The 72,089-nt window shown below is 44.8% G+C and overlaps 1 protein-coding gene across 1 annotated transcript; it reads left to right on the top strand.

The window, feature by feature from the left end:
- The first annotated feature begins 36,656 nt into the window (after window positions 1–36,656).
- FADS2 (fatty acid desaturase 2) lies at window positions 36,657–67,690 on the top strand. Its single transcript, XM_040410718.1, has 13 exons — window positions 36,657–36,776; window positions 37,743–38,017; window positions 45,752–45,862; window positions 50,350–50,547; window positions 50,674–50,775; window positions 51,916–52,041; window positions 52,873–52,933; window positions 53,827–53,903; window positions 55,819–55,916; window positions 59,429–59,525; window positions 61,786–61,865; window positions 63,058–63,183; window positions 64,435–67,690. The coding sequence occupies exons 2-13, from the start codon at window positions 37,808–37,810 to the stop codon at window positions 64,484–64,486; spliced, it is 1,338 nt and encodes a 445-aa protein (XP_040266652.1). The 5' UTR covers window positions 36,657–36,776; window positions 37,743–37,807; the 3' UTR covers window positions 64,487–67,690.
- The last annotated feature ends 4,399 nt before the right edge of the window (window positions 67,691–72,089 follow it).

Below are 72,089 nucleotides of genomic sequence, written 5' to 3'. Positions count from 1 at the left end.
ATAGCGTGAATGAACCTAAGGAAAAATTTACATGAATCTGCTGCGTGGCAGGACCGCGACAGCACCTGATGCGTGTCAGGAAGTGCAAATGAGACGTGAGAACCTGTCCCTGATGCGTGTCAGGGTGGTGGATGAACCTGATGCGTGTCAGGAAAACTAACGTGGACTGCTACGTGGCAGACCACAACTGAAGCCTGAATACGTGTCAGGGAAAGAGAACGAGACGGAAAAGGCATCTGCTGCGTGGCAGATGATTACGTGAAAGAAACATTCAAATTAACATAAATCTGCTGCGTGGCAGACAATAGCGTGGATGAACCTAAGGAAAAGACAAATTTTGACATGAATCTGCTGCGTGGCAGACAATAGCGTGGATGAACCTAAGGAAAAATTGACATGAATCTGCTGCGTGGCAGACAATAGCGTGGATGAACCTAAGGAAAAGACAAAATTGACATGAATCTGCTGCGTGGCAGAAAATAGCGTGAATGAAACAGACCAAATTGACATGAAGCTGCTGCGTGGCAGACGATGGCGTGGATGAACCTAGGGAAAAATTGACATAGATCTGCTGCGTGGCAGACAATAGCGTGAATGAATCTAAGGAAAAGACAAAATTGACATGAATCTGCTGCGTGGCAGAAAATAGCGTGAATGAAACAGACAAAATTGACATGAAGCTGCTGCGTGGCAGACAATAGCGTGGCGGACAATTTGACATGAATCTGCCGTGTGGCAGACACTGACGTGAAGGTGAAATTTAAGCGTCTGTGCACCTGCTCTGTACCTGGAGAGAGGGTTTTTATTTATTTATTTATTTATTTATTTTTATTATTATTTTTGTACTGCTTTACTGAGGCCGAATAGCAGTGTTTGATTCTTGTTTTCCAGGGCATTGTGTTGATGCAGATTATGACTTGAAACCGCAGTTTTTATTAATTTAGGCTAAAAATATGCCGGATACTAAGCCATGGCTGTCGGGTTCCCAGTGCCAGGGGTATAGGCGTAATGGGGACCCGAGCGTCGGCGTTGCCTGGAGACCAGTGCGGGAGGTGGGGCCAGCAGGCAGACATGTGGAAGCGTCGGCGTTGCCTGGAGACCTAGTGCGGGAGGTGGGGCCAGCAGGCAGACATGTGGAATCATTTGAAGAGCGCGGCGCCGAGGCTCCCAGGACAGGGAGCAGCTCAAGGCGCCGCTTCGCTTACCAGGGGAGCGCGGTTCGGGAGGGTAGAGAACTTCCGACCGGAGGCAGGAACGAGCAGGAACGAGCACGAGCAGCAGCAGCGAGGGTAAGCGGCAGCGTCGGCACTGAAACCGGAAGTGCAGAGATGTCACGGTAGAGCGCGGCGTCCATGATGGGAGAGCGAGGCGGCGCTATATAGGTCTCCTTCGCCCCTCCCACAAACACAGGCTGATCTTCAGCCTTACTACTTGTGCAGACTTTCCAAGGACACTTGTAGAAACAAACACTGCATTCTCCACATTTACTGAGCTGCTTGCAAGGATCAGCTTAGGCTACTTTCACACTTGCGGCAAAGTGATCCGGCAAGCAGTTCCGTCGCCGGAACTGCCTGCCGGATCAGGCAATCTGCATGCAAACGGACAGCATTTTTAGACGGATCTGTATGCATCCATTTCAAAAAAAAAATTCACATTTTTACCCGTCTGCGCATGCGCAGACCGGAAGGACGGATCCGGCATTGCGGTATTGATCCAGCACTAATACATTTCAATGTAAATTAATGCCGGATCCAGCATTCCGGGAACTAATCCGGAATTTTGGACGGAGATGCTGCGGTATTTCCTCCGTCCAAAACGCCATTCAGTGACTGAACTGATGACATCCTGATGCATCCTGAACAGGTTTCACTCTGCTTTTGCAGCATGTGCAGTAAGTAAGCAAGGGAGAAGCACCGCTGCACCTTCCAGGCCTTGCGTTAAGGTTTAGTTTCCCTTTAATGGGGTTGGGCTACTTTCACATGTGCGTTTTTCCTTTCAGGTTTTGAGATCCGGCAGAGGATCTCAAAACCGGAGGAAACGCTTTAGTTCCATTTAATACAACCGGCTGCATCCGTTCTGTTCGGATGCAGTTTTATTAAATCAAAAATAAACAAACTGGATCCAGCACTAACACCATTGTAAGTCAATGGACGCCAGATCCGTTTTTTTCCTCTCCCAAAAAAATGGATCTGGCACCATCGACTTAGGCCTAGTTCACACGAACGTTTGTGACCCGTGCTGCGGGCCGCAATGCACGATCGCCGGCTGTAGGTCAGCCGCATCGGATCGCGGACCCATTCACTTTAATGGGTCCGCGATCCGCCCGTTCCGCAAAAAGATAGGACATGTTCTATCTTTTTGCGGAACGGAAGTACGGGACGCAACCCCAAGGAAGCACTCCGTAGGGCTTCCGAGGGGTCCCGTTCCGTGCGGCCGTTCCGCAATTCCGGATTTGCGGACCCATTGAAGTGAATGGGTCCGCATCCGTGATGCGGAATGCACAAGGAAATGTGGCCGTGTATTGCGGCCCGCAATTTGCAGGCCGCAATACGGCCACGGATCACACACGTTCGTGTGAACTCGGCCTTACATTGTTTTTAGTGCCATGTTCAGTTTCGCAAACCGGACACAAAACCGCAGTTTGCAGTAGTTTTGTGTCTGGTCACAGAACGCAACAAACCAGGAACAGAATGCATTCTGTTGCACTCTGTTCCAAATTGTTCAGTTTTCTCCCCATTGACAATGAATGTGGACAAAACTGAAGCGTTTTCCTCCGGTTTTGAGATCCTCTGATGGATCTAAAAACCTAAAAGGAAAACGCAGATGTGAAAGTAGCCTTAGGGCTCATGCACACGAACGTATTTTCTTTCCGTGTCCGTTCATTTTTTTTTTACGGACCGTATGCAGAACTATTCATTTCAAAGGGTCCGCAAAAAAAACGGAAGGTACTCCTTGTGCATTCCATTTCCGTATGTCCGTGTTTCCATTCCGCAAAAAAATTGAAGATGTCCTATTATTGTCCGCATTACGGACAGACAAGGATAGTACTGTTCTATTAAGAGCCAGCTGTTCCGTTCTGCAAAATACGGAATGCACACGGACAACATCCGTATTTTTTGCGGACCGCAAAATACATACGGTCGCGTTCATGAGGCCTTATCCAGCCATTTAAAGGAGTTCTCCAGCCATTTATATGGATTTTTTTTTAACCCTACCACCCCTGAAAGCATTTTTAATTAAATGGAAAACCCCTTTAATGTATTTATTTCCAACTTTCAGAAAATGTTAACTTACATAAAAAGTAAAATAAGCTAAGATACAGACCGCTGAGCCCATAACTTTGCAGGAGTCTCTGCGCTGATGCCAATGTATGATAAGAAGCAACGGGATCAACAAATAGAAGGGATTTTGCGCAATCGGTCAAACTAATTTAGAAAGTATTTTTATGCAATGGTCTAGAAAGCAGAGATTTCTATTATAATTCCAGGCATCATACTAGCCGCTATCTAAAGGGTTCGTCCGCAGCCTCCAAGTCTTGACTATATCAGACATCTCCAGGTCGATCTTGTGTTGGATGATGCCCTGTGCAGTTCATTATGCTGTTGTCCCCACTCCTCATATGGTTAATCGTCATACAGTGTATTAATAATCGTACCAAAAAGTGCTTGATATAAGCGTCATACAATATCGTGCCCAAATAATACTTCCATACAGTTGTGCCTGTATATTACATAAATATTGGAAATTGGAAAAGTTGCTGATTAAGTTTTTATAATAGCAATTTGCATATACTCCAGAATGTTATGAAGAGTGATCAGATGAATTGCATAGTCCTTCTTTGCCATGAAAATTAACTTAATCCCAAAAAAACCTTTCCACTGCATTTCATTGCTGTCATTAAAGGACCTGCTGAGATCATTTCAGTAATCGTCTTGTTAACTCAGGTGAGAATGTTGACGAGCACAAGGCTGGAGATCATTATGTCAAGCTGATTGGGTTAAAATGGCAGACTTGACATGTTAAAAGGAGGGTGATGCTTGAAATCATTGTTCTTCCATTGTTAACCATGGTGACCTGCAAAGAAACGCGTGCAGCCATCATTGCGTTGCATAAAAATGGCTTCACAGGCAAGGATATTGTGGCTACTAAGATTGCACCTCAATCAACAATTTATAGGATCATCAAGAACTTCAAGGAAAGAGGTTCAATTCTTGTTAAGAAGGCTTCAGGGCATCCAAGAAAGTCCAGCAAGCGCCAGGATCATCTGCTAAAGAGGATTCAGCTGCGGGATCGGAGTGCCACCAGTGCAGAGCTTGCTCAGGAATGGCAGCAGGCAGGTGTGAGCGCATCTGCACGCACAGTGAGGCGAAGACTTTTGGAAGATGGCCTGGTGTCAAGAAGGGCAGCAAAGAAGCCACTTCTCTCCAAAAAAAACATCAGGGACAGATTGATCTTCTGCAGAAAGTATGGTGAATGGACTGCTGAGGACTGGGGCAAAGTCATATTCTCCGATGAAGCCTCTTTCCGATTGTTTGGGGCATCTGGAAAAAGGCTTGTCCGGAGAAGAAAAGGTGAGCGCTACCATCAGTCCTGTGTCATGCCAACAGTAAAGCATCCTGAGACCATTCATGTGTGGGGTTGCTTCTCGTCCAAGGGAGTGGGCTCACTCACAATTTTGCCCAAAAACACAGCCATGAATAAAGAATGGTACCAAAACACCCTCCAACAGCAACTTCTTCCAACAATCCAACAACAGTTTGGTGAAGAACAATGCATTTTCCAGCACGATGGAGCACCGTGCCATAAGGCAAAAGTGATAACTAAGTGGCTCGGGGACCAAAACGTTGACATTTTGGGTCCATGGCCTGGAAACTCCCCGGATCTTAATCCCATTGAGAACTTGTGGTCAATCCTCAAGAGGAGGGTGGACAAACAAAAACCCACTAATTCTGACAAACTCCAAGAAGTGATTATGAAAGAATGGGTTGCTATCAGTCAGGAATTGGCCCAGAAGTTGATTGAGAGCATGCCCAGTCGAATTGCAGAGGTCCTGAAAAAGAAGGGCCAACACTGCAAATACTGACTCTTTGCATAAATGTCATGTAATTGTCGATAAAAGCCTTTGAAACGTATGAAGTGCGTGTAATTATATTTCACTACATCACAGAAACAACTGAAACAAAGATCTAAAAGCAGTTTAGCAGCAAACTTTGTGAAAACTAATATTTTTGTCATTCTAAAAAACTTTTGGCCACGACTGTATACTATACACAGCTCTATAAAAAAAGTAATAACGATGCTATACAATGTCTAAATAATACTGCTACAAATTAAAGTTGTTATAAATGACCCTAATCCACAGGATAGGAGATAACATTAGATCAATGGGTGTCCTACCACAGGGACCCCACTGATCACAGAAACGGGGACCACATATACCTTAGAGCCACCTGAAATGCCGCTCCATTCACCTCTACAGGAGTCCCGGGGACTGATGATGAGTACATAACCAGATTATTTCCAGAACTCCCACAGAGATGAATAGAGCGGCAGTTCACAGGCTTGACCTGCTGTTCCGTTTAATTTAGGGCGCTCTGAGGGGTACAAGGTCCATGTTTTAGTGATCACTGGGGTCCCAGCGGTAGGTCCCAAAATTTTTTATTAGGACAGCAGGGCTCGGCAGGAGCGCTGCAGTAGCATGCTAGCAGCATGGAATTGGAGAATTGGCTGGCTGCTGTAATAAGTTGACACAGGATTTCTTACATTGTCACATTGTAACAGATCCTTACCAGTGAGCAGTATTCCATCTACGAAGCAATGTCTCACCGGCAGCAAGCAGAGATCTTAAAATGGTAAAGAATTCAGTGCACAATGATTAACCCCTGAAATGCCCCCCCCATATGCCCGGGCCCCTCACACACAATGTACTTACTTCGCTCCCCGGCACCCGCGTCGCTCCTGGTCCCCGCTGCATCTTCTGGTGCGCGGATGAAAACATCCGGCGTCGGGGGGGATTGGTCAATACCAGCATCGCTGGTGATCTGACCCCCGCACACCCACCAATCAGCTGCTCGGCAATGGCTCGGACACGGGAAGCCGACAGTTCCTTCTACCTTGTAGTGGACTGAGCTCGTTACTGCTGCGCTGCTCTCATTCACTTCATCAAGTTATATTGTGAATTACCAGCATCTATTACCTTCAGTAAAGAAAGGGTTAATCGAACAGAGTGTCTAAAAATCGCCAGTCCACCTGTGCCTTACACATCAGCCATCCTTGCTGATTGAGGCTCCAAAGACAGACTAGCCCTTGTGGCTTGTATGAACCACAAATTATTAAGACACGGTATAGACTGTGAATCTTGATTATTATATTATTGCTTTATGTACAGAGCTGTTTTTATGCGCTGTATATCGGCATCATTTGACAGCTATATGGCAGCACTTATTTACCTTTTACAACTGTATGAAAGTTCTTTGGTCAATTTAATGCACTGATAATTGTACACCATACTGTACGATGCAGATAATTAGGGATAACTGGCCACCATCTTTCCAACAAGCAAGTTGGGCAATGACCAAAATAATAATTCTCCCACACCGATCAGTTGCAAACAGTTTTAGAGGTTGGCTCATCTCACACATTGGTGACGTATCGTTAGGATAGGCCACCAATGTCAGATAGGTGCGGGTCCTTACTCGGGGACCCACTGTCACGTTCAGGTGTGGGAGGGAAACACCACACCGAACATAGGAGGAAAAGGGGTGAAGGAATAAGGCCTGGAAACTAGGGAAAGGAGATGGACATCTCCTAGTAACACCCTAATCAAAGTCCTGACTAACTACCAGTATGAACAGACCCCGGAGGTAGGTGAGTTCATACAAAGGAATACCTACTGTCCTAACTCACCTTACAGGACCCTGGAACTAATGTCAGGACTGAGTCTACCTATTCCTCCAAAGGGAAGGCCTTAATACAAATGACCGGGAAATGCAACACACAAAACAGCCCAAACAAAATACAAAAGGGAAAGAAAACACTTAACTTCAAGTGGCTATGGCAGCACCAGGAACTCAGCCGAGATCCACACACCAGCTATCCACAACTCCAACAGAAGCTATAAACCGCATAGCATAGTGGGAGAAACAACAATAAATAGAGAAGGTTAAATGACCACAATAGCCACACCTGCGGAAAGAAGGTGTAGCAAGCACCAGAATCAACACAGACATAATTTGATCCAAACGGAAAACATGTCAAATCAAATCACGTGTGGCCAGTCTCACCAATCTCCTGCCACCTGTCCCAGGAACGTCCGTGACACCCACAATTATCTCTAGAATGAGGCTTCCAAAATGAACAAGGGAACACCACGCAAGAGCGGCCACCCTCCATTTACTTCTATAGGAGTTCTCAGCTATTTCTAGACCTCCCATAGAGGTGAACAGAGAGGTGGCCACTCTTGCGTGGTTCCATTTTTCTTTCACTTCTATCAGAGTTCTGGAAATTTTGGAACTCCCAAAGAAGTGAATGGAGAGTATGATGCACATGTGCAGTGAGCCCTCGTTCACTTTGGGGGTCCATTCTAGAGATACTGTAGATGTGGGTCCTAGAGGTGGGTACCTGCACCTATCTGACATTGGTATGTCTCCAATGTGTGAGACGGGTCCACCCCTCTACTGCTCTTTTTTCCAAGTGAAGGCAAACCAGCTTAGTCGGTTACAAGTCTCTCGGATGAAGGTTCACGGTGCAGAGGTAGGTCCTGAGTCGGTCACATGTAAAAAATGCCAATTAGCACTCGCTAAAATCCAAAAAGTTTTTATTAGGGAAAACATCGGGAAAAACGTGGGAGACGCTTACACGTTTTGGACAAAAAAAAAGGTTGCATTTTCCTTAAAGGGGTTGTGCAGTGTGATGATATTGATGGTCTATTGTCAGGATAGTTCATTAATATCAGATTGCTGGGGACCCTCACCAATCAGCTGTTTGAAGAGGTCCTGGCAAGTTTTCCTCAACTGCATGTCGTGCTTGTAGCAGCGGTGCTTGAGTAACTACAATTGTGCACCCGTGTTACTTGAATGGGGTCATCAGGATAGGTCATCAATATCCCCATACTACACAACCCCTTTAATAATATTATTGTAGTGTCCCACTACGTAAAGGTGGGCACTACTAAGGGTCATGTTGCCCCCACCTCCTGTGGGAGAATGGTATTTTGTATTGCATTGTAATGTGTAATGCCATGTTAATTCCTGTGTACCAGGCCTGCTAGGGGTGTAGTTTCTCCTCCCAAGCTGTAGAGGGAGCTAGGGAACCCCCTAGTATATATAGTTAGGCCCAGACAGGAAAGAGTTCGTTCAGTCTAGTCCAGGAGGCTAAGTAGCTCAGTCTAGGCTGCCTGAAGTCCTGAGGAAGTAAAGCTCAGAAGTTAGTCCAGGAGAAGAAGTTTCCTCCTGAAGTTATCCTGCATCTTGCAAAGTACAGAGCAGTGCTAACCTTATCCAGCCAAGTAGAAAGCTGAAGGGCAGAAGGTTATTTACAGCAAGTGGATTTATACCAGAGGAAGGTTTCCCTACCCAAGGATAAAGCCAGCTATTAGGCATCCGGGCCTTGGAGAAAGTCAGACAGGATTCTGCAGAAAGTACAGCCTGATCTGTGAGTTTATTCCCTCTGAGTTATCTTGCTAGGATTCTACCTGCCATTTATGTAAAGCCTGCCTGATACCAATATCCTTCATATGGAACTGTTTGAAGCCTGTATATAGTTGAACTGTTCAGTAAAAAGGAGTTCTGGTTCACTACAATCGTGTGTACCTCAATTATTCCTCCAACAAATCGGTGTACCACCGTTACCGGCACTGGCGTCACGAACTGTAGGGGATCTTGCCACCGGCACGCTAAACTTCCAACACCCAGGGCACCTCACCTATTATCCGGCCTGGTCCCTATCTACAGAGAGTGCCCCAGAGGATCTATGTGCCAGCCTCTCCATCACTGCTGTACGCCTGCCCAGGGTCTTCTACAAATTGTGAGTACCAAGAGCAACCCTCGGTCTGTTAACTGACCCCCGTGACCTCACATTCGCTCCCCCTGAAGGACTGGCGTATTGCATATTTTGGCGTCACGAACAGGATACGAATAATTCTACGCCATAGTGGAATCTGAACTGTGTGCCACAATTGCCTAATAAGTGATAAATGCCCTATCTGTTTATTTGAAAATTGTTGGGCCAAAGAACTGTGGACAATCGCGGTGTGAAAACTGTACATTGTGGACTGTTTGCTGCTTTCTGAGTCACCGCTTGCTGTCAGTGAATTGACAGCATTATGCTGCAAGATGGCCGCCTAAGCTGACTGGATTATCGTTGCGCCATCGTTGTGTCCGCCTGGCGCGAAAAAGAAGTGAAGGCACCGCCCTGCCTGCAAAGAAGATACCGCCTACCACGAATCTTGAAGCTCAGAGAGGCCGCGCCTATCTCCTGACACTGCGCGTGGGACCTCCGCACGACATAATCACGTACCTCGCGAGACTTTGACTGCGCATCACCGGTAGGGTGGCCAGACGTCCGGTTTTAGGCCGGACAGTCCGGTTTTCAGGCTCCCTGTCCTCCGTCCGGCGCAGTGCCTGGACGGACACAGGGATGTCCTCCTTTTCAGTGGCTCACGCTCAGACAGCAGCATTGTGCTGTTTGAGCGTGAGCTGCAGCAACTGACCGAGGCTTCTCTCACCCCCAGTCAGTCACTAGAGCCGCAGATTTGGCTCCCTGTGGCTGACTGAGGGGGAGAGAAGCACCCCGGCTGCTCCTGCTCACCTTCCATTTACAAAGTTCTTCCCTCTCCTCCCCCGTGTTTTTCCAGCTGATGGTAGGGGCATGGCTTCACTGATACGGGGGCGTGGCTTCATGTGGTTTGTAGGCGTTGTTTTGATCATTGTGGGAGTGGTTTGGGGCGTTGTGGGTGTGGTTTGGGTCAGTCCGGCTTTCTAGGGTGAAGCCAGTGGCCACCCTAATCACCGGAGTGAGTAAAACTTTTGTATTAACCGGCCCCTTTGCGTTCAAGTGCCGGGAAGATTCCGATCCTTGCTGGGAGACTGGGGGGAGGTCCCTAATTAGTAATAAAGGACTCGATTCGGGGGAAGCACATCCAATTTGGATTTTGGCCTGCTCCGCCGCTCCTTAAAGGGCCATACCCTCTCCGTGGTCACCCTTAGCAATGGCCAGAGAGAGCTAAGTCCAGCGTGAGTCTGCCTACAGAACTTGCCTCCATAGACCACGCCATGTCCGCATCTGAGGAAACGGGGCAGGTGGCCCCCAACGAGCCTTCTGTAATTCACGCAGCTGAGAACAGGGCGCCCGCTGCTGCGGCAGCCCTCAGTCTGATGCCGCTGACCATGCCGTATTATTTTGGGGCCCCCTGGTTCCCGCGATATTCCGGGGAAGCCCACAAACTGAAAGACTTTAAAGACCAGATCATGGTCTTATTCCGGCTCTATCCTATCTCCACTGAGCAACAGATGGAGATTCTCTTAGCGCAGTTAGAAGGGGCCGCCCGCAAGGAGGTCATGTCATGGCCCAGCTCCGAAAAAAAATAACATGGAACAGATCTTTGATTGCCTCGGCACCACGTTTGAAGCCAGGACGGTGTCGGAAGTTAAGATGCGATTTTTCAGCAGGAAGCAACAGCCCGGTGAGTCACTCCGTGATATTGCTTTGTCCCTGCAAGAGACCTTGAGGGCCGTGGTCCAGGTGGACCCCCGGGAGGCTGAGGACCAGGACCGGACTCTGAGAGAACAGTTCATTGCGGGTGTAAACGCTGAGCACTTAAAGGGCCAGCTGAGGATGCTGTCGGCCCAACACCCTAATTGTGCGTTTTTGGACTTTAAAGAGCTGGCCATCAGTATCCTGGGTCTAAACCCGCCCACAGGGTCGGCGGCCTCCCTTGAACCTCAGGCCTGCCAGCCAAAAATTATTGATGTGAAACCGTACGGAGCCAGTCAAGCCACCCAGGCTCCAGTAACAGATGTGGTGGCGGCGTTAATAGAGCAAGTTAACCATCTCACTAAGAGCCTGGAAAAGGTGTGCAGGAAAATAGAGGAATGGGAAAGACCATTGTTATTGGAAGACAAAAGCCCCCTACCTCAAAGGCTCCTCCCGCCTGCATATAAAGAGGTCTACCCCAAAGAACCCGATGGACGACCGAGTTACCGGTCTAAGAATCGCAAGCAGCCTGTCTGCACCTATTGTAAAAAATATGGCCATACTGAGACAACGTGTTGGCAGTTAAAGGGGCCACCCCCGAGGCCGAGGACTGCCCCTCGGGAGGTAGAACAGTAGGTCCAAAGGATCCAAGTTGGATGCCCAGATACGTAGGATCTCGTCCAAAAATTAACATATGCATTAACGGGATACCTTTTGAAGCCCTGCTGGATACTGGGTCTCAGGTCACCACCATCCAACTGTACACCAGAATTCTGGGATTCAAGTCTCCTCACCCAGCCACCAAAATCCTGGCTGGATATCATTGCTAGCAACGGCAAGCCGGTGAAAGTCCATGGGTGATGGGAACCTACCCTTCAGGTGGGAGAAGCCACCTTACCACAGCAAGGTGTGATTGTGGTGCAAGCCGGAGATAAAGGGGGACACCCCGTGATCTTAGGGACTAATGTCTTTAAAAATTGTTACTCCGAGGTACTTGAGGCCCTGAACCAATCCATACCTTCAGCTTCACCTGCTTCTAAAAGAGTCATTCAAAAGACTATCAGTGTGCTGTGTGCTCAGCAAAAATTTGCGGATGGGAAAGGAGAAATCTGTACTGCCCGGATCCGGGATAACCGGCCGGTAATCCTGCAACCGAATTCCCAGATCATTCTGTGGTGCCGTGCTGTACTAGGGATCCAGGGCCAAGACTATCAAGCCCTGGTGGAGCCTATCCAAATTGAAAATCATCCCTTCGTGCGAGCAGCCAAGAGCCTGGTGACTGTATCTCAAGGTAAAGTGCCTGTCCGTTTGATTAATTTCAGTGATCACCCTGTTGCTCTCTCTAAGCACTGCCCTGTTGCTCAGCTCTTTCAGGTATCCTTCCAGAATGTTATCCGTCTGCCTGCCACGGAGACGTCTCAAACCGCACAGAGCAGCAGTGCCCCTGCCAGCGTCTCTTCAGTATCCTGGTGGGAGGAACTTCATGTGGGGAACGAATCCACCCTGAAGGATCAAATGGTGGGAGTCCTGAATCTGGTGAAAGAGCACCACCAGGCCTTTAGCAAGCACTCCACGGACTATGGAGAGGTCAGTGTAATCAAACACACCATACCTACTGGCTCTCATCCTCCTATCAAGGAGAGATACAGACCCATACCGCCTACTACCTACCAGTCCGTAAAAGAGATGATACAGGAAATGAAGGACTCTAATATAATCCGGGACAGTCACAGTCCCTGGGCTGCACCCCTAGTTCTTGTTCGTAAAAAAGATGGCAGCATTAGGTTCTGTGTGGACTATAGAAAAATCTATCAAATCACCCACAAAGACGCTTATCCGTTGCCACGCATTGAAGAGTCTTTGACTGCCCTGGGGTCATCAGCCTGCTTTTCAACTCTTGACTTAACCAGTTGATACTGGCAAGTGCCTATGGCCCCGGAAGACCGGGAAAAGACCGCGTTCACCATGCCTATGGGCCTGTTCGAATTCAACTGCATGCCTTTCGGACTGTGTAATGCTCCAGGGACATTCCAGCGGTTGATGGAGCGTTGTTTAGGCCATAGGAACTTTGAGACTGTATTGCTATACTTGGATGACGTCATTATCTACTCTAAGACATATGAGGATCATTTAAAGCATCTGGCCGAAGTGTTTCAAGTCCTCATTAAATATGGCCTTAAAGTCAAGCCGTCCAAGTGCCATCTGCTGAAACCAGCTGTGAAGTACCTGGGCCATGTTGTTAGTGCAGAAGGAGTCCAGACTGATCCTGATAAACTTGCTGCTATCCGTAATTGGCCTACTCCTACCACCGTGAGGTGAGAAGTTTCCTCAGTTTTTGCAGGATATTACAGACACTTCATCCCGCATTTTGCACAGATTGCGGATCCGATCCAGGAACTCCTGAGGGGACATCCCAAAAAGAGTCCAAAGACTCCTATTCCTGTTGAATGGAATGAGGAACTGGAGATTGCCTTCCAGCTCCTGAAGAAGAAGCTTTCCGAACCCCCTGTCCTGGGTTACCCGGATTATCAGAAGCCGTTTCACCTCTATACGGATGCCAGTAACAGAGGCCTGGGAGCCGTGTTGGCTCAGGTGCAAGACAACAAAGAGAGGGTGATTGCCTACGCCAGCAGATCCCTGAGGGGAGCTGAGAAAAACGATCAGAATTATAGTTCTTTCAAGCTGGAATTCCTTGCTTTAGTGTGGGCTGTGACTGAAAAATTCAAGCACTACCTTGCTGCCACTCCGTTTGTCGCCTTCACTGACAACAATCCCCTGGCGCATCTGAATACAGCCAAGTTAGGGGCTCTGGAGCAAAGATGGGCCTCCCGCCTTGCCAACTATGACTTTACTGTGAAATACCGGGCAGGCCGCTCAAATGAGAATGCTGATGCCCTATCTCGGCTCCCCACTACAGAAGCACCAGATGAACCAAAGGATGCCTGGGAAGAAGTGGAGATGACGGCGTTTTACAATAAGTTTGCTCAACAAGATAATGTTCACACTGAAAATAACTCAGCTGCTGATCCCTCTCCACCGAATAATCCTGAGTCCAGGGGCGAACAAGAAAGGTGGATTAAGCTCCAGTCAGAAAGTAGAGTACTCGGCGAACTGCTCGACTTCCTTACTAGTGGAAGAACTCCTGAAAGAGTCCGCAGGAAGAGTGCAAACCCAGAACTATTGAAATTGTGGAGACATCACCACCAACTCTTCCTTCGAAAAGGCCTGTTGCTAAGAAGGAGCCTGGATCCAGTGTCCTGCGATAGGGTGTACCAGATCCTCATACCACGTCGAGACGCCGGTCTTGTATTAGAGATGTATCATAACCGGTCCGGACACTTCGGCATGCAGAAAACTGAGGCCACCATTCGCAGAAGGTTCTATTGGATTGGGATGAGAGAAGACATTGAAAAATGGTGCCGGGAATGTACTGCCTGTGCCGTCGGGAGAAGTGAGCGCCATGACCAGAGAGCGCCTCTCCATCCTATTGTGAGTAAAACTCCCCTGGAGCTTGTTGCCATGGATCATGTGAAGTTGGAGCCAAGTCGCTCAGGTTATACTTATGCCATGACCATTATTGATCACTTCACTAAATTTGTTGTAGCAGTGCCTGTGAAGGACCTGACAGCCAAGACTGCGGCGGAAGCGTTCTGGAAGCATTTCCTCCTGCCCTACGGCTGCCCAGAGAGAATCCTCACCGACCAGGGGTCTGCGTTTGAATCACAGTTGTTCCAGGAGTTGTGCCTGCTACACAATTGCCAGAAGGTCCGGACCACAGCCTATCATCTGCAAGGTAACGGACTCTGTGAAAAAAAGAATCAAACTCTCATTGAAATGTTGAGAGTAGTACCCCCTGACACAAGGGGTAATTGGCCTACTCTGCTACCACAACTTATGTACAGGTATAACAATACAATTCACTGTTCCACCGGGTAAACGCCTTTCTATTTAATGTTCGGCCGTCAAGGGAGGCTGCCTGCCGACCACTCCCTGGACGTGCAAGTACCCGATGTAATCAACCCACTACCAAAGACTGATTGGGTGGTGGAGCATCAAAGACGTCTTCTTAATGCCAAAGAGATTGTTCAGGAGCGCATGGAAAATGCCCGAGAGCGGCAGCAGAGAGACTATGACCTGGCTGCTCATGCGGAACCTCTTGCCATAGGAGACGTGGTGTGGTTGAGGAATAACCACCGAACCAGCAAGCTGGACAGTAAGTGGGAGAGGACTCCCTACGTCATAACTGCTATTCCTAATGCTGAGACCCACGTTTACCAAATTTCCAGGGAAGGTAAAGGCTCCCAGATCGTACACAGGAATCGTTTAAAGCCCTGCATAGAAGGAGGAACTGCAGCAGAGGGCATTGAGACAGAGTCTCCTGAGACAGATTCGTCAGCCCAACCTGTTGATCCTATGCAGGCTGTTGAGAACCTGTTACATGACAAGGAGCCACTTCGTTGGTTCTTCACACCCTGGTTGAACTTGGTGGTACCGGCTCCAGTTCCTGCTAGTCCTCAACCCCAGGATGACCTGTCCCAGGGTATACCTGAAAGGGCTCCAGAACCTGTGGATTCCTCTGGCCCCCCTGAGCCAAGGCAGGAAGAGTCACTGCCAGTAAGGAGGTCCACGCGGCCTACTAGGGGGAACCCACCTGTGAGATTCGGAGACTACGTTGTTGACCAGAGTAACTCCCCCCGGGAAACCCCTGTATAACTGTCTACAAGACCCGGGTACGGACTCATGTTTCTCCTTTGAGCCTCCAGGAACTTATGTTATTATTGCATTTTTTATCATTATGGACTATCCTGGTTATTCCTGATACGCTGTACCAGGTCAGCGCCTCCGTTCCATGTACCAACTTATGAAGAGAACGACGCCCCTTTTCACCACACTTGTCCTTTGCCAGCGGAGCTGCCTGATAATTTCCTTGCAAATGTAGTGGTTGTTGTATATGCCTGCTTTGCATTTTTGTCTTTCAGGTCACAGTTTCCAGCTGGGCGGGCCCCCTGTGTTGCGCCGAGGACGGGCAACCTCAAAGCAGCGGGGTATGTAGTTTCCCACTACATAAAGGTGGGCACTACTAAGGGTCATGTTGCCCCCATCTCCTGTGGGAGAATGGTACTTTGTATTGCATTGTAATGTGTAATGCCATGTTAATTCCTGTGTACCAGGCCTGCTAGGGGTGTAGTTTCTCCTCCCAAGCTGTAGAGGGAGCTGGGGAACCCCCTAGTATATATAGTTAGGCCCAGACAGGAAAGAGTTAGTTCAGTCTAGTCCAGGAGGCTAAGTAGCTCTGTCTAGCCTGCCTGAAGTCCTGAGTAAGTAAAGCTCAGAAGTTAGTCCAGGAGAAAAAGTTTCCTCCTGAAGTTATCCTGCATCTTGCAAAGTACAGAGCAATGCTAACCTTATCCAGCCAAGTATAAAGCTGAAGGGCAGAAGGTTATTTACAGCAAGTGGATTTATACCAGAGGAAGGTTTCCCTACCCAAGGATAAAGCCAGCTATTAGGCATCCGGGCCTTGGAGAAAGTCAGACAGGATTCTGCAGAAAGTACAGCCTGATCTGTGAGTTTATTCCCTCTGAGTTATCTTGCTAGGATTCTACCTGCCATTTATGTAAAGCCTGCCAATATCCTTCATATGGAACTGTTTGAAGCCTGTATATAGTTGAACTGTTCAGTAAAAAGGAGTTCTGGTTCACTACAATCGTGTGTACCTCAATTATTCCTCCAACAAATCGGTATGCCACCGTTACCGGCACTGGCGTCACGAACTGTAAGGGATCTTGCCACCGGCACGCTAAACTTCCAACACCCAGGGCACCTCACCTACCATCCAGCCTGATCCCTATCTACAGAGAGTGCCCCAGAGGATCTTTGTGCCAGCCTTTCCATCACTGCTGTACGCCTGCCCAGGGTCTTCTACAAATTGTGAGTACCAAGAGCAACCCTCGGTCTGTTAACTGACCCCCGTGACCTCACATTCGCTCCCCCCTGAAGGACTGGCGTATTGCATTATGCTATAGATATATTGCAAAGAATAATGAAATCTGGGGTGAGATGAGAAATAGCCAAAGAGGTGACCGCCCAAAATGAATGGAGTGGCAGGTCCAGCATGCACACTGCTGCTCTATTCATCTCTATAGGACCACTAGATATAGCCAAGCACTTGCACTCAGCTATCTCCGGCAGTCTCATAGAGATGAATGGGGGTAAAAGAGCCCCCCCGTTCTTGTGATCGGTTATACCTTGATATAACCCAGAATACCCCTTTAATCATAATAGCATAAAACTTGCAAAAGTTAGCATTGAACTAGGAACACAAGACTGGAAGAGCGGGACGATGTGCTCAGAGCTGAGCTGTTCTGGGAATGTTATCAAGATTTAATCATTTTCCAGAACATACTTGTGTGTAAATGCCGCAGTTACAGTCCTCCAAATCAAGCGAAATGCCAAAGGTTGCAGCAATACTGCAAAGCCCAGGGGCAGATTGGGAACTTAAGGTGGCCCTGGAAAAAATAAAATAAAAGTGGCCCCATGTTGTAGGGGGGGGAGGGGGGGCCAACCAACAGCCGCATCCTCCGATCGTAATAACGCCCCCTCGGCATGCTGATTGACAGGGCCAGGGAAGGGAATCGTTCTCTGCTGGCGCTGTTAGAATTTGAAATCTCGCGCCTGCGCCGTACCTGTCTTCAATCGGCGCAGACGCACTGAGAGGCGGCCGCTCGCTCGACCGCTCCATCCTCAATGCGCCTGCGTCGATGACGTCATCGCATACACCCGGAAAAGTATAGTGTTAATAATTGTACTTTTGATAACAATTATTTATTGTTTTTTATGACCATTTTGTTGGTGGTTTTTGTGGCAGCATGCTTATTACATACATACTTACCTGATTCGAGCATCCAGCGACGTCATCCAGACTCTCCGCCTCCTTCCAGCGATGCCGGCGTCTTCTCTTCCGGGTGTATGCGATGACGTCATCGACGCAGGCGCATTGAGGATGGAGCAGTCGAGCGAGCGGCCGCATCTCAGTGCGCCTGCGCCGATTGAAGACAGGTACGGCGCAGGCGCGAGATTTCAAATTCTAACAGCGCCAGCAGAGAACGATTCCCTTCCCTGGCCCTGTCAATCAGCATGCCGAGGGGGCGTTATTACGATCGGAGGATGCGGCTGCTACCAGCAAGTAGCCGCCCTACTTGCTGGTAGCAAGGTAATTAGCATATTTTAAAAATCGATTTTTAGCAAATTCTACTGAACGAAAATGATTAATTAGCTTATGTATCATGAGATCGCACTATAGGGATTATTAGTGAAGAAAAAAAAAAAACGGTTTAATGGGGTGACAGAAGCCCTTTAACGGTAGGCAGACAATGTCATAGAGCAGCAGGAGATGCTAGCAGAATGCTTGGGTGTATAGGGAGAGGTATAAGCAGTAGAAAGAGTGAGGCGCTCATGCCGCTCTACAGAGCACTAGTGAGACCTCATTTGGAGTATTGTGCGCAGTACTGGAGACCATATCTCCAGAAGGATATTGATACTTTGGAGAGAGTTCAGAGAAGAGCTACTAAACTAGTACATGGATTGCAGGATAAAGCTTACCAGGAAAGGTTAAAGGACCTTAATATGTATAGCTTGGAAGAAAGACCAGACAGAGGGGATATGATAGAAACTTTTAAATACATAAAGGGAATCAACAAGGTAAAAGAGGAGAGAATATTTAAAAGAAGAAAAACTGCTACAAGAGGACATAGTTTTAAATTAGAGGGGCAAAGGTTTAAAAGTAATATCAGGAAGTATTACTTTACTGAGAGAGTAGTGGATGCATGGAATAGCCTTCCTGCATAAGTGGTAGCTGCAAATACAGTGAAGGAGTTTAAGCATGCATGGGATAGGCATAAGGCCATCCTTCATATAAGATAGGCCAAGGGCTATTCATAGTATTCAGTATATTGGGCAGACTAGATGGGCCAGATGGTTCTTATCTGCCGACACATTCTATGTTCTATGTTTTAGCGCAATATACCATCCCAGCAAAACCATATACTGCAAAACCATATACACTACCTCAGAAGCTGTCCCTCTATCCCAAAATCTGTGGTGGCCATCAATAGCTTCCATTTTCTGTCCTTCTTCTCCAGTTGTCTCTCTTTAAGATATGGAGCAGGGGGCTTAGGAGGTGAGGATAGCAGTTGAATTCAGTAGGGCATGTGTGGTCACTGGCTGGGTACATGATAACCTGATTCTCACAGTGTTATTATGTACCCAGCCAGCGGCAGAGAAGGGGGCTCGGGCGTCCCCCTGAGGCATCAGCCCACTGGGAAATTTCCCTTTAAGGTCTATGGCCAATCCGCCCCTGTAAAGAAAGCAATAAATGACAAAAAGAAAGCATATAAATCACTAAAACAGGAGGGTAGCACGGAAGCACTGAAAAACTATAAGGAAAATAATAGAACATGTAAAAAACAAATAAAAGCGGCCAAACTAGAGACCGAGAGATTAATTGCCAAAGAGAGTAAAACTAACCCTAAAATGTTCTTCAATTATATAAATGTTAAAAAGTATAAATCTGAAGGTATCGGTCCTTTAAAGAGTAATGAGGGGGGAGTCGCAGAGAGCGACGAAGAGAAAGCAAAGCTGTTAAATATTTTTTTCTCCAATGTATTTACTGAGGGAAATAAACTGTCAGATGAAATGCAGAATGTAAAAATAAATTCCCCATTAAAAGTGTCCTGTCTGACCCAGGAAGAAGTACATCAGCGACTTAAAAATATTAAAATAGACAAATCGCCAGGACCGGATGGCATACACCCCTGTATCCTAAGGGAATTAAGTAATGTCATAGCCAGACCCTTATTTCTGATATTTGCGGACTCTATACTGACAGGGAACGTTCCACAGGATTGGTGCATGGCAAATGTGGTGGCAATATTCAAAAAGGGTCCAAAAACAGAGCCTGGAAACTATAGGCCGGTAAGTTTAACATCTGTTGTGGGTAAACTGTTTGAAGCTTTTCTGAGAGATGCTATCTTAGAGCATCTCAACGGAAATAAGCAAATAACGCCATATCAGCATGGCTTCGTGAGGGATCGGTCATGTCAGACTAATTTAATCAGTTTCTATGAGGAGGTAAGTTCTAGACTTGACAGCGGCGAATCAATGGATGTCGTATATCTGGACTTCTCCAAAGCATTTGACACTGTACCACATAAAAGGTTAGTATATAAAATGAGAATGCTGGGACTGGGAGAAAACGTCTGTATGTGGGTAAGTAACTGGCTGAGTCATAGAAAACAGAGGGTGGTTATTAACGGTACATACTCAGATTGGGTCACTGTCACTAGTGGGGTACCTCAGGGGTCAGTATTGGGCCCTATTCTCTTCAATATATTTATTAATGATCTTGTAGAAGGCTTGCATAGTAAAGTATACATTTTCGCAGATGACACTAAACTGTGTAAAGTAATTAACACTGAAGAGGACAGTATACTACTACAGAGGGATCTGGATAGATTGGAGGCTTGGGCAGATAAGTGGCAGATGAGGTTTAACACTGACAAATGTAAAGTTATGCACATAGGAAGGAATAATGCAAGTCACCCGTACATACTAAATGGTAAAACACTCGGTAACACTGACATGGAAATGGATCTAGGAATTTTAATAAACAGCAAACTAAGCTGCAAAAAACAGTGTCAGGCAGCTGCTGCCAAAGCCAATAAGATAATGGGTTGCATCAAAAGGGGCATAGATGCCCGTGATGAGAACATAGTCCTACCACTTTACAAATCACTAGTCAGACCACACATGGAGTACTGTGTACAGTTCTGGGCTCCTGTAAACAAGGCAGACATAGCAGAGCTGGAGAGGTTACAGAGGAGGGCAACTAAAGTAATAACTGAAATGGGGCACCTACAGTATCCTGAAAGATTATCAAAATTAGGGTTATTCACTTTAGAAAAAAGACGACTGAGGGGAGATCTAATTACTATGTATAAATATATCAGGGGTCAGTACAGAGATCTCTCCCATCATCTATTTATCCCCAGGACTGTGACGAGGGGACACCCTCTGCGTCTGGAGGAAAGAAGGTTTGTACACAAACATAGAAGAGGATTCTTTACGGTAAGAGCAGTGAGACTATGGAACTCTCTGCCTGAGGAGGTGGTGATGGTGAGTACAATAAAGGAATTCAAGAGGGGCCTGGATGTATTTCTGGAGTGTAATAATATTACAGGCTATAGCTACTAGAGAGGGGTCGTTGATCCAGGGAGTTATTCTGATTGCCTGATTGGAGTCGGGAAGGAATTTTTTATTCTCCTAAAGTGAGGAAAATTGGCTTCTACCTCACAGGGTTTTTTCTGCCTTCCTCTGGATCAACTTGCAGATAACAGGCCGAACTGGATGGAGAGATGTCTTTTTTCGGCCTTATGTACTATGTTACTATATGTTACTATGTTACTATGTATTGCCAGAGTTTTATCAATTAGAGAGATCACATAGAGAGAGAGAAAAAAATGAATTAAAGGAGACACCATGGAAAACCAATACCAGGATTCCCAAATAAAGAGCTTCCTTAAAAGGATTGTGTCATGAAGCATATTCTACATTTTTCAAACCAACACCTGGATCTGAATACTTTTGTAATTACATGTAATTAAAAATTTTGTATAGCCAGTGAGTTATTCAATAAAATGTATCTGTATATCGCCACCTGCTGTTTTCTCTTTTCTTTATTTGTTGTCCGTCTCACTCAGCTGGTCGAGCACGCTCAGTTGAAATCTTCAACTAACATCCACCATATGTTCTGTTGGAAGCTGTTACAGGGAGTAGTAGTATAGTTAAAAAAAAACACCCCTTTCTGACAGAGCTGTCCCTTTCATTTCAAGAAGAAACACCGGGCTTTACTATTTTATGTGTATTCTGTCTTCATCTACATAATAGTAATAGTGGTAAGAATGCACATCATAAAGCTGCGGTAATTAGCGCCGTCACCGTTGTGCATTGCCGTACCGCTGTGTGCGGGCAGCTCGAACCCTAGTGCACCTGTAGGTTTGTTAACATGCAGCACGGCTGCTGGTGGAAGATCGTTTCCCCTTTCACCCAGTTGGCACCAGTACGGGGTCTGTTAGAAGCTAGAGGGCGACGTGGCGAGCAGAGAGACAAAGAATAGCTAATGAAGTGACCATGGGAAGTTAACCCGCAGAACACAGAATTCTTTGTGCCTGTGGACCTCTGAGAAGAAATACTAAGAATCTCTATATATAGCTCAATATATCAAATGTGGGCAAAAAAAAAATAATAACATGTAACTACAGGGTCTAATAAAAGGAAATGGAAAAAATGCTGAACATTTTATTTAACTATATCAGTTCACATGCCATTCGCATTCACGTGCTGGTCAATTCTCATTGGAAGTTTGAAGAAATTCCTCAGAACATTGGAATATTAGATATGAATACATTAGTATTTGGTGTGGTGTTCAGTACGGCATATGTATCAGGATTTAAAGGGCAGCTCCAGGGCACAAGCATTTCACATGAGATATTATAGGGGTTGTGCAGTGTTATTTTATTGATGATCTATCCTCACCATAGGTCACGGATATCAGATCAGTGGGGGTCCGACCCCTGACACCCCCGCCAATCAGCTGTTTTTCACAGAACCAGGCACCAGTACTGCGCAGTGTAGTGGCTGCTTACTACAGACCTGCTCCCATTCACTCAAACTCACATTTTTTTTCAACATTTTTCTCCTCCTCCTTTCCCATTATAGTCTACGGGTCCGTGAAAACCACGAATCATTAGGAAGAGATGCTTTGAAAATTATTTTTCACCTTTGCAGCGTCAGTGAAACATGGATGACACATGGACAGCAAAAAATGGACACACGGACCCAACACGGACTTCTTCACGGAGGAATCACTGACCGCCTTTTTCACGGATTTAAGCATGGACGCGGATGTGTGAATGAGGCTTTACATGCGGTTTGTTGTGGTGTTTCATGTGTTTTGTGGGGTTTTTTGCGGCGGAAACACAGCAAAGACCGCAGCGGAGTTTTCTGCAGGATTTTCTGTCATGCGTGTTCCTGGCCTAATGGTCATCCAAGCAGATTCTTGGAAAGAGCAAAGAAAAAAAATGCTGTTGCCGATCAGCAGGGGGTCACAGAGGTTCTAGCAACAGGACACCAATGTCTTGTTGAGCCAACCCAATGAAATTGTGTCCAATGACCAAAGTCCTAGTGCTTTCCATTCCTACATGCTGACTATTGATTATGGCATGGTACAGTTTGCTTCCCTTGATAGATGGAAGGAAAGTTGCTGAAAGTTCTCCCTGCTGTCCTTCACGACAAGTTGCCAAACTACATAACACAATGTTGTCATTGGACCTGCTCCCATTAGCAGTAGGAGCTTTGTGAAAGTAACATTTTAGGCCGTAGGGAATTTCATATACCCCATAGCTGCCTACAAATACCTCAGCCTACTGCAGGCTGGAGATAATGGCAGCCTGTATTCTGGAAATAGTGTAAAGGCTACTTTCACACTAACGTTTCTATTTTCCAGTATTGAGATCCGTCATAGGATCTCAATACCAGAGAAAAACGCTTCCGTTTTGTCCCCATTCATTGTCAATGGTGGTCAAAATGTAACTGAACAGAAGGCTCCAAAAAGCATTCCGTTCCGTTTGGTTGCGTTCCCATACCGGCTGCGGTTTTCTTTCCGTCATAGGATGCGGAGCAAAACGGATCCGGCATGACCCACAATGAAAGTCAATGGGGACTGATCCGTTTTCTCTGACACAATGGGTATGTTAAAGATAATACAACCGGATCTGTTCATAACGGATGCAGATGGTTGTATTATCAGTAACGGAAGCGTTTTTTGCTGAGCTCTGCTGGATCCAGCAAAAACGCTAGTGGGAAAGTAGCCTTAGAATCCCGCCAATCAGAATCAGCTGTTTGAAGAGACCGCTGCACGCTAGTGAGCCAATTCCAGTTATAGGGTTGTCTAAGCTGACATTATGTATTCACTGCGGCCTCTTCCTAGGCCAGTCACGTCATGTTCATCGGTCACATGGCCCAGTGGCAGCTCTGTCCCAGTTGCTGCAATACCAAACATAGCCACCATACAATGTACGGCGCTGTTCTTGGTATGCTGCGAGGAGGCAGCGGCACTCACTGGAGCGCTGCGACCTCCTCAATCAGCTGATCATCAGGGATGTCGGGTGTCAGACCCCCGCCAATCAGATATTGATTACCTATCCTGAGGATAGGGCAGGCATCCTCAAACTGCGGCCCTGCAGCTGTTGTAAAACTACAACTCCCACAACGCCCTGCTGTAGGCTGATACCTGTAGGCTGTTCGGGCATGCTGGGAGTTGTAGTTTTGCAACAGCTGGAGGGCCGCAGTTTGAGGATGTCTGGGATAGGGCATCAAACCCCCGAAAATCTCCATTTTTTAATTCATGGGATAACCCCTTTAAAAATTCAGGCTTAGACAATTAGGTAATATTCCCTAAACTTACATTATGCATTTACTGCTTTTCACATTGTTAATAAACTGCAGAGCGGCAGGATTTCATCCCAGGTGAAGCCGTCCAGACACTTTGTCCATGCGGTAGAGAGGATTTCTCATACTTATCACTTAGATAAAGGAGATGCGTGTCTGCAGTTTCACTGTAAATAAATCAATATCTCCAGATTAGTTTTATTATTGATATAAAAGCCTTATGCCACAGTTAAAGAGTGTTTTCAGCAAATTTGAGGACAAAGACCAATTAAACACAATCATTTCCATGTAACTGAGGACTTCCAGTTACAGCTTTTACCTGTAACCTGAATTATACTATTCTGGAGTGAATTCTTAAAATGACATTACACCTCTGATTTGAATCGCCTCAAAATTCTGGTCTCCAACTTCATTGGGGGTTCCTTTGGCCCACCACAGGAAATTATTCTCAGGGCCCAACTTTTATATCATCACTAGCACTAGCTTCGCACAGGTATATTTCATCTATTTCATTTTATGTTTCCGTGTGTCGTATAAAGATATCGACAGCTTCCCCCATAATAGTGACCTCTACAGTACCCGCCCCTTTAACAGAGACCTCTACAGTGCCTGCCCCTTTAAAAGTGACTTTCACAGTGACTGCCCCTTTAACAGTGACTTTCACAGTGACCGCCCCTTTTACAGTGACCGCCCCTTTAACAGTGACCGCCCCTTTAACAGTGACTTTCACAGTGACCGCCCCTTTAACAGTGACTTTCACAGTGACCGCCCCTTTAACAGTGACTTTCACAGTGACCGCCCCTTTAACAGTGACTTTCACAGTGACCGCCCCTTTTACAGTGACTTTCACATTTACCACCCCTTTAACAGTGACTTTTACAGTGATTACCCCTTTAACAGTGACTTTCACAGTGACCTTCACAGTGACCGCCCCTTTAACAGTGACTTTCACAGTGGTCACCCCTTTAACAGTGACTTTCACAGTGACCGCCCCTTTAACAGTGACTTTCACAGTGACCACCCCTTTAACAGTAACTTTCACAGTGACCGCCCCTTTTACAGTGACTTTCACAGTGACCTCCGCTTTAACAGTAACTTTCACATTGACCGCCCCTTTAACAGTGACTTTCCCAGTGACCGCTCCTTTAACAGTGACTTTTACAGTGACCGCCCCTTTAACAGTGACTTTTACAGTGAACGCCCCTTAAACAGTGATTTTCACAGTGACCGCCCCTTTAACAGTGACTTTCACACTGACCGCCCCTTTAACAGTGACTTTCACAGTAACCGGCCCTTTAAAAGTGACTTTCACAGTGACCGCCCCTTTAACAGTGACCTTCACAGTGGCAGCACCTTTAACAGTGACTTTCACAGTGGCCGCCCCTTTAACAGTGACCGCCCCTTTTACAGTGACTTTCACATTTACCACCCCTTTAACAGTGGCCGCCCCTTTAACAGTGACTTTCACAGGGACCGCCCCTATAACAGTGACTTTCACAGTGACCGCCCCTTTAACAGTGACTTTTACAGTGACCACCCCTTTAACAGTGACTTTCACAGTGACCACCCCTTTAACAGTGACTTTCACAGTGACCTTCATAGTGACCGCCCCTTTAACAGTGACTTTCACAGTGGTCGCCCCTTTAACAGTGACTTTCACAGTGACCGCCCCTTTAACAGTGACTTTCACAGTGACTGCCCTTTTAATAGTGACTTTCACAATGACTGTTCCTTTAACAGTGACTTTTACAGTGACCGCTCCTTTAACAGTTACCGCCCCTTTGACAGTGACTTTCACAGTGACCGCCCCTTTAACAGTGACTTTCACAGTGACCGCCCCTTTAACAGTGACTTTCACAGTGACCAACCCTTTAACAGTGACTTTCACAGTGACCGCCCCTTTTACAGTGACTTTCACAGTGACCTCCCCTTTAACAGTTGCTTTCACAGTGACCTCCCCTTTAACAGTGACTTTCACATTGACCGCCCCTTTAACAGTGACTTTCCCAGTGACCGCTCCTTTAACAGTGACTTTCACAGTGACCGCCCCTTTAACAGTGATTTTCACAGTGGCCGCCCCTTTAACAGTGACTTTCACAGTGACCGCCCCTTTAACAGTGACCTTCACAGTGGCTGCCCCTTTAACAGTGACTTTCACAGTGGCCGCCCCTTTAACAGTGACCGCCCCTTTAACAGTGACTTTTACAGTGGCCGCCCCTATAACAGTGACTTTCACAGCGACCACCCCTTTAACAGTGACTTTTACAGTGACCACCCCTTTAACAGTGACTTTCACAGTGACCACCCCTTTAACAGTGACTTTCACAGTGACCTTCATAGTGACCGCCCCTTTAACAGTGACTTTCACAGTGGTTGCCCCTTTAACAGTGACTTTCACAGTGACTGCCCTTTTAATAGTGACTTTCACAATGACTGTTCCTTTAACAGTGACTTTTACAGTGACCGCTCCTTTAACAGTTACCGCCCCTTTAACAGTGACTTTCACAGTGACTGCCCCTTTAACTGTGACTTTCACAGTGACCGCCCCTTTAACAGTGACTTTCACAGTGACGACCCCTTTAACAGTGACTTTCACAGTGACCGCCCCTTTTACAGTGACTTTCACAGTGACCTCCCCTTTAACAGTTGCTTTCACAGTGACCTCCCCTTTAACAGTGACTTTCACATTGACCACCCCTTTAACAGTGACTTTCCCAGTGACCACTCCTTTAACAGTGACTTTCACAGTGACCGCCCCTTTAACAGTGATTTTCACAGTGGCCGCCCCTTTAACAGTGACTTTCACAGTGACCGCCCCTTTAACAGGGACTTTCACAGTAACCGCCCCTTTAACAGTGACTTTCACAGTGACCGCCCCTTTAACAGTGACCTTCACAGTGGCTGCCCCTTTAACAGTGACCGCCCCTTCAACAGTGACTTTTACAGTGGCCGCCCCTTTAACAGTGACTTTCACAGTGACCGTCCCTTTAACAGTGACTTTCACAGTGACCGCCCCTTTAACCGTGACTTTCCCAATGACCTCCCCTTTAACAGTGACTTTTACAGTGACCACCCCTTTAACAGTGATTTTCACAGTGACCGCCCCTTTAACCGGGACCTTCATAGCGCCCCCCCCTTTAAAAGTGACTTTCACAGTGACCGCCCCTTTAACAGTGACTTTCACAGTGACCCCCCGTTTAACAGTGACTTTCACAGTGACTGCCCCTTTAACAGGGACCTTCATAGCGCCCGCCCCTTTAAAAGTGACTTTCACAGTGACCACCCCTTTAACAGTGACTTTCACAGTGACCGCCCCTTTAACAGGGACCTTCATAGCGCCCGCTCCTTTAAATGTGACTTTCACAGTGGCCGCCCCTTTAACAGTGACTTTCACAGTGACCGCCCCTTTAACAGTGACTTTCACAGTGACCGCCCCTTTAACAGGGACCTTCATAGCGCCCGCTCCTTTAAATGTGACTTTCACAGTGACCGCCCCTTTAACAGTGATTTTCACAGTGACCGCCCCTTTAACAGTGACTTTCACAGTGACCGCCCCTTTAACAGTGACCTTCATAGCGCCCGCTCCTTTAAATGTGACTTTCACAGTGGCCGCCCCTTTAACAGTGACTTTCACAGTGACCTCCCCTTTAACAGTGACTTTCACAGTGCCCGCCCCTTTAATAACAGTGACCTCCACAGTGCCCGCCCCTTTAAGCAGTAAAGAAAAATGGCTGGGTTGTTATGGAAACCTGGAGTAAAACTGTGTTTATAGCAGTTGGGATTTGAAGAGAAAGACTTGCAGGCTTGTATTGGCTAATGTGGGTTATTTTGGGGGAATATCTCAGGAACGGTACGTTCTAGAGAGCTGAGACCCGGTCTAAAACCTTCCCGGACACCTGATGGACCTGTGTGCCAAATTTGGTGAAGATCGGTCCAGTCGTTTGGTCGCGCATAAAGAACGTCCAGACAGACGTCTAGACAGACAGAAACAAATTTTTATATATATATATAACCACCATGATATCACAGCCTAAGCCCACCAGAGGATACTCTGGTACTTAGGTGGTCCAGTCCAACCCTGTCCAACCTTCTAACTTATCCCAGGAGGTTCTGCTTTTAGGAGCCCCTCAACCTCGAGTCAACAAAAATGGCAGTCCAGCTACATACCCTCATGTTCTCCCACTTAGACTACTGCAACATCCTCTTCTGTGGTCTCCAATCTAACACTCTTCCACCCCTCCAATCTACCCTCAACAATGCTGCTCGATTAATCCACATCTACCCTTGTGTCTTCTCCACCTCCACTCTTTGCCAATCTCTTTACTGGCTCTATATTAGCCAGTAAATTCCAATTAAAATATTAACAATGACATACAAGACTGACCGTCCACAACCTGTCCACTCCATACATCTCTGACCTAATCTCCCACTACCTCCCAACACACAATCTATGATCCTCCCAAGTCCTCCTCCTTTGCTCTCCTTTTGTCCTCTACTCACGTAATCATCAAAATTTCTCCCATGCATCCCTCGTATGCCGGAACTTGTTACCCCAACCACGCAGACATTTGAAACATTCAAAAGCAACCTAAAAGCCTACCTATTCAGGAGAGCCTATGACCTACAATAATCCTGCTGCCACTACAGAGCTATATGAGCAGCGTCTAACCTCACCTACAGTCTCCATCCCCTTGCCTTGGAGTTTGTAAGCCCTCACAGCAGGGTACTCACCTCCTCCAGTTTGTGACTCATTTAGTTCGTGTTTTTTTGTATTTGGTTTTGTCATGTACTTAAACTCTTTTATTATATGTACAGTACCCTGAAATCAATGGCACCTTAAAGGGTTTTTCTGGGTGTTTGATATTGATGACCTCTCCTCTGGGAGGTCAGGGCCTCCTCGCAGCTTACCAAGCACAGCGCCATTCATTGTATAGTGGCTGCGCTTTGTATTCCAGCTCAGCTAAATTTACTTGAATTGGACTGAGTGGCGTCTAGGCTATGTGACCGATGTACTCACTGGAGCACTGCGGTACTTACTGGAGCACCTCGGGCTCTTCAAGCAGCTGTTTGACAGGGGTGTCGGGGTTCGGACCCCTGCTGATCTGATATTGATGACCTAGCCTCAGAAAACCTGAGGATAGGCCATTACTATTAAAGTCTTGGAAAACCCCTTTAAATAAATAATAATATAGTAACCATAAAACGCATATAAGTCAATAGATTTCTATAGACTCCTATGGTCTTCTAATTATCCATTGGTCATAGAGAGAGGTCCTGTTGGGGGGTATAGCTCTGTATTAGCTCAGTGTTATCTATTAGGGCATATCCTTTCCAGCCAGATTAATGTGACCAGAAGGAAATGAAGTGGCAGTGGTTCTATATACTGTATGTGCTCTATAGGGCTATTAAACTTAAATACCAATAAAACTTCTCAAACTGAAGATGTTACCAAAGGTGGAGCTCACTTTACATTTTAAAGACCTCCAAACACTATGACAAAATCAAACTTTTGTGCAATGGCGTATCCAAGTCACATAATTATAAGGCAAACCCTGAACGATACTGGCTCATCATCTTTTTGGTATGTCTTGGACAGACTTAGGAGCTACATCAAGACGGGCGATGAATTATTGGAGTACATTTTGTAAAAATGTGGGTCACTGAATTCTGGTCAGACACTGGAGCGGCAAAATCCTCATATTGTTCCAGGAGAGGCTCCGCAACAGGACAAAGGAGAGTCTGTTTCTTGATCCACCACTTATAGTACTGCACCCCTAAAGGGGTTTTCTGGGGCTTCCTTAGGTTATTCTGTGTACAAGAATCACAAACTGCTTAAAGGGTTTTTCCAGGACTTAGGATAGGTCATGAATCTCAGATCTTTGGAGGTCTGACATCTGCAACCCCAACCGATCAGATGTTTTTGAAAGCCACTGGGAGCTATGCAATGGACAGAAGCAGAAGGTTCCATCCCCTTTGTAGTTTTTGGTGCCAGCCAGCGGCTTAGCTATAGGGAGTGCAGAGGGAGCATTCGCTACCGGGTCCAGGAGCCTAAAGGGGCCCAAAGACCCTTGTGCAATATAAGAAGACATCTGTATTATAGAAAGTGCACGCAAGTCAAGTTACACCTCTGGCTGGAGGGAAGGGGTTAGATCAAGAATTTGGCATTGGGGGGGGGGGGGGGGGGGATGTGCCATTTTAATTTTTGCCTCAGGCAGCATGAAGGCTATGTGCTCCCCTGCCCCTGGCCACAAGGCACTGAGGGAAGGGGTGTCTAGTTTCCTGACAGCTCATAAACACTTATTTTGAAGGCAATACCTCAGTTTTACCAGCAAGACTGTGCAGATCTTGAGCAGTCTTTTGCCACACCATGCGTTCTTACTTTGATAGAGCAGCTTACAGATATGATTTACTCATTGAAGCACACAAGGACAGGTGACAGATATTTGAGAATGCAATTTTCTAACTTCTAGCCACAGTCCCAACATCTACTAGTCCCTGCCGTAAGGTCTACTAGTAGAACACAATCCACTATTTGGCCATCACTGGTCTACACTCTAAAGACCAAGCATCTGACATAAATGAATCACGTTATTATACGCAATGCAGAGTAATGAGGAGTAAATAGATCTATACATCAGGAGGCCCAAACCAGCTCATGTGAAGACTATAAGTGGCCATACTCATTAGATTAATGTTGCGAAAACCCAACAAATTTGGCGGAACCGACCCACAATCGAATGTGTATGAAATGTTTGGCTCATTTTCGATAGGCATAGGTTGGGGGGGATAAAGTATTGGATATGTTGAGTTTCTACATGCCTGGACCCTTGCTTTTTAAAGATGATAACCTACCACCAGAGGTGTCTGGCACCTTATTCCTCTCTCCCTTATACTTTCTTGGACTAATAACAGCAGGTGAGCAAAGGGCAAAGCATGCAGCGTGAGAAGGGGTCTTGCTTCTGCCAAAAGTTACAGCAGCATAAGGTGAAAGAGTCTTTCTACCTCAAGTACGTTGCAAAAGTGACATGGTTGCGCTGGTTGTGCCACACATTACCTTATGGGGGTGTGCAAGAAAGCAAGACCAAGCCAATAAAGGGCGTTGGGGCCCGAATATCACTGCAGAACAGGTCTGACGTAAAGTCCCTGGCTAGGGACAAGGAGTGGCTATCACCATGGCTGTGACCAGAAGATGGCTGTGTATGACGTTGGTGGCCCACACAACCATAGAAGGAGAGAAAATCTTATGCTCACAAGCCTGTGACGGAGGTGGACTGCAGTGATTCAGTAGCCTGAGTCATAGAGGGGCAGCTGCAGAGAGTGAGTGTGGGAAGAGAGGGATTCTCCATCCCGCAAGTGTGCCACCGATGAGACCGCTACAGATAAAACAGCAGCAGTTATGACAGCTACCAACGAGCTGCTATGGAAGTAGAGGTAGTCTCCCTGCCCACTAGTGTGCAAGGAGAGAGGAGACCCCAGCTTAAGAACTTGAGTCCTGAGACAAGTAGCACTGCCTATGAAGCAGGAAGGTCTCCGTCGGGGCTAGTGATGGAGTTAATAAACTGTATATAGTTACAAGACTGTACATGTAAGAAACCATAACTGTCAAGTGTGATATGCCCTCATAATCAGAGTCTGTTTTTATGTGCCTCTGTCTGCCTTATTATAAGTTCCTGCTCAAGGGGTAGGCCGAGCCTCTCTCCACTATTTACACTTTTTGCGTAGGATTTCGAACAGCAGCCACGGCAATTGAAGTGGCTACAGACCACTCAGGATCTGGCCAAAAATAGGCTAATGAATGGATGGGTGCCATCTTTTTTCGGAGTAAAAGCTTGCCACAGGGGGTGAGCACTGAGAAAGACCTGCTGCAGCAGGTGAGCAAAGGGCAGAGTATGCAGAGGGAGGAGGAGTTGCAAAAGTGGCACGACTGCCTCCACCTGCCTTATTTTCATGCAAACCAGTTCTTTCTGTCGGGTCAGGCCTAGGCTCTCCCCACACTTTACTGTCTCTTAATACCATCTATTTTCCAAAGACAGTTCAGTTTAACAACAATTCAAACCTTCAACTCATTAAAAAATATGTTACCTTGGCATTATGATCAATAGAGAGGGTAAGTCAACTCCTCCCTCTATGTGGGTCATCTCACTCTACACATGGTATAAATGCCAGATACATTTTCCCCCTTCAGTTGAACCACCTTCCTGTCCCAGCTCTTTAACTTCCTCTTTGTTTGGACTTTTAGCACAGCAGACAGTCTTAAGGCTTAAAGGGGTTTTCTGGGATTTTCATATTGATGGCCTATCCTCAGGATAGGTCATCAATATAATATTGGTAGGGTCCGACTCCCGACACCCCCCACCAATCAGAAAGCTCACTGGAGTTCTGGAGAGTTCCGCTGCCTCCTCACAGCTTACCGTGCACAACGCCGTCCACTGGATAGAGCCTGCACTTGGGATCGCGGCTCAGCCCCATTCATTTGAATAAGGCCTCATGCACACGACCGTTGTGTGCACCCGAGGCCGTTATTCCGTTTTCCGTGATTTTCTGCGGACCCATTGACTTTCAATGGATCCGTTGAAAACTCGCAAAATGCACCGTTGTACATCCGCGTCCGTGATCCGTGTTTCCTGTCCGTCAAAAAAATAGGACCTGTCCTATTTTTTTTAAGGACAACAATTCAAGTCAATGGGTCCGTGAAAAAACACGGATGCACACAAGATTGTCATCCGCGTCCGTCATCCGTGTCCGTAGGCTACTTTCACACAGAGGGATCCGCTGATCCGTCTGCATAAAAGCTTTTTAGATCTGAGTTTTCACGAAGTGAAAACTCAGATCCGACAGTATATTCTAACACAGAGGCGTTCCCATAGTGATGGGGACGCTTCAAGTTAGAATATACTACGAACTGTGTACATGACTGCCCCCTGCTGCCTGGCAGCACACGATCTCTTTCAGGGGGCTGTGATCCGCACAATTAACCCCTCAGGTGCCGCACCTGAGGGGTTAATTGTGCGTATCATAGCCCCCTGTAAGAGATCAGGTGCTGCCAGGCAGGAGGGGGCAGACCACTCCCTCCCAGTTTTAAATTCATTGGTGGCCAGTGCGGCCCCCCCTCCCTCCCCTGTATTTAACTCATTGGTGGCCAGTGCGGCCTCCCCTCTCCCCCCCCTAATTAAAATCACCTTCCCCCATCATTGGTGGCCAGTGCGGCCTCCCCCCCCTAATTATAATCACCCCCCCCTATCATTGGTGGCCAGTGCGGCCTCCCCTCTCCCCCCCCCTAATTAAAATCACCTTCCCCCATCATTGGTGGCAGCGGAGAGTTCCGATCGGAGTCCCAATTTAATCGCTGGGGCTCCGATCGGTTACCATGGAAGCCAAGACGCTACTGCAGTCCTGGCTGCCATGGTTACTTTGCAATAGAAGCATTATACTTACCTGCGATGTCTGTGACCGGCCGGGTGCTCCTCCTACTGGTAAGTGACAGGTCTGAGCTATAAGCAATGCGCCGCACAGACCTGTCACTTACCAGTAGGAGGAGCGCCCGGCCGGTCACAGACATCGCAGGTAAGTATAATGCTTCTATTGCTAAGTAACCATGGCAGCCAGGACTGCAGTAGCATCTTGGCTGCCATGGTAACCGATCGGAGCCCCAGCGATTAAACTGGGACTCCGATCGGAACTCTCCGCTGCCACCAATGATGGGGGAAGGTGATTTTAATTAGGTGGGGGGGAGAGGGGAGGCCGCACTGGCCACCAATGAATATAATACTGGGGAGAGAGGGGGGCCGCACTGGCCACCAATAAGTTAAATACAGGGATGGGAGGGGGGGACGCACTGGCCACCAATGAGTTAAATACAGGGGAGGGAGGGGGGGCCGCACTGGCCACCAATGAATTTAAAACTGGGGAGGGAGGGGGTCTGCCCCCTCCTGCCTGACAGCACCTGATCTCTTACAGGGGGCTATGATACGCACAATTAACCCCTCAGGTGCGGCACCTGAGGGGTTAATTGTGCGGATCACAGCCCCCTGTAAGAGATCGGGTGCTGCCAGGCAGCAGGGGGCAGTTATTACACAGTTCTCAGTATATTCTAACTTGAAGCGTCCCCATCACTATGGGAACGCCTCTGTGTTAGAATATACTGTCGGATCTGAGTTTCACGATCTAACTCAAATCCGATGGTATATTCTAACATAGAGGCGTTCCCATGGTGATGGGGACGCTTCAAGTTAAAATATAACATCGGATTGGAGAAAACTCAGATCCGATGGTATAATAGGGACTCCTGAATTTACATTGAAAGTCAATGGGGGACGGATCCGTTTGCAATTGCACCATTTTGTGTCAACGTCAAACGGATCCGTCCCCATTGACTTGCATTGTAAGTTAGGACGGATCCGTTTGGCTCCGCACAGCCAGGCGGACACCAAAATGACTTTTTCCTTCATGTCCGTGGATCCTCCAAAAATCTAGGAAGACCCATGGAAGAAAAAACGGTCACGGATCACGGAACAACGGAAATCCGTTTTGCAGACCGCAAAAAAAAACGGTCGTGTGCATGAGGCCTAAGACTGAGCTGCTCCGAGGCCACATGACTGATGAACATGATGTCAATGGCCCAGGAAGAGGCCTAAGCGCCTTACCCTCTTCGTACTGCAAATCGATGGGGGTGCTGGGAGTCGGACCCCCACCGATCAGGATCATCAATATCAAAACCCTGGAAAACCTCTTTAACTCTCTCTGTCACACCATCACTGCGACCAGAAAAGGAAAGGGATTAGAGACTCAGTTAGAGCATCACGCATTAAACTAATCAATGCAATGCTCTTCTGTGGGCATCTTTCTATCTGGGCCTACCAAGAGATCAATAGAGCTGTCATACTGTCATCCCAATTCTACACCTACTGTTATAACGAGGATTACCTTGCAGATAACATCTTCCCCTCACAGCAGTAGTAAACTGTCGATAGATTACCTAGCTCTGTAGGAGGTCTTATCATTTGACTGCTACAGTCAGTATGTCATTGTCAATGGCATAGTCTGCCAAAATGAGAAATAAAAACGGCCAAAACATTTAATAAATACCCATTTCTGATAGAAGTGTCGCTTTAAGGCCTCCTGCACACGACCATATGTCTTTTTCAGTATTTTGCGGTTTGCAAAAAAACGGATCAGCAAAAAATACGGATGACATCCGTGTGCATTCCGTTTTTTGCGGAACGGAACATCTGGCCCTTAAAAGAACAGTACTATCCTTGTCCGTTGTGCGGACAATAGTAGGACATGTTTTATCTTTGTACGGAACGGAAATACTGAAATACGGAAACGGAAAGCATACGGAGAACCTTCCATTTTTTTTTTTTTGCAGATCCATTGAAATGAATGGCTCTGTGTATGGTCCGTATACGGAACGCAAAAAAAACAGAACGTAAATGGAAAAAAAAAATGTTCGTGTGCAGGAGGCCTAAGGGGTATTCCAGCCACAAGCACTTAACAGGTCAGATCAATTAAAATGTTGAGACCTCCACCAGTCTCTAAATGCCCCAGATCAATGGAAGGAAGCACGCGTGTCCAACCGCCGCTCCATTTACTCCTCCTTGCCGCAACTGTACCGCAGGGTGGAGTCGCCCCCCCCCCCAACCTGCCATATATGACCTATCCAGACCGCGGTCTCTGCAGTGTCTAGACATCCCGCTCTGGAACCACTTTCAGCTCGGGCTAGTATATGAGGGTCCTGACTGGTGGACCACCCTCTAAATAGGGCACAGGGCATTTAAAAAAAAAAAAACAACCCATGTAATTAGTAACAGCTCAACCTACACCTATACATTGGGCAATTCCCTAATATTGCTGCAGAATATAAGAGGCCATAGACATCAGCATCCGCAGGGCGGGGGTGCGGACCTCCATCCCCCCTCTTGTTACCTTGCTCTATTATTGGACTGCTGTTCTGTGGTATATTAGGGAATTGCTGTTTAGGCTATTTCCTCAGCGACCGTACATCAGATTTCCTATGGCTAGCACTGGATAAATGAGTGACAGAGGTGTAAGGGAGCGTGCCAGGTCAGTGACAGTGGCTGTGGGTGGCACAAGGCTTCTGCAGATCCCAGATTACTCCTGCCATCACCTTGGACTGCAGTCACAGCGCCCCCTACCACGCTCGGCGGTACTGCACCCACCCTGTTCTATCGTTCTTCAGCATCTCCACCATCAGCAGCTGCCTGTTAACCCCTCCTGCTCCAAGCTCCAGTATATATCCCAGTGCCCTCTCCTCACCCTTGCTGCACTGGCTAAGCCTCCCCCTTGTCGGGGGTGTGAGCTGGCTCCCCCCCAGCTCAGAGGGATAACTCCCTCACGTCCCTCAGCTTCGAAAGATCCAGCAGGGCCAATGAGGAGGAGGCTGCCCCTGGTCCCCGGCCACTGATTGGTCCTCCCTCTCTGCTGATTGCCCTGGAAACCCTAAACAGGGGAGAGGAGGGAGAGGAGGGAGAGGAGGATGCTGTGGAGGAGGAGGAGGGACAGCTCGTAGCCGGCTACATGTGGAGCTGCCGGGGCTGAGAGAGCTGAGAGGAAGCCTCGGGGTGAGTGCTACAGCAGGTGGGGGGCAATAATGAGGGGGGCAGGGGCAAGTGGGGGTGCAGGATGCAGCTGTCCTATTATAGAGGATGCAGGTGTCATCTGAAATATACAGGGAGGATATAAAGGTAATAATATACAGGCTGTAGGTGCAGGGTAATGGGACATAGTGTATAGCGAATATAGATGATGGAGGTGTAATATACAATATAATGTACAACTGTAATAATATACAGGATATAAGTGCAGTATAATATATAATAGATAACTGTAATAATATAGAGGATATAAGTGCAGTATACAATATACAGCTGGGATATAGAGGATATGCTGTACCCACACTATATACAACTGTAATATAAAGTATATAACATATAGATAGTATAACTGTAACATAAAACATACAGCTGTAATATAAAGGATATAACATACAGTATAGACAATATGAAATATACAGCTGTAATATTTAGGATGTAAGACGGTATATAGACAATATAACTGTAACATAAAATATACAGCTGTAATATAAAATATGTAACACAGTATATAGATAATATAACTGTAACATAAAAGGTATAGTTATATATTGTTGTAATACAGTATAAGACAATATGACTGTAACAGAATAATATACAGCTGTAAGGTGGGGGATAGGATGTGGTATATAAAGGATACAGCTTTAATAGAGGGCATGGCACAGAGGATATAACTGTACAGTATACACAGGTAGTCTAGCGGAAGTAGCTGTAATATGGCGGATATAGGCGCTGGGTAAATATAGGATCTCGTCAGGAGGCTGTAGGTAGAATATAGTATTGTCATGGATGTTGCTGTGACATAGAAGCCCTGCACAATGTATAGTGTAATATACAGGACACCGGTGCAGCATCCAGCTGGGGAAGGAGACGGTAGGGGTGGGCTATGGATATGAGGTGCACTAGGAGGATCTGCTAATAGTTCTCATCCCACAGAGTGAAGAGGTGGTGGAGAAGAAGAGGGCAGGCTGGCACCAGGTGCCCCCCAGCACGGATCTACCATGGGTAAGGGGGGACAGAATGAAGACAGCTGCAGTTCTGGATGTGTCAAGTCGGAGCCCCGGTACACCTGGGAAGAGGTGCAGAAACACAACACCAAGAGCGACAAGTGGCTGGTGATAGAGCGCAAGGTGTACAACATCAGTGACTGGGTGAGGAGGCACCCGGGGGGCAATCGGGTCATCAGCCACTATGCTGGAGAGGACGCCTCGGTGAGTGCCCTGCGCTGTGCCCACACTGACAATCACCCCATGTACTGGAGTGCCAGCCCACATGCCTGCTGTTATCATGTATTATCTATCTAATAGTAGAGGAATGAGGCAGCCCTGTGAAATAGGTGAAAGGGCGGTGCACCCGCTGTATTCACCCCAAACACCCAGTGCAATTAGGGCTGGATCTATGTATCTATCTCATAACTATCTATTATCTATCTATTATCTATTATCTATGTATTATCTATCTATCTATTATCTATTATCTATCTATCTATCTATTATCTATCTATCTATCTATTATCTATCTATTATCTATTATCTATTATCTATCTATTATCTATCTATTATCTATCTATTATCTATCTATCTATCTATTATCTATTATCTATCTATTATCTATCTATCTATTATCTATCTATCTATGTATCTATTATCTATGTATCTTCTATCTATCTATCTATCTATCTATCTATCTATCTATCTATCTATCTATCTATCTATCTATCTATCTGTCTATCTATCTGTCTATCTATCTATCTGTCTATCTATCCCTTTATCTATCTATCTATCTATCTATCTATCTATCTATCTATCTATCTATTATCTATCTATCTATCTATCTATCTATTATCTATTATCTATCTATCTATCTATATATTATGTATTATCTATCTATCTATCTATTATCTATCTATTCATCCCTTTATCTATCTATCTATCTGTCTATCTATCCCTTTATCTATCTATCTATCTATCTATCTATCTATCTATCTATCCCTTTATCTATCTATCTGTCTATCTATCCCTTTATCTATCTATCTATCTATCTATTATCTATCTATCTATCTATCTATATATTATGTATTATCTATCTATCTATCTATCTATCTATCTATCTATCTATCTATCTATCTATCTATCTATTATCTATCTATTCATCCATCCTTTATCTGTCTCATCTCTATCTACCCGCCTATCTATCTATCTATCTGTCTATCTAGTCATCCATCCATTATCTATGATACATACATTGCACTTCATGTCACATATGGTCTCATTTCTAAGACATCTCGCTCTGTACATTCTGACAACACTTTGCAAGTCACATTTCCCTGAGGAGCGTCCATTGTGCGGTGAGGTGTGTGCTCCCTGGCTGGGGGGGTCTTCTAGTCCTTGTTACCATTGAGGACGCTCATTCATAGTCCCCTCAGTAAGCCGTCATATCTCTATGATGTCACCAGCATGCCGCCCCATCCCTTCCTCTGCTCTATTGTCACACTGGGCCTGGGTTTATAATATCCTTTGTGATTGTGCAGTTGCCTTTTTGTGATCTTTGTGATGTATTTACCGGTGGAATTCATCGTCTAACATTGTGAACTCACAGCAGCCAATCATCATTGCGCAATTCAAGCTAGAAAGCGTAAGCGATTGATTGGCAGATCCGCATGCTGGATTTGTAGGCCCTTGCAATATTCCACCCAGTTGATGGGGAGGGAGGAACACAAAAAGTTTCCATGCACCGAAGGAAAAGGTGAGTGGAAGGAATGTGATAAGAGGAGAAACAGCGCCACTCTTGTCCATAGGTTGCCTCTGGTATTGCATCTCTGTCCGATTAGATTGAATGAGACTACAACATCCAGTACTATACCCAACCGAAGGATATTACAGAATGGACTGCATAACATAGAGATATGTTCGGGAATTGTTTTTAAGCACTTTCCCTAATACATTTGATATGCATTTCCAAAATGTCCGGCCACATTCACACATGGTGTATTTGTTCCACCGCTGAAGGTGAACAGAGTTTTCTGAAACCCTATTGCACAGATTTTAGGGTATACAGCAGTTTTTCAGATCCACAGTAGACCCCGTATTATGGGAATTTTTTCTGGGTTCATCACAGATTTGACCCATTGCCGTGCTATAAATTAGGATTTCACTGTGGATTTCAGGCCGTTTCTATGGTACAAACTTCTGCTGTACGCGAATGCAGCACCAGCTAAGTATCAGGGGAAACGGACTTGCGATGTGGATTTTGAAATCCGCATCATGTCAATTGTGTCTGCAGATCTTCAGCGCAGATTTCACCCTTTGCAATGCACAGGGTGAGATCTGGGGTAAATCCGTTGCCAAATCTGCAAATAAGGGTTTCGGTCACACGATCGGGTTTCTGCATCTAGTTCTGGAAGCCAAAAAAAGGAGTAAATTCAAAAAAGAGGGAGACGTCGTATCTGTCCTTTATACTTTCTCTCCTTTTATGACCCACCTCTGATTTTGGCTTCTAAAACTGCATCAGGAAACCTGACCGCGTGGACATCGTATCCTAAATCGGGAGAGGATTTGGATCTGCATGGAAAATCCCCCTACACTACACTTCTGGACAGTGACAGGACGCTTGCGCAGTTTGATTATAGATATCAATGAGAGAAGGAACCACCTTTCTCTCAGTGTTGAAGGTAGGTAACCCCTCTTCGAACAATTTCCGAGACTTTCTTTCTGTTAGGCCTCATGGACATGACTGTATGTATTCCTAGGGGTCCGCAAAATATATGGCCAGAGCATGGATTTCAGTCGTGTACTGTCTGCACCTGTGCGGCTGTTCTGCAAAATACAGAACTTGTCCTACTCTTCTCTGTTTTGCAGACAAGAATAGGCAGTTGTAGTAGAAAAATGCAGAATGCACGCGGCCAATATCCGTATTTTGCAAATCCGTGATTTGTGGACTGCAAAATAGTTATGGTCATGTGCGTGAGGCCGTATTGAGATAGCTGAGCGACTGTCAATCTTCCATTTTAACATCCACAGGCCCCTGAATGCCTAGTTAGGGCTCATGCACACGCCCGTATTTTGCATCTGTGTCCAATCTGCTTTTTTAGCGGATTGTACGCGGACCTATTCATTTCTATGTTTCTGCAAAAAAAAAAAAACAGATGTCATCCGTGTGCTGTTTGTATTAATATGTCCATTCTGTAAATGTTACATTATAGAACATGTCCTAGTCTGTGTTATAGCATCTATCTATCTATTATCTATCTCATCTCTATCTATCTATTATCTATCTCATCTCTATCTATCTATTATCTATCATCTATCTATCTATCTATCTATCTATCTATCTATCTATCTATCTATCTATCTATCCCATCTCTATCTATCTATTATCTATCATCTATCTAATATCTGTCTATCTATATATCTATCATCTATCTATCTATCTATCTATCTATTTATTATCTATCTATTATCTATCTATCTATCTATTATCTACCTACCTACTGTATATATTTATCTATCTATTCATCCATCCTTTATCTATCCATCCATTCATTATCTATCTCATCTCTATCTACCTATCTATCTCATATCTAGACAAGAATAGACATTTCTAGTAATGAAAATAAGAAAATGCAGATTGCACAGGGAAGGCATCCGTATTTTGCGGACCCGTGGTTTGCGGACACGGTCATGTGAGTTCCAAGTCTTTTACTTCTCCAGCAACCATTAGTAGATTTGATGTTTAGGACTCCCAGGAAGCAGTGGAGCACGGCTTCTATAGTAATCCAGCTTTCCCAGAACCGGGGTCTGTGGTTTCACCCAATCCCTAGCGGTTAAATTCATCTACATCCTTCATAAATTACAAAATTATGCACCACAAATACTAGAATCCTATTGGAGGTAGGTATGATTCATGCCTTGCTCCCACGTCAGCACTGTAATAATACATAAGGAGTGGCCCTTGAAATGTTACCTCATTTCTCTTTTATTTTTAGCTGAGGTCCGAGCAGTGCTGTGTAATTAGTAATGACTGTGGGTATTGTGCCTGGTTACTGTAAATCATTCATGAGCTCCGCATATGAAATATATATGAAATTCCCCTGCTTTGTACTCAACCAAGGTGCAGTATTTGGAGCAGTGAACTATATAAAATATATAAAAACCTCATATATAAACAATATAAAAATGTTTATATTGCTATTTCATTGGTATCATAAGATGCAAAGAAATATTGGGAAAGATTTACTGGTGTGTCAGTCACTCTCCACCAGGGCAGCAGGTGCCACATTCAATAATGTGCAGCATCTCACGGGTTAAAATCCAATGTCAGTGGGGGTGCTGGGTGATTTGGACCTCTATTGATCTGATATTGATAATTAATAACCCGGACAAACCCTTTAAGTAAAATGTGGAATGGAGCTCCTCCGTTTTTGCCAACACATTCGGAAATATGGTGCAGAGGATCCATATAGACCGTATATTGTTTGGCAAATTTTTTATGTATTTCCACCAGGAAATGAAACAAAATGTGTTGTTTAACTCTTTGTTAAACACAATTGATACAAATATGCAACAAACATCTCCATTGCTTCAACCAGTTTTTCCCAAATGTAGTTTAGGCTACTTTCACACTTGCGTTATTGTCTTCCGGCATAGAGTTCCGTCGTCGGGGCTCTATGCCGGAAGAATCCTGATCAGTTTTATCCCCATGCATTCTGAATGGAGAGAAATCCGTTCAGGATGCATCAGGATGTCTTCAGTTCCGGACCGGAACGTTTTTTGGCCGGAGAAAATACCGCAGCATGCTGCGCTTTTTGCTCCGGCCAAAAATCCGGAACACTTGCCGCAAGGCCGGATCCGGAATTAATGCCCATTGAAAGGCATTAATCCGGATCCGGCCTTAAGCTAAACGTTGTTTCGGCGCATTACCGGATCCGAAGTTTAGCTTTTTCTGAATGGTTACCATGGCTCCCAGGACGCTAAAGTCCTGGCAGCCATGGTAAGTGTAGCGGGGAGCAGTGTACTTACCGTCCGTGCGGCTCCCCGGGCGCTCCAGAGTGACGTCAGGGCGCCCCACACGCATGGATGACGTGATCGCATGGATCACGTCACCCATGCGCATGGGGCGCTCTGATGTCATTCTGGAGCGCCCCGGGAGCCGCACGGACGGTAAGTATACCGCTCCCCCGCTCCCCGCTACTACTATGGCAACCAGGACTTTAATAGCGTCCTGGCTGCCATAATAACACTGAATGCATTTTGAAGACGGCTCCGTCTTCAAATGCTTTCAGTTCACTTGCGTTTTTTCCGGATCCGGCGTGTAATTCCGGCAAGTGGAGTACACGACGGATCCGGACAACGCAAGTGTGAAAGAGCCCTTAGGCTAGTTTCACACTCGCGTTTGGTGCGGATCCGTCACGGATCTGCCCAGACGGATCCGTTCAGATAATACAACCGTCTGCATCCGTTCAGAACGGATCCGTTTGTATTACTGTATCTTTAACATAGCCAAAACTGATCAGTCTTGAACACCATTGAAAGTTAATGGAGGACGGATCCGTTTTCTATCGTGCCAGATTGTGTCAGACGGAACGGAGGCAAACTGATGCATTCTGAGCGGATCCTTTTCCATTCAGAATGCATTAGGGCCGAACTGATCCGTTTTGGACCGCGTGTGAGAGCCCTGAACGGATCTCACAAACGGAAAGCCAAAACGCACGTGTGAAAGTAGCCTTAATGAAGATCTATGGGTGCCCCCACCTCTTCAGAGTCCCCATTCCCAGCAAGGTACTGGCTCCACATATGTAGTCACTTCATCAAGGCGCCCCAACGTTTTTAGCTGATTGAATCCTGTAGCATGCATTCACTAGATTTTTTATATCCGGTTCATGGTAAGTGCTTAAATATATGACAATGGTTAGAAATACTATGTGGATCAGGGTACATGTGTAGGAACAATGCCACGGGGGAGGGGCTTGTAAGCTCTAACATAGACAGCTGGCGTTACAAGCGTGTGGGCGTGGCCTGTCTGGGGGCGTGCCTCTGACAGTGGCTCATTGAGGAGAACTGCAGGGCTGAGGTTACTGTAGTTCATACTGGAGCAGGCAACTAGAGATCAGTGCCATGGAGGAGCGAGGGGAAGGTGTGTAGAGAAGGGACTGAAAACAACGTAGCGCCATAACAATATATTACAGAGTGAAAAAGCACACACTGAACAGTGCCAGATGTCTGCGGGCCTCAGTGCCCACTACTCCTTATATAGTACCAACATATTCTATAAACTGGAATGACGTCTCCGACCCCAGTGGGTGTAAGGAGTTGTCCGGATGTTCAATATCGATGACCTATCCTGATCGGTGGGGGTCCGACCCAAGGAACCCCCCCCCCCCCCCCCCCCAATCAGCTATGCTTTGATGCTTTGACCATCTCATTTGCATACAAAAAAATTATGCTATTTTTTTTTTTACAGGATCAACCCTGCCAGGCAGTATGTCTGGTTTACATAGTAACATAGTACATAAGGCCGAAAAAAGACATCTCTCCATCCAGTTCAGCCTGTTATCTGCAAGTTGATCCAGAGGAAGGCAAAAAAAAAACTGTGAGGTAGAAGCCAATTTTCCTCACTTTAGGGGAATAAAAAATTCCTTCCCGACTCCAATCAGGCAATCAGAATAACTCCCTGGATCAGCGACCCCTCTCTAGTAGCTATAGCCTGTAATATTATTACACTCCAGAAATACATCCAGGCCCCTCTTGAATTCCTTTATTGTACTCCCCATCACCACCTCCTCAGGCAGAGAGTTCCATAGTCTCACTGCTCTTACCGTAAAGAATCCTCTTCTATGTTTGTGTACAAACCTTCTTTCCTCCAGACGCAGAGGATGTCCCCTCGTCACAGTCACAGTCCTGGGGATAAATAGATGATGGGATAGATCTCTGTACTGACCCCTGATATATTTATACATAGTAATTAGATCTCCCCTCTGTCGTCTTTTTTCTAAAGTGAATAACCCTAATTTTGATAATCTTTCAGGGTACTGTAGCTGCCCCATTCCAGTTATTACTTTAGTTGCCCTCCTCTGGACCCTCTCCAGCTCTGCTATGTCTGCTTTGTTCACAGGAGCCCAGAACTGTACACAGTCCTCCATGTGTGGTCTGACTAGTGATTTGTAAAGTAGTAGGACTATGTTCTTATCACGGGCATCTATGCCCCTTTTGATGCAACCCATTATCTTATTGGCCTTGGCAGCAGCTGCCTGACACTGGTTTCTACAGCTTAGTTTGCTGTTTATTAAAATTCCTAGATCCTTTTCCATGTCAGTGTTACCGAGTGTTTTATCATTTAGTATGTACGGGTGACTTGCATTATTCCTTCCCATGTGCATAACTTTACATTTGTCAGTGTTAAACCTCATCTTCCACTTATCTGCCCAAGCCTGCAATCTATCCAGATCCCTCTGTAGCAGTATACTGTCCTCTTCAGTGTTAATTACTTTACACAGTTTAGTGTCATCTGCGAAAATGTATACTTTACTGTGCAAGCCTTCTACAAGATCATTAATAAATATATTGAAGAGAATAGGGCCCAATACTGACCCCTGAGGTACCCCACTAGTGACAGTGACCCAATCTGAGTGTGTACCGTTAATAACCACCCTCTGTTTTCTATCACTCAGCCAGTTACTTACCCACATACAGATGTTTTCTCCCAGTCCGAGCATTCTCATTTTATATACTAACCTTTTATGTGGTACAGTGTCAAATGCTTTGGAGAAGTCCAGATATACGACATCCATTGATTCGCCGCTGTCAAGTCTAGAACTTACCTCCTCATAGAAACTGATTAAATTAGTTTGGCAGGATAATAGGATTGATCACGGTGACAGGTGCACTTTAATATTGTTAGAAGGCCCCATTGATGATATTAATGTCTGTTTTATTTATTTATTTTTTTAGGAAGCTTTTTTGGCTTTTCATCCGGATCTTACATTTGTGCGAAAATTTCTGAAACCGCTCTATGTTGGTGAATTGGCAGAGAATGAGCCTAGCCAGGACCGAGGGAAAAATGTGAGTAGCAGATTCAACAAATGATTCATTATATCATTATTTAAGAAATACTTTATTGCGTTGATTCCATCTACTCGTGAGATAGAGAGCCCCCAAAAGCAGTCTAAGACCTCAAGGCAAATGACAGCAAAAAGCAGGGGACCGCTGGAAGGGAGTATGACTGCAGGATAAAGGCCCTTTTACACCGGCCCAGAATACGCCAGATAATCGCTAACAAGCGTTCCTGTGAAAGCCCATTAGTGATTATCTGGCGGTGTAGAGGTGCTGGCGATTACCCAATGAATGAGCGAAATGCTCGTTCGTAGCGTAATATGCTCACTTATGCAGGCCCCTAAATCATTGTTTGCCAGCAGCAGATCGTGCCGTCTAAACAGCCTCTGCTGTCGGCAAACGAGTCTGTATGAGGATGAGCGATGGCATTAGTGATGTCACGGTGGGGAGTGGGGGGAAACTCCCCACCATATAACGTAAGCGAATGAGGAAGCAGCTAGGCCAGGACACCGGGGACAGGGAGCAGGTTACCTCCTCTTGCTTCCCTAATACTCGCCCTTTCTCCTCACCTTATGAGCGGACCTGGATGGTTGGACAGCTCATACCCATGAACCTAGGACCCTGAGTTACCCTGATAATCCCTCAAATAAAGAAAGGGTTGAGACGACCTGTTCATCCCAGACACTGATGAACAGAAGTCTCACTGAATAGCCAGGCAAGTGCCCAGAAACAACTCGCACTTACTTGCCGCGGCAACAATGGCGACCGGACCCCCATGCGGACAGGATGCATGGCGGCCCCAGCAGAGCTGCACACTGACTTGTGGTTACCCCTCCAGGAACTCTGAGACCCCTTTCCGGAGGCCACAACAGATAGACAGGGGGATGTCTAGCAAACATGCTGGACAACAAACACCACCAGACATGTAACACTGACTAGACATCAAACACCAACACATACAAACAACACCACACGTGGAAACATAATAGGAAGGGAAGGTGACATGGGGAAACATCGGGATGACATTGATGTCCCACTAGGTGGCCCTCACACTTGATGGCACATCCAGACCAGGAGCATAACTCCAGCACACACCAAGGCTGGAGTACAACTGACTCCTGGCCTCCAGCCACAGGTATAAGAAGCACCTAGTGACCACGCCCTGCAAGGTGGTTAACCCCTCGCGCACCAGCCAGGGAAGGAACATTGGAAACAGGAGCAGAACACACACATGCTAATAACCACACGTTGCAACGGCATGCACAGCAACGTGTCACGGCACACCACACCGAGACCGTGACACTGCCGTGACAAGCGATCACTTCTCACCACGCAGTGGAGGAGATCACCACATGTAACTGCAGCGGTCTCCTTCAATGGCGAGCAGGTGCTTGCCGGGAGGGAACGCTTCCTTCCCGACTATCGCTTGATAAATTGTCCCAAAGGGACCTTATGACTGCAGAGGGTTTGTTTGTAGTCTGTTTCCATGGAGATGCATAAATCTACATAACAGCTTGTAAAACGGCTAGGGCAGCTCTAGAGCCCACCCATCAGTACTGGTGACGTCACCGGGAACACTAATTCTAACCAAAAATAAAGTAAAGACATGGGGAAGTGGGTTCATAAATTTAGAATAAAAGCCATAAACACTGTTGGTGGTATCTAGACACGGGACTAGAAAACAAGTACTAACACATTCATGTAGCATCGGTAAGAAAGAGGCAGTGGAAGTATCTCTACATACAGAAAGCAGGCAGGTCACTGGAGATATCTAGGAAGCAAAAACATAAAAATTCTGCACATCGCACTAAAATAGTTTACAAAGCTGAGATATTGTGATCTAGCAGGAATGTCTGCCTGAAATACTGGTGGTCAGCAAATCGTCATTTAAAGGGGCTTACCAGGAGATAAATCATTGTATATAAAAAAAAATCTGCGCATAAGGCTAAAAATAAACCATACTCATCTTCACCAATCCACTGTGGCTGCCATTATGGCGCTGCTCTCATCCCCGCTGCTCTCCACCTTAACCTCCGCTGCTTTCCATCTCCTGGTCCCAGCTCGACACATCAGAAATAACAGGAAAGGCCCTCTCAGCCAATCACTGGTCCTAGCGGTGACCTGCCAATCATTGGCCGAGCAGTCCCTTCCTAGGGCTTCCAGCGTGGAGTGCAGCAGGGACCAAACCTATGGCAGAATGGCAGTGGTGGGGGATGGTGAGTATGGCTTCTTTTTTCTTTTTAACACTTTGTGGGACTTTTAAAGAAAAGAAATAAAATAGCTATCTCCCCAGTAAACCTCTTTAATACCTACTTACACATGCAGATAATCGGTCAGATCAAACACTTATGAGCAAGCGTGCAATCATCACAGTCTGTAGCTAAAACGAATTGGGTATGCTCATATCTGACCCCAGGAGTCCTGGGGAGCAGTTACCTCTTTTAGCCCTTTGTATGCAGTAACTAGTCGAAGTGCATATAATATGTTTGGTTTGCAATAGGTTATATTTTTGTACGTTGTGCATTTGCGGTGAATATAATGAGTTTAAAGATGTGACTGAATGGCACATAGAGGGCAACGAAGGATACATAGAAAAGCTGGTTGTGTAATTGGGTAATGTAATCTTGATTCTCCATTAATGATGCACCGATATTGTTCTTGGGCGGATGAACGTCACCGGGGCCTCCTCTATTATTAATAGCGTGCTTTATTCTCTGACTATGGCTGAAATGCAATGCTCTGCTGCAAACCTATCATAATTGTCTAACTCGTTCTTGTCGGTGGGCACCAATGTAGTCAATATTGTAATATTTAGGAATAAGAAGTATTCAGCTGCAGCTCTGATTTTTATTCTTGACCAGGCCAACAGTAGGTTGCAATGTCCTTAGTGGTTCAAATGTACGACCTTAGGCAGTAGCATCCATGGAAGGGGCTCATAGCAAAGATCAGAGTGGAGCAAGCCATGAGGTTGGTGGCCTTTGCCACCCAGAAGAACTTGGAGCTTGTTCAGCTCCACACTCTTTTGATGACCCTTGGGCCAATGTTCTTACCTTTTTACTACCAATGTGAAATCCTACATGGGTACACTCCTGCTAGTATCAAAGGGGACAGGATCAAACAGGACTAGGGCCTTCCTCTCCAAGGGCCCCATGGCAGTTGTGTGGTCTTGTCTTTACGGTAACTTGTACATGGTTTCATTATGAGTACTCACGTGATTATGGAGCCGATGAATGATCTTAAAGAGCATCTGTCAGCAGTTTTGTACCTATGACCCTGGCTGACCTGTTACATGTGCAGCTGAAGGCATCTGTGTTGGGCCCATGTTCGTATGTGCACGCATTGTTGAGAAAAATGATGTTTTATTATATGCAAATGAGCCTCTAGGAGCAACAGGGGCGTTGCTGTTACACCTAGAGGCTCAGCTCTCTCTGCAACTGCAAAGCCATTTGATTGACAGGGCCAGGCAGGTATGATGGCGTTTTCACTGCCTTGCCCTGTCAATTAAAGTGGAGCGGTGTCAGAGAGAGCAGAACCTCTAGGTGTAATGGTAACGCCCCCGTTGCTCTTAGAGGCTCATTTGCATATATTAAAACATTATATTTCTCAGCAATGCGGACACATATAAACATGGGACCAACACAGATGTCTTCTGCTGCCAAGCGCACACATGTAACAGGTCAGCCAGTTTCATAGGTACAAATCTGCTGACAGATGCCCTTTCAAGTGTCACTGTCATTGTGGTTTATAAGTGTAGGGACAGTGATGCTAAACATTTTTGTAAAATACTTGATTAGTGAAAGATATTTCTTTGTACTCGAAAACAGGGTGAAAAGATTCTTCATAGCAAAGCTCTAACTGAGCATTACTTAGGAGAGTCTGTCTTCAGTCTTCAGTACTACTGAGCACTGAAGACGCCTGTGTATTACAAGTCAGGCAGGGTGATGGGCAGTGACAGTTAGGGCACATGTACAGAGTCAGGGACTGGGTTAGTGACATGATGCAGGCTGGAAGGCTCTGTACAGTATACTACATGTAGATGTCTTCAGCATTCAGTAAAACGCTGAAGACTGAAGACAGACTCCTCTTAGTAACGCTCATTTAGATCTTAGCTAAGAACACATTCTCCACCCTGTTCTCTAGTAAAGTATTTCACAAAAAATGTTTACTATCCCCAGGAGTGGACTGGGAACCTTAAGTGGCCCTGGCCAATCCACCCCTGAACATCCCTGACCCTACACTATATAAGAAAGAACCTGAAACAGTTACACTTTCAATCATTGCGCCATGGTGGTCAATTAATTCTTCCTTTACCAATGGATCCATTCTGCAATCATTTCGGGTAGTTTAGGTTCTTTCCACATCGCCAAAACACAATGTAGTAATAGTTAATTGACTTTCTCTTGACTAAATTGTTCCTAGTGACATAAGTGAATTGGATAGGAAGGTGGTGGCGACATGCTTTATTCAGTGCTATGTCATCTTTCAACTTGGTACAGGCTCAGCAGGTGGAAGACTTTGAAACTCTACGTAAAACAGCAGAAGAAATGAACCTGTTTGATTCCAGTCGGGTATTTTTCGGCCTTTACCTAGCACACATCCTGGTCTTGGAGTTTCTTGCCTGGGCTACCCTCTACTACCTTGGTACAGAATGGATAACAACCATAATCACCATTCTACTGATGACAGTTTCTCAGGTGAGTTCATTATATCGCTCTTCTCATATAATAAAGAGACATATATCAAGCTTCTTACAATAGAACACACGTTCTATTGTAAGGGAGCATAGAGCTTTAGACATTCATATTATGATTCCCCTACAGGCCCAGGCTGGATGGCTACAGCATGATTTTGGACACCTGTCTATCTTCAAGAAGTCAAAGTGGAACCATATTGGCCACAAGTTTGTCATTGGCCATTTGAAGGTGATGTCATACTGGGGATAATATTTGGTAGGGGAACTATGGGGTCCTCCATTTCAAGTGTAGTCTTTTTAAAAGCTAAAGTAAATGTATGTATGTGTTGTAAGTGCACTTTACATACATAATTTAATACTGATTGCTTCTGCCCCCTTTTATATTACCTTCTATATTCTGTGTAATGATATTCCTTGTTATGTAGTGAGTTAGGGATAGTTAGATAACCTACCCAAACCCCCTCCCCATTGTGCTGAGAAGGCCACATTCCTGAGTGCTTACCTCAGAGACATGCGTGCTACACAATGGACATCCTTGGGGAGAGGGGCTGAATAGATATAAAGTCTTGTGAATTGGTACTCCATTGAGGAACATCATCCTGGTAGGATGTATTGATTCGAAACACTATCCCTATCTCTTGTATCACCATGTGGTGTTGGCCATGTTTTACGACATGGCGACCAGAGTCGCCCCCCACTATTGTGTACTGGCCAGTGATTGTTATTTACTTTTAATACTCTGTATGTGATTTGCCTGTTTGTTTATTTTTATTATCACATTTAGTAAATATATTTATCCACTTAGCCTGCGGAAGCTTATTTATTCTCAAATCTTTTGAATTCACATTATAAGAGGATATATAAAATATTAAAATAGATGTACATGTTAAAGGGGTTGCCACTTTTATATACCTAATTAGGAAATATGAGCAGGACTCATTGATTTCAGTGGACACTGTGCAATGCTTAATTTCTCTCCTGCTGTGGTGCTGCAGGGAAATTGAACACTTTCTGCCGGGGGGAAGGGGGGTTATTCCCAGCACAGGGACTTGTTGTGATCAGTTTGTTGTCCGGGGACAGTAGGAATTACCAAAGTGATGGACCTCCTTAAGATTTCTCTCTGACACCTACAGTAATTAATAGTTAATCAGGATTATAAGTTGCCAGTATACTTCTATTCTAATATCTGAATGTCTGGTCCATAGCATTAGTTCATAGTTCAGAAAATCCCTCAGGTTTGAAGGAGAACATAACATAAATGCCAAAGAGCTTTGAACGTGATGACTTTAATAAGGGGACTATAAGGTTGAGGACTATGAACAGAGACTTGGTCTCGCTTCTCAGCTCATTTAGGTCCTTTTGCCTGCAGGGAGCATCAGCCAACTGGTGGAACCATCGCCATTTTCAACATCATGCCAAACCTAACATCTTCAGCAAGGATCCAGATGTCAACATGGTCCACATTTTCGTACTTGGTGACACTCAGCCAGTGGAGGTATGACTGTTCTGTTACCTTAAATACTGATAAATTGTTCTTATAATATACTTATGTACTATGACTAAAGGTCCATTTAAAGTGACAAATAATCTGGTCGTAAACCAGCACCAATCGATGATATAGCATGTAAATCGGTGGCCATTGTGCTGATTAGGGATGCCCAAGATGGCTGGATATGTTTACACAAGGGAATGTTTGAGAACAAACATTTGTACAAATGTCCAGTCTGCTGTTCATCTGCTTGTGTAAAATGACCTTAAATGGGTTATCCCATGATTAATGTAAAAAGTTAAAATCAGACATCATATAGTACATGACAGTCTCTTTCTAACAAAGCTAAAACCAGCCCTGTACCTCATTGCTCCAATTGTTCTACTAGATTTATTTCAAGCTGGCAGCTCAGGGTTATGTCCTTTCTGCTGCAGCTATCTCCCTATCACAGCTCAGGGGGCGTCCTTTCTGCTGCAGCTCTCAACCTATAACAGTTCATGGGTGAGTCTTGGCTGGAGGCAATTGAAAGATAGAACAGAGCATGTGTGACCACCTCTTCAAGGTGGACAGAGAAATAAGGAAAATAATAAACAACAGGTGGTGCTATACAGATACATTTTATTGGGAATAACTTAGTAGCTATGCTAAATTTTGAACTACATGCAATTACAAACATATTCAGATCCCAGGTCTAGTTTGAAAAATTTTGAATATATATATATTTTTATGGGACAACCCATTTAAGTGACCTATTGCTTAGAAATTTGCAATCAGTTGTCTACTATGCATCTACTTCCATGCAAATAGATGCTGTAAATCTCTTTCTCTTCTTTACAGTATGGCAAGAAGAAGCTAAAGTATCTGCCCTATAATCACCAACATCAGTACTTCTTCCTGAGTGAGTAATTGGATTTATAATGGGATTACTGGTTTATCTAGGAGTACAGGTAAAAATACACAAGCCTCACAGAGTGAGCAAATCTGTCTTTATTTATGTCCTGCCTTACAAGGTCCCCCTGGAAAGTGGAAGGTATGGTGAGGACAATACAACTGCTTGTATTTGTATTGTACTTTTATATATAAGATAAAATTGATAAAAACTGTATAATATACAGGTGAAACTCGAAAAATTAGAATATCATGCAAAAGTCCATTTATTTCAGTAATGCAAATTTAAAGGAATTGCATTAATGCAACATAGAATGTTGTGAAAAGGTTCAATATTCTCGGCTCAAAGTGTCACACTCTAGACAGCTAATTAATCCGTACCCCCTGAGTACCTCGAAATTGTAACTTTGGGGTTTTCATAAGCTGTAAGCCATAATCATCCAAATTATAACAAAGGCTTGAAATATCTCGCTTTGCATGTAATGAGTCTAGCTCATATATTAGTTTCATCTTTTAAGTTGCATTACTGAAATAAACAAACTTTGGACGATATTCAAATTTTTTGAGTTTCACCTGTATATTAAATGGGATGTCCAAGATAATTAAAAATTTTGGACAAGCCCCTCGAATCGCTTAAAATAAAACTCATTTCTCTAATGCTTTTCTCTGCGCTGCCAGTTAGGTCCTCCTGTTTCTGCTTGTTTGCAAACTGAGGACAGTGATTGGCGGAAGAAGATTACACAACTTTTTCATTTTAGGCAATTGGCAGTTGTCCGATATTTTTTAATGATCTCAGACATCCCCTTAAACCCTGCGGAGTGCTGATCAATGGTGACATTAGATATAGGCAAAAATGTCTTAGTATGATATTTGCAGTGACCTCTCTTTTTTTTTCTCTTACAGTCGGGCCTCCACTTTTGATACCATTGTATTTCACAGTCCAGATTATGAAGACAATGATAGCTCGCAAGGACTGGGTGGTAAGGAGCCATGCTTTATGAACGCCTTTATGTGATTTTTTAAAATATTTATTCTCAAAATTCCAACCCCAAATTCTGAGCTTCCACTACTGAATGACACCTGATGACATCATGTCTCTTCCTGATAGAAGCAGCATTGACACCTCATGTGAATTCACATGACCATCTACATCAATGTACACACGTATCTGCCGCTGTTCAGGCCGAGTATGGTGATTTGAAAAAAGTGTGTATCTGGCAGGTATAACAGCAGGCCTGTTGTCAGAATGTCTCAGTAGTTCAGCCTCAGGCTTTGGGCCTGTAACTTCGAGCCCTCTTTTCTCAGACCATAGACTGATTACATTAAAAATTTATTTTAAAAAATGTCTACCGGTCAGTCTCCCCGAGGCAGATTTTTGACCTTCAGCAACCAATCACAGCACAGCTTTCATTTTTCAAGAGCAGTTTAGGAGCAGGGTCTGTGAGCAGGGTCATGAAAGGGGGCGTTTTGTGGGTGTTCCCACAAAAACTGGATTAAAGAGTTGTCCAGCTTTGGCGGCCTTTCTGCCGGACCCTCCCTTCCCCACCTTGCCAGACCTCCTGCAGAGGGATGCTTACTTACCTGCTCCCCACTTCCTTTGGTCCCCTGCTGCCATTGATACACTCCAGTCCATGCTCGTAAACTTCCAGTTTGACGAGTATCACATAGAGCCGGTGACTGGCTGCAGCAGTGACATGTCCTCCATGCATCACGCGACCGTGTGGACATTAAAACGACAGGTAAACAGAAGAAAGCAGTACCTGTCATTTCAGGTGACTGTTCAGAATAAGTTGTCATGTGTTGTCATGAAGAATAACATTATATCTGGTAGGGCAGAGAGGATAGGAGTGGTTGTAGCAAAAATTAAGGTACTAGCGACTCACGGCAGCAGTCCACACTCTGACACTCCCCTGGGCCTGCAGTGATGGGAAGGGCACACCTTTTTATTCCTGGCTGTGGGGTTTTTGCCTGGTGTTATGTGGGGAGATTTTTGGAGGAGATGAGTTTTGAAATGCAAAGTAGGGTTCCCTGAGAGTTGTGGCAATGATGAGGCTAACAGTAATGGCAATCAAAGTTCCAATACAGGACCCACATCAGATGTCACAGTTCATACTTTGCATAGATCGGCATATATTACACAGTTTTGCAATTCCACCGTTTTTACAGTGCCAATTTTTCTGGAGCAATCTTCCTCAAACTGTACTTTTCTTTCTAGCTCAAATACAAGCATCTAGAAATAGGGGTGCACACTTCTCTGGCTGCTATTTGCTTTATCTTTCGTCTTATTTACTTACAAACTGATACACCATGTCCTCTCAGAGGTGTGCACCTTAGCTTATCCAAAGTCTGCCTTTAAAGCATGTCTAGTCTTCCAAAGCCCTTCATCTCCTACACAAAATAGATGTGGAGTCCATAAGACTCTCAGACAAGTAATCTCCACAGTCTGTTTGTCACGCGCCTTTTCTTAACACTGGCATGCTTCTATATGTCTGTTTTCCATTCCACTTAGCAGTTATTCTTTCCTAGATTGATTGATAAGGTAATGGATATGTATAATAGTAAAGGGGTTTTATGTGTTCTTTTTTTTTATTGTAGCAAAGTGCTGGGGAGTCTGTTAAAAAAAATACCCTACCTTCCTGAGACCCCTCTGATCTAGAGCTTCTGCTCCATCCCCTTCCCTGGGTCACAGCCATAATGTATGGGTAACAGCCATAATGTATGGGTCACAGTCATAATGTATTGTTTTTGCTTGCAGCAGTGACGTTGCGTATACATCTGCAGTCAATCATAGGCCTCAGTGGTGACGCCTACTGGATGCCTCCACTGCAGCCAAAACAACATGGCATCATCTTTTTAAGAAGAACGATAATCACCAAATGTTTTCCTCTTTTGCAGGATTTGGCTTGGTCACTTTCTTATTACGCTCGTTTTTTCATGACATTTGTTCCTTTCTTTGGATTTTTTGGATCCATTGCTGTGCTCAATGCCGTCAGGTATGCAAAATGTATAACTCCACAGACGTCACTGCATCTCTATCTCATCTTGTTTAATTAACTTATTACAGTTATCAGAGAAACGTTCCCATCTTTGTGTAATGCAAGGCTGTAAACTGTGATAGTGAGAAGCAAAAGATAACAAACTAAAATATTTCCATTGTAATCTTTAGCGTGATTGAGTCTGGCAGGCTATTAAAGGCGGATTTACACTGCCCCGACAATTATCGGGAAGGGACAGATCCTTCTCTATAACTGCCTGCTCATCAATGGAGGGGAAGAGCTGCATTTACATGAAGCAATCCCCTCCACTGCATGGGGATGAGCGATGGCTGCTGCAATTGCTTGTACTCATACAGATTCATTGCTTTTGGACTGCTCACTCAGGATGATCTGCTGCCCAGAAACGATGAATAAAGGGTTATCCAACCCCTATAATGCCCCCCAAAATTCCCAGGCCCCTCATACTGGTTATACTTACCCTGCTCCCCGGCACCCGTGTCGCTTCTGATCCCCGCACGGCCGCTGCTGCATCTCCCTGTCGCGCAGATCAAAACATCCGGCGATGGGGGGGATTGCGGCAGCCAATAGCTGGCCGTAATGGAAACGAGCCTCCCTAGCATCACGGGTGGATGGCCTGGAGATGCAACAGCGGACATGTGGGGATCAGAAGTGGCGTGGGTGCCGGGAGCGGGGTCAGTTTAACCAGTATGAGGGGCCCGAGCATGAGGGGCATTACAGGGGTTGGATAACCACTTTACGGTGTCCTCATGAATGATCACTAAACCCTATGAACAAGCGCTTTGCTCGTTCATCAGGTGATCTGCAGCTCCTTAACACAGGTCAGTTATTGTGAATGAGCATTCATACTAATGTTCATTCCCAATAATTGGGCGTGTAAATCTGCCTTAAAGGGGTTTTCCAAGAGTTCTTTTTACTGGTGACCTATCATCTGGATAGGTAATCAGTATCTAATTGGTGGAAATCCAACACCCAGGCACCCCACTGATCAGCAATTTGAGAAGACACTGGCGGTTGCGGACAAGAATCGGACATGCTCTATATTTTTTGCGGGGCCGCGGAACGGAACAACGGATGCAGACAGCACACGTTGTGCTGTCTGCATCTTTTACGACCCCATTGAAATGGAGAGCAATCCGTTCAGGATGCATCAGTTCAGTCCCTCTTACGTTTTTTGGCCGGAGAAAATACTTGCTGGAATGCCGGCATTTATTTCCATTGAAATGTATTAGTGCTGGATCCGCATTAAGTGTTCTGGCAAAACGAATGACACCGGAGAGACGGAGACGGTATTTCAATGCATTTGTCAGACGGATCCGCATCTGGATCCGTCTGACAAATGCCATCGGTTTGCGTCCGGATTGCAGGATCCGGCAGGCAGTTCCAGCGACGGAACTGCCTGCCGGAATCCTCTGCAGCAAGTGTGAAAGTACCCTAAGGCTCAGTTCAGACCTGAGCGTTTTACAGCGCGTTCCTACGCGCTGTAAAACGCTCAACAAGGAGAAACCAATGCTTCCCTATGGGAATGGTTCTCACCTGGGCGTTTTACAGCGCGTACGATCGCGCTGTAAAACGCCCGACGCTCAAACAAGTACAGGAGCGTTTTTTTGAGCGCTTGTCGCGCGTTCCCGTACATAGACTTTCGGGAACGCGCGACACTGTGTGTACGCTTGTCTCTGTATGCGCGATTGTAAACGCCCGTACAATCGCGCATACAGAGCGCTCCTTTCAGAACGCTCAGGTCTGAACTGAGCCTTAGGCTGGGTTCACACTTGAGCGTTTTACAGCGCGTTCAAACGCGCTGTAAAACGCTCAACACATGAAAACCAATGCTTCCCTATGGCCCTGGTTCTCACTTGAGCGTTTTACAGCGCGTTTGAACGCGCTGAAAAACGCCCTACGCTCAAACAAGTTCTTGAGCTTCTTTGGGGCGTTTTGACGCGCGTTCGTGGCCATAGGACACTGCAGTCAATCACACAAACGCGCGTCAAACGCGCGTTTACTATTGCAAAAAACGCGCATAAAAACGCGCGACAAAAACGCGCGTTAAACGCGCATATCAAATACGCTCAGGTCTGAACCCAGCCTTAGACATAACACTTTTGTCTAGAAAAGCTATGCTGTTTTCCTACTACACCATTAGATTGAGACTTTTTTGGAACTTTTTGTTTTTTTTAAGTCTCAGGCTGGGTTCAGACCTGAGCGTATTTGATATGCGCGTTTAACGCACGTTTTTGTCGCACATTTTTATGCACGTTTTTTGCAATAGTAAACGCGCGTTTGACGCGCGTCTGTGTGATTGACTGCAGTGTCCTATGGCCACAAACGCGCGTCAAAACGCCCCAAAGAAGCTCAAGAACTTGTTTGAGCGTAGGGCGTTTTTCAGCGCGTTCAAACGCGCTGTAAAACGCTCAAGTGAGAACCAGGGCCATAGGGAAGCATTGGTTTTCATGTGTTGAGCGTTTTACAGCGCGTTTGAACGGGCTGTAAAACGCTCAAGTGTGAACCCAGCCTCAAGACGATGATAAATCTGGAGTGAAACTTAAAGGGAACCTGTCATCAACTTCATGCTGCCCATACTAACGAAAGCACAAAGAAGAGACAGGTGAGTTGATTTCAGAGGTCTGTCATTTAAAAGTTATAAGTAAGTGGTTGCCGAGACCCAACATAACGATCATTGCAGACTGGGCCTGGAAAAGAGTCCCGGCCACCTGAGAAGAGTCATGGAATTCCTGCCCACCTGCTGATGACTGCCAGTCTTCTACCTAGTTTTCTCCCTCTCTCTCTAGGAGAGAACTGCCAACCATCAGCAGATGGGTGAGAGAGCAGGAGATTAGGAATAACCAGGACTCGTCTCAGGTAGATTTTAAGGCCTGGGCTGCAATAATTATGATGTTGGTTCTTGGCAACCACTTACTTTTAGCTCATGAGTGACACACCGCAGACATCAGCATTTATGTCACTATTTTATACTGCCCTCGGTGAGGTCAGCATAGAGTTGATGACATTTTCCCTTTAACTAAGCTAACCACACCCACTTTTCTACCCATATTACAAAACTGGAGTGGGTGGGGTAAAAATGCAAAAAGTTGCGAAATTTTGCTCAAGCAAGTGCAAAAAAGTCACAAAAGCCCTATTTTTTTGACTTTTTGATGCCAGAATTCTGGACTGAAGGTATGATAAATCAGAGACTAAGGAGCTCATTTATCAAACTGGTGTAAAGTAGAACTGGCTTAGTTGCCCATAGCAACCAATCAGATTCCACCTTTCATTTTGAACAGCTTCTTTGGAAAATGAAATGAGGAATCTGATTGGTTGCTGTGGGCAACTAAGCCAGTTCTACTTTACACCAGTTATGATAAATGACCCCCTTTGTCTTTACTATAGCCAGGCCTATGACCACATGAGACAGAGGTTTAAGCAGACTTAATATCACTTAGTCCTATAGTTATATAGAAAATGATAACACTATTGCTCCTGGCTCTTTGTAGGTTTTTTGAATCCCATTGGTTTGTCTGGGTCACACAAATGAATCACATTCCCATGGAGATTGACCATGAAAAATACAGAAATTGGCTGGGGAGTCAGGTAAGAGCCGACCACCACACAAGTAATGTAGCTTGCAATCTCTAAGCCTCACTTATCAAAACTGTCTAATAGGAAGACTGTCTTTTTATCCCATAGCAACCAATCAGAGCACAGCTTTCATTGATTGGTTGCTATGGGCAACAAAGACAGCTTTCCTTTTAGACAGTTTTTATAAATTTTCCCCCTATATGTTTATGACAAATATTCGAATATAATAATTTGGGGGAGATTTATCAAAACTGGTGTAAAGTAGAACTGGCTTAGTTGCCCATGGCAACCAATCAGACTCCACCTTTGATTTTCCAAAGCAGCTGTGAAAAATTAAAGGTGGAATCTAATTGGTTGCTATGGGCGACTAAGCCAGATTTAATTTACACCAGTTTTTGATCAATCTCCCCCAAATTATTATGTCTTCATTTATACAACCTCATATATAAATGCAGTATGCTTGAAGGGGTTTTCCAGGATGGTTTTATTGATGGTCTATATCCTCAGGAGAGGCTGTCAATATCTGATCAGTGGGAGTCTGACAACCCGCACCTCCACCGATCAGCTGTTTTCAGTGTTGATCTGGCACACAGCTCCATCCATTTCTGTAGTAGATGCAGCTGGTTAAAGCCTCTTGCCCACGGAGATATACGGTCCGTGAGCCGGCCATATGTCCCGGAGCGGCATTTATCGTGCGCCCGGGAGCGCACAGCATCATAGATTACAATGATGCTGTGGATGTCGGGCTGCCCGTGGGACTATTGTCCCGCACTCATATGATCATAATTTTACATCATATGAGCATACGGTCGTGGGCAAGAGGCCTAAATCAATGGAAAGACAGAAGGAGCTGTGTCTTTCTGACTGCCGGCTACACTTAAACAGCAGCAGGGTTTCCAACCGTCCAGAAATTTCTAGACAGTCTGTAAAAATAAGTGACTTTTTTCCGTGTCCGTGAAAAAAAATAGATGTGTCCGTGATTTTTTGGAGGGTGACGATACTTGACTAGATTATTTTGCCGGTAATTCTCATCATTTTACAGCTCACAGTAAATGCTGGTAATGAGTTCTTATCAGTATATTGAGCTATAGACATGTGTCACTTATAATCTTTATCATTCATTATGGTTTTTCAATTAGTCCGTAGAAAATGTTGGCTGTCTGTGATTTTGGCATAAGTTGACCAGAAAAAAGAACACCTATGGTTGGCAACCCTGAACAGCAGATTGGTGGGGTGCGGGGTGTCAGACCCCCACAGATCAGATATTGATGGCCTATCCTAAGGCCACCAATAACAAAATTCTAAAATGCCCCTTTAAAGGGGTTGACAACTTTATAGGTAATCTTAACAATTAAGGGGTTTTCTGACATTTTACTACTGACGACCTATCCTCAGGACAGGTCATCAGTATCTGATCGGTGGGGGTCCGACACCCAGGACCCCCGCCGATCGGCTGCTTGAGAAGGCTTCCACTGCCCATAACCTGGCTGTAGAGGGACCAAGCACATCAGCTAGTCACTTAACACTCTGCGCGCGCGCAGGTCCTGAATGTGTTTCAATGGAGGAGGCTGAATGAAGTGACTGGTCACACGACCCCCTCCATCTGCAGCCGTCTTATGAACTGAAGCGCCTTCCAGACAGGACAGAATGCTCACCGAGCTAAGGGGCGCACTTTAAGTAATGTAAAAACAGAGCAGAACTTCATTGAAGGATATATCAGTAAGTTGCATAAATGCATCTTTAGTACACTGTGTTAAGATTCAAGTGGCCCACCCCTTTAAAACTGTGTGGAGAGATTCACTTAAAGGGGTTGTCCGACATTCAATAAAACGTACAGGGAGGTTAGACAGTGTTTAAAAGAACACAAAAATCAGCACTCATTCTTTCACAGTGTTCAGATTCCAGCACTATGGCTTCCATCCCCACCGTTTCTGGTCCCAACCAGACCGGAAGTGATGACATGTCACGTGACCACTGCCAAACAGTGGCCTCAGTGGTGATGTCTGTGTGCATAAAGTGCATAAACAGCACATAACCAGTGGTCACCGAGAGACTGTGAAAAGATGAATGCTTTCTTTATTTGTTTTAAACACTGTCCAGCCACCCTCTAAATTTAATTGACTGTTGGATTTCCCCTTTACGTATAAAATCACCTGAGTATTGTTAAGATTGTTATATATTATATGAATATTGGCATAAAAAGGATGTTGTGGGGGAGGGGAATCAGAGATTACCCATAGTAATCTAATTGTAAATTTGCCCATAACCACAGCTGGCCGCGACATGCAACATTGAGCAATCCTTCTTCAATGACTGGTTCAGTGGACACCTCAACTTTCAGATTGAACATCAGTGAGTAGACCAAGTAGTATATGCTAGGATTATCTGTCTGTTATCAGTTCTTGTGAGCAAGGACTCTCCAGCTGTTGCAAAACTACAACTCCCAGCGGGCCCTGACAAGGAGAGAATTTGCTTACCGAAATTTTTCTTTCCTTGAGTCCAAAGGCAGCACAGAAATATCTACTGCCTGTAGGAACGATAAGGAAGTAAAAAATTTGCTTACCGAAATTTTTCTTTCCTTGAGTCCAAAGGCAGCACAGAAATATCTACTGCCTGTAGGAACGATAAGGAAGGAAAAAATTTGCTTACCGAAATTTTTCTTTCCTTGAGTCCACAGGCAGCACAGAAATATGTGCTGCCCATAAGACGATAAGGAAAGTGTGGTTATGAGGGCATCCTAGGAGTAGTAGTTTTGCAACAGCAAAGCGAGAGTATCATAGACAGTAAGTGGAGCAGCAGTGGCAACCCTGGGGTGCCTGAACTGACTTGGTATGGGAGCCCATTGAGTGATGGCACATCTGCACTCTCTTCACTTTCACACATTTTGAGCGCACTCACTTCTAATCTTTGCCCGATCTCTTGGCCTGGCGTACAAAGGAGGAATTTTTATAATTCTGGCCGAATGTCCTGACCGTAACTGGCACACATTCACTATTTATTTTTCAGATTTTTCAGATTGTGGCGCCCTTATGGATTACCCCTTCCTGGGGTCTAGGGTAAGGGTGGCGGGGTGGCCATCTGGTTCGTTCCTCAACCAACTTGGCCTCTCCCTCCGGGAAGAGGCCAGACCTAGATTTTTGGCTCTTGGCCAACACCTGGGCGGCAGCCAGGTGGAAGCCAGAGCAAGACTGGCACTTCTTCAGCTTCGGCTGTAGGATGGCCTCTAGTCCTGGTCCCTTGCAGGAGCCTTCCGGCCCGGATGGACCGACTGGTATTGTTGTATGGGAGGGCCTTCTCTTATGAAGAGGGCCTGCGATTGACCGTGACCTACTGCACGTTTTTGTGTGGCACGCTGCACGATTGTGATGCACGGGGGTAGAAAGCACGTACCTCAGGCTTTTAAAAAAAACGACGTGGCACACGTGTCCGACCACTGCTTTATTCCAATATAGAACACGAGACCCCCATTCTCATGATCAGTGGGGGTCCCAGGGATGGAGGTTGTGGTACACACTTGGCTCATCATGTCTATTCTCTCTCATAGTCTGTTCCCCACCATGCCTCGCCACAACTATCACAAGATTGCTCCACTTGTGCGTTCTCTGTGCAAGAAATACAACGTCAACTACGAGGAGAAGTCTCTGTACAACGCAATGCGTGATATTGTTCAGTAAGTGTCGTTCTGGTTTATACAGTTCTTATACTCTGGCTGTGTTATCTCTGTAATGGCACTTCAAGGGATTCTCCAAGACTGTATAATCCTTGGTAAAGACACAACCACATGTAGTCCTTTAACTCACTAACATATCTTTTGGCAAATTTTGACTCCTGTATGCTGATACCATTATGTATGTCTTGCAGGGGTGTCTGGGGTGTATTAATATGCTCAGTGAGATATGTACAGGGCTCTCTACAGACATACTCCGTCAATACAATGCATAATGCCCGATGGATCCATAGAAATAAGAACTGCTGCCCTTAAAGGGGTGGTCTGGGTTAATCAAACAAATGGGAAAGGCAGGGAAGATGTTGAAATAACAAAAGAAGTTATACTCACCGGTTCCAACCCCTCCTTTCCAGCACCGCTACTCCGGACTATGCTTACCTAATAGTGGTGTCAGTATACCACACATGACCACTGCAGCCAGTCACTGTACTCAGCGGTCTTGTGCTGTATACTGCTGAGGCCAGTGTCACGTGCAGTGTACAGGCACATCATCTCTGCAGCATTGGGCAGGACTGAGGCGCCAACACTGAATAAGAGGGCGCTTGAACAGATGAGTATAATTTCCGTTATTTTAACACCATCTCTGCCTTTCACCCGCTTTTTTTTTGTTAACTCAGACGACCCCTTTAAGCCATGGTCGTTGAGAACAGAATGTATGGACCAAATCTTAAAGGAGAAATCCACTTAGGGCTACTTCCCACAGAGGCCTTGGTCCACGTAATTTGACTCGTATTCCACCCAAAAAACTGTTTATCTTCAGCGAACACCAAGAAAGGACAAGTTCTTTCTTGGCGCAGTGTCTGCATAGACACAACAAGAAACTGTGCCGGGTGTCTCCTTGTAGTTTAGCTCAGTAGAGCTAAATCATAAGCAGATCCACAACCTTTTAATTGAAGAATCACAGCAGTATCCCGAGAGTTTTTGCCATGGAATATGCATCATATTTTGACAGAGGCAAAATCCGCTGTGTGAACTAGCTCTTACAGTGTATCTCACATGTCATATCGGTGGTACTTTGTGAACTCATATCCCATCAAGTCAATAGAGTACCAATAAATTCAGATATCCCAGCCCAGAATATGGCGCCGAAGAATTATCATGTTGAAATTACCCAAACAGCATCCACTGTGCGTCGGTATACATTTTATTTATTTCATGCACTTTCCATAATACCTGCTTTTTCTTTCACTCTAGATCTCTGAGAATGTCAGGCGAGCTGTGGCTAGATGCCTACCTCCACAAGTGACTGGATTCTTCTGGTCCAGCAGGATCATACAATAACACAATTCACACCTATATTTGTTATATTTAGGGTTGTAATAAACTGCCTCAAATTTAAGGTGAGGGAGCTTTTCTGTGTGTTTTTACCGTCTTCACTGCCAGGATGATGTAGTCCGTTCGCAGTGCGGTGCTTTGCAGATCTCCCTGGCACTGATGAGGTTAACGGTTGACGTTGTCTACATTTCAGCCTTAACTTTAAAGGACTCTTTCATAATACGATAAAATATACAACAACAAAAAAAAAGACCGAAGGGCAATATGGCACCTTTAACCATATCTTTTTGTTCCAACGTGTTGATACATTTGTAAATAATTGACTATTATTGAACCCTGTTGATCTTCTTCAATCCAAACCTGTAGCACACCGAGGGGCTTGATTTTTTTTTTTTATATTAAATCTCCATAAAGAAACAAAAAAAGACGGAAATCAAAGAGAGGCTTTTTGAGAGGAAATTGTGATGGGGGAAGAGACCAAGTGACGAAGATATTGTGAATGTCGCTAAAGGAGTGTGACAGCAAGTAGATATTAGGAATTATGAGATGTAGCATGTGGCTTTCAGGAAGACTGTGTGACCATAGGTGGTTGTCAAGATTGACGTAGACAATGGATGATGTCAAGAAAGATAAAAGACAATGTATGAATGTCAAGCACGTTGAGTGACAGCTAGAGAGAGATGGCTTTGGAGGCAAATCGGGAGTCAACCCGTGTGCATAATATACAGGTTTATTTCAAGAAATCTTTTTAAAAGAATCACCTTGTATGCTTTAATTCTAGATTTCCTGCCTTAATCTTACTTTTACGTTTCATATTACCTGTAGTCATCAAGGTCTATTGTGTCACTGACAATGGTGTCGTAGGAAGGACTGGTTTCCTTTTACTATTCAGACCTTGCCGAGTGGGTAGTGTCTATTACATAGAAACATAGCTAGATGGACAAACCGTCCCCCGATTGTCTAACCTTCTGTGCCTCTTGACCGAGAAACTAGGTCAAGTCTTAATATTAGGTCAGTATACATGGCTTATCTAGGCCTTTCATACAGTAGAATGAAAACTAACACACCCTTTTATAAAGTCTATAGCTAGAATTGTGCCCTGAAATGGTTTTTAATTAACAAAAGAGATTGTGACATATTTTATGATTGTGGTCAATTAAAAAAAAAACTTTTAATCTTCAGACCATTTTTTTTCTATACTAAAGTTACAAACTACAGAATTAACTTTTTTTGGGCATTTTTTATTTCAATTCTTGACAATGGGTTCTCATACCTTTAAATCTAACTAGAACTACAAGGGGGGAACTTAAAGGTTGTCTTGTGATTAATGTACAAAAATGTAAATCAGACATCATGCAGTACATGACAACCTCTCTCTAACAAAGCTGGAACCAGAACTGTACCTCACACGGATCCAGAGATCTCCCCATTCATTGCTCTAATTGCTCTGCTAGATTTATTTCAAGGTTACAGCTTAGTGGTCGTGTCCTTTCTCAGGGCATACGTCCTTATGCTGCACCTGTGGCATGGAACTAAGCATGTGCGTCCAACTCACTGACGTGGACAGAGAAATTAGAAATAAATGCAACAGCAGGTGGCACTGTACAGATGGATTTAATTAAATAACCCAGTGGCTATACTAGATTTTTCATTGCATGCAATTACAAAAGTATTCCAATCCAGGGGCTGTTTTGAAAAGTGTTGAATATTTTTCGTGGGGCAACCCCTTTAAGAAACTACATAAAATACCATTTGCTATGTGAAAAGTGCCTCATTGACTATAAACAATGGAGTCAGGCATTCTGTTGAAACTGCTACCTAAAATTTTTTGGATGAAAATAACACCAATGAAGACAAATATCCTAATAGCAGGGCAATCTGTACAGTATTGCATAAGGAGAGTACAAGCCTTCATAAATGGGCCAATAGGCAGAGATTGCCCTTATATTACCAATAAAGCTGGTTCCAAAAAGCTTATTAGGCTACATTCTCGTGACCTGTGGGCCACTTTGTACCATTGGGCCTGCTAAACTTGTGACTGCACTCCATATAAGCATTTTTTTTTTTCAAAATGGCTACTTCCCAATTTCCTGTCTATGGAACCTTTAGGTATAACATTGACCTGTTGATCTTCTGTACATGGTAGGACCTTTCCACCATTATTAGATGACCTGTTCTTGACTCTTGTACAGCACTTAGATATGGGCTGCTGAGAAATTAGATCTGGCCAACTTCAAATACTCAACATCTTGTTACTCTGAGGTAAGAATGTGGGTTCAGATGTACTTGTGGCATTTGTAGTTGGGACAAACGACCAGTAATTTGCACTTGAGTAGCGTCTCCTTCGTGGAGGTATTTGCCTTTTTTTCATATGGTGCTCTTAGATGGTTCTGGATATGGAATGAGGTAGAATAGGTGGCCACCTATCATCCATTTATATTGGATCACAGTGGTAGCCAGTTCTTCTTTTACCCAGGCGAAGATTTGGCTTGCTGCCCTAGCAATGCATCTCTACCCTGACCAAGGCAGAGACCATTTCTGGCATCAAAACCCTCTGGGTACACAACATCTGGTGAACACCCCCCACCAATGGACCTCCCTAGCTATGCCTCTCTGATACTGTAGATTCAATCAACGTATATGAGGATCCCTTTCTGTTTGTGCTTTGGTGGGTGGCCCTGTGTTTTGTAATCCATTGCATTATGATGACCTTTATGTATGCATATCAAACACTCTCTGATCAGATGCACATATATCAATGACTGATATCATTAGCCCCAGGAGATCAAATAAAATCTAACAAACTTTTACTTGCAAGTTGTTATTAAGGATATCTATGTACAGCAATATATTAACCCTGGTAAATGAATGTCTCTTAATAAGATATGGTCGGAGTTTCTGAGGTTTCTGATTTTTAATGTTTTTTTTTTAATTTAGTCTTAAATCTCTGCTGTTCTCTTTACAGAAAAATAGTTTAAAAAAAATCTTTTTGAAGGTCTAGTGGAAAAAAAATGAATGTAAAGTATTTTGTTTCTTCAGGAAATTTTAATACATTCTCTAGTGTGCTAAAGACAAGAATGTATAGTAGATCTTTGTATAGCGATTCTATAGTGAAATAATATATTTGCTGATTTATGAGTGCAAGGCGTAGAGGAAAATACATTTCCAGACAAAATCAGATTGTCTCCGCGTCATTTGTTTTATATAGAGATACAATTTTAAAGTATGGGAAGAGTTATATTGGGGTAAATAACAATTGCATAAACGATTAGCTCTCAAGGTATATTAAATCCAGCAGTATTTATAACTGAAAATATAAAAAAGATCAAAATAAAATACTATCGACCAATGGGAGATCCAAAAAACACATAATATAAAACATCTAAGAAATCATCTTAGAAATCGAAGAAAAACATTGGACTAAACAGTTGGGTAATTAGACAGTGCATGAGGAACTGCCAACCATAGCTGCCCACAGGTGCCAGTCCTCTCCCACCCAGACGACTCCATGATATAAAGCAATTAGACAGATGGAGTGTGATTAGTTGCTACAGGCACCAACGTCACTGCTTGTGCTACATTGTATAAAATAGATCCATTATGGCAAATGTACTAATATTACATTTATAAGTTATTAGATTTAGTATGTTATTAGTTGCCAAGGGTGTCACATAGGTATAAGTGTAAGGTCATATCTATAGTGGGTGCAGAGGCAGCAGTTGTACCCTGGCACTGGTGCCAGAGGGCACCCACAGGCTCCACTGCTAAATAAATATATATATATATATATATACCTTGAGAAAATGAGGAAGCAGCACACTATATGAACACGGGGTGCACGTCAGGCTGGTAAGGACCAGCACCTAGGTCCAATGAGCTAGAGATAAAAAAATAGCCAGCAGCACTCCAGGATATCAAAAAGCAAACGGTGGTTTATTAGACCCAAAGTCAAGCGACGTTTCAACAGCTTGTTGCTGTCTTTATCAAGCATATATATATACATACAGTGGATATAAAAAGTCTACACACCCCTGTTAAAATGTCAGGTTTCTGTGATGTAAAAAAATGAGACAAAGATAAATCATTTCAGAACTTTTTCCACCTTTAATGTGACCTATACACTGTACAACTCAATTGAAAAACAAACTGAAATCTTTTGGGTAGGGGCAAGAAAACAAAACAAAATATGTGGTTGCATAAGTGTGCACACCCTCTTATAACTGGGGATGTAGCTTTGTTCAGAATTAAGAAATCACATTCAAAGTCATGTTAAATAGGAGTCAGCATACACCTGCCATCATTTAAAGTGCCTCTGATTAACCCCAAATAAAGTTCAGCTGCTCTAGTTGGTCTTTCCTGAAATTTTCTTAGTCGCATCCCACAGCAAAAGCCATGGTCCACAGAGAGCTTCCAAAGCATCAGAGGGATCTCATTGTTAAAAGGTATCAGTCAGGATAAGGGTACAAAAGAATTTCCAAGGCATTAGATATACCATGGAACACAGTGAAGACAGTCATCATCAAGTGGAGAAAATATGGCACAACAGTGACATTACCAAGAACTGGACGTTCCTCCAAAATTTATGAAAAGACGAGAAGAAAACTGGTCTGGGAGGCGACCAAGAGGCCTACAGCAACATTAAAGAGGCTGCAGGAATATCTGGCAAGTCCTGGCTGTGTGGTACATGTGACAACAATCTCCTGTATTCTTCATATGTCTGGGCTATGGGGTAGAGTGGCAAGACGAAAGCCTTTTCTTACGAAGAAAAACATCCAAGCCAGGCTACATTTTGCAAAAACACTGAAGTCTCCCAAAAGCATGTGGGAAAAGGTGTTGTGGTCTGATGAAACCAAGGTTGAACTTTTTGGCCATAATTCCAAAAGGTATGTTTGGCCCAAAAACAACACTGCCCATCACCAAAAGAACACCATACCCACAGTGAAGCATGGTGGTGGCAGCATCATGCTTTGGGGGTGTTTTTCTTCAGCTGGAACTGGGGCCTTAGTTAAGCTAGAGGTAATTATGAACAGCTCCAAATACTAGTCAATATTGGCACAAAACCTTCAGGCTTCTGCTAGAAAGCTGAACATGAAGAGGAACTTTATCTTTCAGCATGACAACGACCCAAAGTATACATCCAAATCAACAAAGTAATGGCTTCACCAGAAGAAGATTAAAGTTTTGGAATGGCCCAGCCAGAGCCCAGACCTGAATCCGATTAAAAATCTGTTGGGTGATCTGAAGAGGGCTGTGCCCAGGAGGTGCCCTCACAATTTGACAGATTTGGAGTGTTTTTCCAAAGACGAGTGGGCAAATCTTGCCGAGTCAAAATGTGTCATGCTGATAGACTCATACCCAAAAAGACTGAGGGCTGTAATAAAATCAAAAGGTGCTTCAACAAAGCATTAGTTTAAGGGTGTGCACACTTATGCAACCATATTATTTTATTTGTATATTTTTTCTTCCCTCTACCTAAAAGATTTCAGTTTGTTTTTCAATTGAGTTGTACAGTTTATAGGTCACATTAAAGGTGGAAAAAGTTCTGAAATGATTTATCTTTGTCTCATTTTTTTTACATTACAGAAACCTGACATTTTAACAAGGGTGTGTAGACTTTTTATATCCACTGTGTATATATATATATATATATATATATATATATATATACTGTATATATATTAAAGATACTAGTAAATATAAATGGTTTACATTGTAAATGGTTTACAATGTTTTACATTGTTTTGAATTTTTCCTTTTGGGTCGGGAGCTTCAATTTACAATTCTGTCTAGCAGCACATATGTTGTTGATCCTACACCAAAATGACTTTCAGCATACAAACATAGCATAAAATTCAACGCATACCCTAATTCAGAAACTATTGTTTTACATGGGGAATTCAAAATTTCCAAGTTTGTAATAGTGCTTAAAAGGCTATTCCAATTTCATTATATTGATGACCTATCAGTATGAGATTGGTGGAGATCTGACTCGCTGCACCCCCGCCGATCAGCTCTTTGAAGGGCTGCGGCGCTCGTGTGAGAGCTGCGTCCTCCTCAATATTCACCTACATTGTAGTTAGTGATGGAAGGTAATTATGGCTTCCTCTCCAAATCACTTCAATGGTACGAACAGCTGTAATTACACTGCACTACCACTACAATGTAGATGTGGTGCAGGTAAACATTGAAGAGGATGCACCTCTTGCACGAGTATTGCAGCCCCTTCAAACAGCAGATCGGCAGGGGTGCCAAGAGTGGGACCGCCACATCTGATATTGATGACCTATTAATATCATTAAACCCCTTAAAGGTCCCTTTACGTAGTCCAAACCAAAAGGAAGCGATTATCGGGAACAATCTTTTGGGGTACTGAAGTCCACCCATTGTATTTATCTCTCTTCTTTCCTTACAGCCGATATTACAAAATGATGACAAAGGCTCCTAACAGCAAACCCTCTACAGTCTTCTGTCTGAGAGGGGACCTACAGTTTCCTAATTTATATAATTTTATAATCTATACAGTGGGAGGGATTCCATATAGCAGTTGAGAATACAAGCGACATGCAAAAATTCTAAATTAATAACCACTAACAATTCTTTAAAAATGTGTTAAAAACTTTTTTTTAAGACTTTATTTATAGTATCAGAAAAAGACAGCCATATCAAATGCACCAAATCTGCGTCTTTTTTCCTGTGTATCCTTTGAATAATCCGGATAAATAGAAACCTTGCTGCCATTATAACACAGATCCGATTTCTCCACCCCGAAAAATCAAGAATAGTAGTTTGTAAAGAAAACTTCAGGATCTTTGCCTTCAGCTCCCTCGGGAAGCCCTATTATCCTAATATTACAGCGTCTTGATCTATCCTCTAGATCTGTAAGCTTTGCTTTCAGGGCCCCCATTTTCTCCTTTAGGAGTAAGATATCACATTTCATGTTGTCAACCTCTGACCTCAATTCTGCAGTAGCAGCGTCTAGTTCTTGTAGTTTAGACCACACTTTATTTAGGTCATGTCTAATAAGAGATACAGTCAGGTCCATAAATATTGGGACATGGACACAATTCTAACATTTTTGGCTCTATACACCACCACAATGGATTTGAAATGAAACGAACAAGATGTGCTTTAACTGCAGACTGTCAGCTTTAATTTGAGGGCATTTACATCCAAATCAGGTGAACGGTGTAGGAATTACAACAGTTTGCATATGTGCCTCACACTTGTTAAGAGACCAAAAGTAATGGGACAATTGGCTTTCCATGGGCAGGTGTGTGTTATTCCCTCATTATCCCAATTACAATGAGCAAATAAAAGGTCCAGAGTTCATTTCAAGTCTGCTATTTGCATTTGGAATCTGTTGCTGTCAACTCTCAAGATGAGATCCAAAGAGCTGTCACTATCAGTGAAGCAAGCCATCATTAGGCTGAAAAAACAAAACAAACCCATCAGAGAGATAGCAAAAACATTAGGCGTGGCCAAAACAACTGTTTGGAACATTCTTAAAAAGAAGGAACGCACCGGTGAGCTCAGCAACACCAAAAGACCCGGAAGACCACGGAAAACCACTGTGG

Source organism: Bufo bufo, chromosome 10, assembly GCF_905171765.1.
Source record: "Bufo bufo chromosome 10, aBufBuf1.1, whole genome shotgun sequence".
Classification (NCBI taxonomy): domain Eukaryota; kingdom Metazoa; phylum Chordata; class Amphibia; order Anura; family Bufonidae; genus Bufo; species Bufo bufo.
This window is presented reverse-complemented; position numbering and strand designations above follow the sequence as displayed.

Coding starts and splice junctions, on each gene's coding strand:
- FADS2 (XM_040410718.1), top strand. CDS start 37,808: ATGGGTAAGGGGGGACAGAATGAAGACAGCTGCAGTTCTGGATGTGTC. Junction 38,018..45,751: donor ATGCTGGAGAGGACGCCTCG/GTGAGTGCCCTG, acceptor TTATTTTTTTAG/GAAGCTTTTTTGGCTTTTCA. Junction 61,866..63,057: donor AACTTTCAGATTGAACATCA/GTGAGTAGACCA, acceptor TCTCTCTCATAG/TCTGTTCCCCACCATGCCTC.